The sequence below is a fragment of the Hippocampus comes genome, unplaced genomic scaffold (assembly GCF_001891065.2).
Source record: "Hippocampus comes isolate QL1 unplaced genomic scaffold, H_comes_QL1_v1.1 scaffold41, whole genome shotgun sequence".
Lineage (NCBI taxonomy): Eukaryota > Metazoa > Chordata > Actinopteri > Syngnathiformes > Syngnathidae > Hippocampus > Hippocampus comes.
The window spans coordinates 118,526-190,614 of NW_017805153.1; the positions used below are offsets into that span (position 1 = coordinate 118,526).

Sequence of the window (72,089 nt, forward strand, 5' to 3'; positions counted from 1 at the left end):
GACACCTACTTCACATCAGCAAAGCAACGTGACATTTTACATAGTTTATTTATTTTTAAATTTTAGCAAGACAAGCAATTCAAATGAAAACAAGGTAAAATGCCTCACACTATCTATTGACAGTTTTGAACGTTAGAGTTATGTGAGTAATTGTTCTACCAAGCTGAAATAGACATTATGCAATAACCATGATTGTTGAGATCACAATAAAACATAAAAGCACACAAAATTCTTGTCTCAGCAATTACACAGTAGATATTTAAATTTAAAAAAAGGATCATTTGACAGAGTAGCATACTAAAGGTATAAAGTTTACAGCTTGTAGGGGAATCTTGTTTGTGTTTGATACATTCTGAATTCTCTCCAGATTAAAAGAACCACATCTCAACCAATCACTCAGTGCGAGCCAAACGTGGATGTAATGATATGACAACATAAGTAGATTTCTGTAAATCAGGGCAGTGTAGGGGTATGAAATGCCCATTTTAGGATGGCATATTGGATGGCTGGTTGTCTTATTTTGCATGATGACAACCCTGCTCATTACACATCTTTCCAATCATTTCAGCACCAAACGGCTACTGTGCTGATGCACTCAATTCAGTGCGTTGGTCATGACTCATGAATCAAAGTCATTTTATGCATGGTTATGCTTGCTTCACTCAGACGACTAATGGCCTTATTTTCATTCCGGGCGCAAGTCTAGAGCAAATCACAGTCAAACCGTGCACATGGGTGATGTTTTCTTTCTTTTCCTCGACATTCTTGTGTCCGTGAGTGACAACTCCATCACCCCCCCTGTCCCCGAAATAGTGATGGGGGTGTTATGACAATATTTTTAGGATGATGTTTCATTTAATGCATACATTTCTACCATGATTCAGATGGATTGTACCATGCTGGTGTCATATGTATGAATGAAATAGCATTTTTTTTTGTTGCAATTTAGTTTGCAATTCGCCACATTTGTCTCCTTGTGCATCGATTAAAAATGGCAACGTCGCATTAGATCACCAGCAAATTAGACCACCCTTTAGCCAGTCAAGTCACATTTATTTATATAGCCCAGAGGTGTCCAAACATTTTCGTTTGCGGGCCGCATACAGAAAAATGGAAGGATGAAAGATCCGCTTTTGAATTCTTCAACTTTTTGAAACAAGTCAGTCACGAAATACAAACAAATGTAGATTGTTTGTCTCGTTAATTTCATCAGCTTTCTGTGAAAGGTGTTGAGGCAAATAGCTGAAGATTTTTCCAAGTTTTTGGGGTGGCCAAGAGCCGTCTATCTCACAGAGTAGATCCAGCTTTGCACCAAACAGCAGCCGAAACCCACCTCCACGTTCAGAACCCAAAAAAAGAACAAACTTTAGTAAAGGGACCGTTTTTCAAACAGCTCCCGCTCGTCCATGTGGCTCACTCGCTTTTGCTCGTCCGTGTTGGACTTTTCAAACAAAGACTCTCAAACTATTTCTTCTTCTGTGAACCTCATCCCCGGGAAGGTGCTGGAAACTAGCGTCTATCACGACAACATTCTCTTGTCCTCGTCTGGGGAGCCAGTTCAAAGCGTCGCTCTTGTAGTTACAGATTCAACTTCTACTTGTGGTTATGACATCTGAGAAAAGGGGGTGGGGATTCAAATAAATTGCTCTATGAAGTGAAACCCGATGAAACAAACAGCAGATTCTTACCGGACGGCGCTCACATAATCGTTTCCCCATGAGAGCCTTTGGGAATAAGGTGGCTCCAATCAAGTGGACCCTCCCCTGCCTCCCTGAGGAACCGCACCCACATTATGTGGGATGGGGCCCGGAAAGTCCAATAGTTACTTTCAACAAAGGTTGTACGGCGACTGAGCGGTTAGCACATCCACGAGTTTGTGGGAGTTTGCATGTTCATCCCATGTTTGGGTTGCTTGCTCCCACGTTCCAAAAATATGTTTCTCAGGTTAATTAAACACTCTTAATTTTCCATAGAATATTATTGTGAGTGTGAAGCGTATGTGATTGACTTGCATATACCCTGCCTCTCACCGAAGCCAGCTGGGATAGGCTCCAGTTCACCCGTGATCCTAGTGAGGATAAACAATTTAGAAAATGGCTGTAGGGGTGTTTCCGCCAATTAGCATCACCTACTTCAGCATCAAAACGATCATTTTCCCCTGTGGTATGTGTTCTTCAGATTCACATATTTCTTGCCATTCGGCATCACTCCAAACTCTCAACCAAGGGAAAGTACAGAACAGGTCAGTATCGAGCGAATGTCTCCAAGACTTTTGGTCTCAAGTATAAATCACTCTCAGAGAAAGAAAAACATTGACATCCAAGTTGACACTCCCAGCCTTGTGAAATGAAGCAAAAACATATTTTTGCCCAACAAGGCCAGGATGTCTTTTGAATGACAGATTGGAGCGCTCAACCGGTCTCAAAGCTCCTCTGGTTACACTTTTTGGGGGGACAAAAATGCGGATGCTTTGCCGAAAGGCATGGATTTTGTGAAGAAGACGCCACCGTGCAAGTGTAACCGATGTTTCTCCTTGCTGCCTGCGTGTGTATATGATTGTGTGCCTGCACGGCTCCTGTTGCTATGGTTATGCCTTTCTCTGGCTCAGTCTGCAAGCGGATAAATAATGCACACTAATGCTGGCTTGGTGACAGCACTGCACCAAGCTGTTACTCACATCAGCTTTGGCTGGAAACACAAACACAGACATAAATATGTTTGTGTGCATGCAGCAGCATACGGGCTATGCAGCCTCTCAATCTAGTTACCACAACAACCAGCGCGGAACGCATCATCCTTCAGACTGGTCGCATAAAATATGGAGCAAGCTGCTTTGATGGTCAGGCAGACCTAATGCCCTTATTTTCAAATGTAAAGTTTGACACAACAATATCAGGTGAATCAATTTAGAGGGACTGATTTTTTTTTTTTTGTTTCCTTACTGTGGGCTTCATATCATGGTTCACCCATTCAGTTATGACAGAAAATCATCATTATGACTTCAACAACATAGGGGAATCCTTATCGGTCCGTTTCCTTCGTGTGTGGTTCACATCCACACATTGCCTCCACAAAGTTAATTCATGCAAAGAAGTGCTGGCTGCGTTCATCAACAGGCATTTTTTTCTGGGTTTTTATCAATGTGGAAGCAAAGATGTGTGTGAAGTCTCTGATTTAGATGCCCTCCCCGGTGTTTTGGAAAGATGCCCTTTTGATAAAATGAAAAGGGCAGGTAGATGTGATCTGAATAAAATAGAAAAGCGGGATGACAAAGGGACACAAGGAGGACATAAATTCTACATAAGACTGACTGGATGTAGACAAAGGCTGTATTTATTGTAATTACAGGGTATACACAGCTGAACAATTGTTATTATAAATGTGCTAATTTCACAGTTTGGTTCTCAGATAACCATAAAAGCAAGCAAAAATAAATTTCAACCTGAATCGATATAGTAATATGACAGTATAATGGTGTGTAATATTTTATTGTCAAAAGCCTTTAATAAGGCCACACAATATAATAAAATAATAAGACAATGATGAGTGGAGTTTATGAATTACAGATAGACCGCCATGTTTCTTTCAGGGCTGTTTCCCATACCGATTATTCATAGTCACGGAGCCGGAGAACCGATATTTGGAGCTGATATTCATTTTCGGTCAACGGGAAAATATTGGTCTCAAAATTTTTGAAAATAAAAACTCCCACTCATTTTGCTGAAATTTCTTTAGGCATATTATCTTGGACCAGGAGTGCTTTACCTGTCCATTGCAGTCAACTGGTAGCTGCCGAGGAATGTATGGAAAGAGAAAAAATGTTTTGTGTGTGTGTGTGTGTGTGTGTGTGTGTGTGTGTGTGTGTGTGTGTGTGTGTGTGTGTGTGTGTGTGTGTGCGCGTGCGCTCGTATGTGTTATTGTTATTTTTATTTGTTTTATCTGTCCGGGCCCTATGAGTCTCTAGTCAACATTTTTTTTTTTTCAGGTCAGTAGTTAGCGTTCTGCACTCCCAAACTGGAGCCATGATGGCAGCGTGGGTTTGATCCCTGAGTTGGGTGGACGCCAAAACAGTAAAACACCACCGATTACGCATGTTTGCCGCCAATAGTGGATGAATACGAGCCCACGGCATCCCCCCGATAATCGGTCTGGCTGATAATTGGTCTATCGCGAGAATTAATCCCATCATACTGTGATTGCAATCCTGACCCAGGCTCATGTGGAAGTGAAAATGAGATTCTGTTTCAAATCCTGAACTGCAGTGATGAGAATAGTTTTTCCCAAAATCATCGCAAGACTTCAAGCTTGGAGAGCAATATCAACCAGTTTATCTAAAGACTCTGTGACTAGCTTATCACATTAAACATCCATCTTACTGTTATCCACCAGCGTCTGAAAATAGCCAGAACATCATAACTGCCCTCTCGATGATCTTTCATTGTGGCCGCAGGCTAGTGACTCCCTGAACAAATAGTCTTCTGCCATCATATTTGTGAAGTTAAGAGCGATTTGGCTAGTTTGGCTGTTCTTTCACAAATCACATCAGTTCAAAGGATGGGATTGAGCGAAAATATCCTTTAAAATATCACAAATAAAAACGTCATTTTAGATTTTTACTCAAGATCCGGCACTGTTTTACATTGTCGAGTTTGGTTGGGCGCTGACTCTTCATTATGGACCAGCTGCTGGAAAGACCTGCAGGTGTTACATGCCCCCAGAGTGTGTGCATCGAATCCCCAACAAATCAAATTTGGGTCAGACACATAGCACACGAACACGAATGTTGCCAAAATAAAGAAAAGTACATTTTGTACATACAGTACTAATTTCGGAATATTGTAGCTAAAGGATTGACACAACCGACAAATACCAGGATAGGCAGTTGCATGAGACCATAACACACATTTGCCACATTAAGCCTGGTTTCATTTGGCCACGCCCCAATGTGGCCAAAATATAGAACTGCATGGCTCACAATGCTTTCTGACATGTTTACTGGAAGCTCAAATTTTTTTATGCTGCCGGAGTTTTTAACAGATGTCCTTTTGCCGAATGAGAGGAGACTCCACTCGAGGCCCTTGGACCAAAATTAGAAAGTATGCTGCGTCTGAACCATTGTCTCCCAGGTGAACAGTTTTGCGCTAATGGCCACACACAATGCGGTTCATAATCATCCCGCTTTCAATAAAACATCTTTTTCCAGCATTAGCAGCTGTGCTGTGGCATCTCTTGGGCCTTTCAAAAGAGATGTCTCAGCACCGCAGCGCATCATTTCCAATTTAGACAATGGGAGGGAGCGTGCAACCAAGAAACAGCCTGTAAATTAAAGCTGCACTTGTCCCATCGACATTTTAGTGCTTTTATAACAGCACTTGGTACAGTCATGAAATTCCTATAACTTGAGAGTGGAGCTCACTAAGACCCAAATGATGAGTCTGACTTGTCGGGAACCTACAGAATACCTGTACTGCATATGGTTCATGCAATCTGCACCGATGTTAACATTTATAGCTGGCTGAATCTTTTCTTTCCTGTCTGCAATCCTGCCTTTTAATATCCCTCATTGAAAATCTCCTTCCTCTTCCATCATATGCCAATGGTGGCAAATTTTAATCTTTTGAACTCCTGAGTCTGATACTGCTGACGCTCATAAAACCTCAAAGATCTAATTCATTATGCTGAAATCACGAATGATGGATCTACACATCTTTAACTTGTGATGCGTCTCCTGCAAAAAAAAAAAAAAACCTCCGATCTAGACTTCTGTTTGATATTCTTGAAATAATTTGGTTCTTATGATACAAGTCTCTATGATGCTACTATTTTGGTAGCAGAGCTTTGGAAATCTGCCCCCCTCCTCCCAAGTTAACTCAGTTCAACTTGTTCAATTATGTGTCACTCTTTGTTTTGGACACTCTCTTGTTTCTGTGGTTGTGTCATTCAGGTCTACATCTATGATTCACATTCACTCAATGTGGCCAAGTTGATCATCACCTGCCACCAGGGGGACCCCGGTTTAAGGATCCCCAGCTTGAAGAGGAATTTTCTGTTATGATTGGCTCAACGGCTGAAGAATAGATCACCAGGCTAAGAACCAAGTAGAGAACAGAAATTCAGGTTTCATTCAAAGAGCTGGAACGCATACTAGTCTGATGATGGTGCATTGACTTCTTCAGCACTATTGAGTTGTCAACAAAGATAGCATTTAGCATTAGCTAAAGTAATAACACAACCACTGGTCACCAGATTGACTAGCGATTCAGTGTATTATAAATAGTTCCTTGTGAGAATTTGATGTTCAGCAAAATTTTTGTGTTCTGGTTGGCTACTGCTTTCCCGGAGTTAATAGCCACTCATCATTTTAAGCAGCCACGATTTTTGCTTGTACTCAGTTTATCCCAAGCAAAATGCATTCGTGAATGGGGGGCTTTGGTGCTGCTGAGTGAACCCTTCTCGTGATTTGGTTTCCCCAATGACCCAGTGCTGAAGAAAGGCTCACGTCCAAGAGGCACCGCCCACCACTGCAAGTTATCATTAGCTTCAGCAATGCCATACAAAGCAAAGGTGCCATTATCACAACATCCTTAGCTCCAAAATAAACCAAATAACATTTTTCATTTCATCGAACCTTCATTTGCTCAGGCAAAGGCTACAGAAACACTGGAAGTAATACAATATTTTTCCACTGTTTGTTGCCTGCATGACCTCGATGTAACCTGTTGGCGGTGTGTCTCAAGATACACAGTGTATAAAGTGTCTTGACAGTAATGGTAAAAATTTCGTTCAAATGTGTTTGTTGTTAAATAACTGGATGAGTGAAATCAAATAATGCAAACCCGGTGCATAGAGTTGTGGAGTGAAAGAGACTTTTAAGCTGTACATGTGAACTTGGAGAGCGGTTAAAGTGTTTTAACAAGGACTGCACACCACTCTGATTGGTAATGTTACTTAGGAAAGGTATCATGACAGACACTATTCTCCTTATTATAAACTAGTACACCGTTCCATAGATTATTTGGAACGGTATCTATAAGTATTTTTTAAATTTGTTTGCCATATTCGAGACAAGCTGTAATTTTCCACTGTATGATTTGTCTTTTGGTCCAGTGATTAGCGTGTCAACCTCACAGGTCGTGGATTCAATTCCGGCTCTGGCCTCCCTGTGTGGAGTTTGCATGTTCTCCCTGGGCCTGCGTGGGTTTTCTCCGGGTATTCTGGTTTCCTCCCACATTCCAAAAACAAATTGTCCCTAGGTGTGAGTGTGAGCGCGGATGGTTGTTCGTCTCTGTGTGCCCTGCGATTGGCCGGCAACCGGTTCAGGGTGTCCCCCACCTACTGCCCGAAGTTGGCTGGGATAGGCTCCAGCACCCCCCGCGCCCCTTGTGAGGATGGATGGATATCTATCTATCTATCTATCTATCTATCTATCTATCTATCTATCTATCTATCTATCTATCTATCTATCTAGAAAACAATCTAAGGAAACTTGTCTTTTTTGACATGGGAATGACGTTAGGGCAGCCACTGTTAGAATTGTGAGTAGAAGAAGCGGGTGTGTAGGCAATATTTCCTTGCAACAGCTTGCTGCCGCAGGGAAACAACATTGAGTCTTACGTCTATTCTTTTTCAATTTAAGAGACGTTCAAATACAGTAAACACTGTAAGTATCATACATAGACCTAAACATTTTGACTCGTCAAGCAGCAATCTAGATGGCCTCTGTGACAATTGTGATTGGAAAAAAGTGTGAGTGTACAGGGACCCTCGAGATGCTCAAAGCTTGCTCCCAGTTGTTTAGTTTAACAGACACTTCAATACAATAAATACTGTACGTATCATGCATACAATCTAAGATTTGTGCTACGCTAAACAGAAATGTTGGAGGCATTCTTTGGGGACTGTTATGTTGGAAGAAGTGTGTGTGTGTGTGTGCGTGCGTGCGTGCATGCGTGCGTGCGTGCGTGCGTGCGTGTGTGTGTGTTTGTGCGCTGCATGCACCGACATGAAAAACTTTCTGTTTGTTGCCGCGGAGGAGACTTTGATGTGGGGTTTTGGGGCATTTACAGCCAACCGTAACCTTGAAATCATTCTGAAGTCTAATTAAGAGGAAAAGAAAAACCACAGCAAAACTATTGCAATGAGTTACACACAGAGTCAATGATGGTTAAATAGCACGGGAGGCACATCACAAGTTCGTCCGCTCACCCATGCAGAGACGGTTTGCAAAACCAAACATGTCGCTAACTTAGAAATATTTTCTCCCAAATTTTGCACATTTTATGTTCTGCTCTACTAGTCATTATTTTTATCTTGTTTTGTCTCATTGACTTTTAGCCTTTCTGAGTTTCAATATTTTAAAATCCTGAACTCCAGTGTCACCTCATGGGAGTTTCCACACTGAGAGGTGTGCTTGCAATGCCTGCGGGGATGTCATCCTGCATACTGGGGGGCTTTTCTCTACACAATGTGTGGAGTTTACCTCACAGTCTGCCTGGTTCGCTGTGGTGGCATCCTGTGTGGTCGCGGATTATGGCACTTCTCGGTGTGGATTGGTCACTCAGATTCCTTCATGTGGCTTCTCAGTACCTTGCCATGTCTCGACACCAGTCACTCGAACAGTGTGATGTGTGTCTGTCAACATGTGGGTGGGTTTCCTCATATAGGTGTGTATGTGCTTCCACATGGGATGGGAGGGATGGAGTTCTTTTTCGTGTGTGTGTGTGTGTGTGTGTGTGTGTGGTTCTCTTTCCACCCTCTCTGCATTGATTTTTATTCATCTTTGTATAGCACTTTGTGTTGCATTTTTAACGTATGAAAAGCGCTGCATATATACATTTTGTCAAATAATACATCAATGATCACTCGATTTTAGCTTGCTCGTGGACTCTCCAAGATGTTCAACCCTTGGACCTCAATGCGCGGTAAAGACAGTTGAAACACTGCTTAATATGGCGCTGTGAGAGCAATTTTGATAAAGCTTTCAACGCAACGAGGAGTCAAGAAAAATGAATTCCACCCCAAGTGTCAGCGACAAAACAAGAATAAGGAAATTATTGTGACAAAAAATATACTGTACATGAGTGCAGCACATGCAAACTAAAAGATATGGACTAAACCACAGCGGAAGGAAGGTACAAGACTAAATCCCATAAATGTACAGACTTGTCTACCTACCCAAAGGAAAATCAGGGTAACAAACACACACACACACACACACACACACACACACACACACACACACACACACACACACACACACACAAACAATTTGTACTGTTAATACAGTGAAACCTCAAGTTATAATCTTAATTCGTTCCCTGAGCTTGTTGATTTTGAAATCATCATAAGTAGAGGTAATGGTTCGCATTGAATGGAATGGAAATGCAATTAATCCGTTCCACCCCTATCTTAAGTTATACCGATACTTATATTTTTGTTTTATTTTGTGATTGGATGATCAAGGATGCGGAGGTGGAACTTCTGCCTTAAAGCCACAGAGTGATATCACTAGTTCTCAAATCACTGTAATGCATTATGCATATTCTCAATGATAGGTACACCGTGAGAGGAGAAATACAGCATCTGCTTGTCCATACCAAGACCGTTCAGGTATCAAAAATAGGACATAAATAGAGGTAATTTTCCAGCAAAAATGTGCCTAACTCGAATTTTGCGTAAAAAGGGTCATAACTATTATGAGGTTCCACTGTAGATATGCAACACGTTAGGAGGCTCTCTTCACCAACAAACCAAGCGAGATTGTTGACAGAAGGGAAATGACGTTACCAAATGCCAGAGACACAGAAAACATGGACAGAGAATTGTTTTAAAATATCATTAGTGCAGTATGTGTTGTCTTTAATGAGCAGACCAAGGCAGTTTTTTAATGCATTTTATATATGCATATGTACAAAAGATGGTAAGGAATAATGCTACATTTCAAATGAGAAGTGGAAAGGTCACAGACTGTCTGCACATCATGATTTGGGAATCTTTATTCAGAGAGGTTTTAGTCAGCTTGTTGGGAAGGAATCATTTGCAAGACAAAAAAAAAAAACGCATCCATTGTTCGGAGGAATCAATGTGATACCTATCAAAAAAGATATACTATCTGTAGAATGAGGGAGATTAATTTGACCCCAGATGAATAGAACAAAAAGCGATGCAGCCAAGGAGACAGATTGTGCAGTCTGATAAAGCCTAGCGAACATCGGCTGATGCCTAATCAAGCTCATATCCAGACCAGTGCTTTCTTGCTTTTTACTTATCAAGTTTTCTTCAACGTACCTTTCCCCTGACTGCTTCACATTCATTCGGGAAAGTAGATCTATAGCTGCAAGTCATGGTTTGCTATCTTTTGCCATGTATTGAGGAGCTTCAGTGGACCAAATAGGCCAGTGTGTGTCAGCCCAAGTACACTTTCATTGTGGGGACAAAGACAAAAATTCCCAGGCATCAGCTACCAGTTGCACGTTCCACTTACTGGAATTGTATTTAAAACCCCGGCAGCCGTCTTCTTTCACATTATAATTAAAATCATCACAATCTGGCTAATATTCATTTTTACCCCAACACACACACACACACACACACACACACACACACACACACACACACACACACACACACAGGAGTCACCTTGCATGGCAAACATCAAAGATCTTGCAGCACCATAAACTCTAATCCCAAAAATGGTGCTGCATGGGCTCGCTAAAAAAATACTGTGGATCACACAGCCAAATAACCGGACAGCCTGAACTTGCTGCTGTTAACCCACTTACAGAGCCTCTTTGGGTGTCAGACGACCACATACACAGGACCAAAAGACAAATCATACAGTGGTAAATTACAGTACATCTCTAATATGGCAAACACATTTAAAGTTTTTGGAATGGTGCACTAGTTTAGGAGGACGTCCTCCTGTACGGCTCCGAAACCTTGCCACTGAACAACACTCTTGCAGCCAGGCTTGATGGCTTTGACTCCAGGGCCCTCAGGAGGATTGAAGGTATGTCGTGGACCGAGCACATCACAAATCAGGCTCTAAGAGACAAAACTAAACAGCCACCAGCCTCCCGTCTCGTTGCAATGAGGCGAGTGCAATGGTATGGCCATGTCATCCGCCTGCCCCAGGAACACCCAACCAGCACCATCTTGGCCTTCAACCCCCAGCAAGCTGGCTGAAGACGACCCAGAGGTACCCCCCGCACTCGCTGGCTGGACGTAATAGCCCTGGACCTTGGGGCCTGCAATGAGACACATGGAACAAGGTCAACACCTTGCCCACAACAGACCCAGATGGAGAGACCTGGTTGCTATGGTTGGCTGTGCGTGCCATGAAGTGCAAGAGGACTAAAGAAAAGAAAGAGCACTAGTTTATAATAAGAAGAGTGTCTGTCATGATACCTTTCTTAACTAACATAACCATTCAGAGTGGTGTTCAGTTCTTGTAAAAACACTTTTACCACTGCCCAAGTGCACACCTTAAACATTTCTTTCACTCCACAACTGTAGCAGGAAGCACACGTATATACACACACACACACACACACACACACACACACACACACACACACACACACGCACACACGCACACACACTCACACATTCATGGATGAAACAAATGGTGGAAACCATCTTGGTGGACCAATCTTCTCAACTGGCTCATTTGTTTGCTCTATTCAAGCTTCCGTCATCATTGGAGACTGTTGAGCTGCTATGTGTTCAGACTCCATGATATTCCTATGGACATTGTGTCAGATCGGGGCTCTCAATTTGTCTCTCAGGGTGGAAAAAGTTTTACATGGCCATGGGACCCACAGCCAGCCTCTCTTCAGGATATCACCCGCAATTCAATAGTCAAAGTGAGAGGGTCAACTAAGACCTGGAGACGGCTCTCCGTTGGGCCTGTCTCCATCAACCAGCATCATGGGCCAGTCAGCTTCCATGTCTGCCACAGGTCGTTCTCCATTCATGGCTGTGTACGTTTACCACGCCCCTCTGTTTCCCTCTCAAGAGAGCCAAATGGACATCCCATCCATACAACTCCATCTGAAGTGGGCCCATCATGTCTGGATGGAGACAAGAACAGCATTGTCTCGCACCGTTGAACAGAATCGGCAAATAGCTGATAGCCGACGACGTCCTTCACCCGATTACCGTCCGGGCCATAAAGATTGGTTCTCCACACAGAATCTGCATCTGGCAGGCTGCTCATGTAAGTTAGGACCAAGATTCATCGAGCTGTTCGAGGTGGAGGTGATCGTGAACTGTCAAACTCCGCCTCCCACCTACTCTCAAGGTCCATCCAGTTTTCAAGGTGTTGCCGGTCAAGCCCGTGGAGTCCAGTCCACTGGCGCCGCTGCCTACCTCCTCCTCGTATCGTTGACAGAACCTGACAGGATACAATTTAATCCAAGTTTTAAATTCAGGTCTTTTGATACTATTTAGGCCACCAGAGAAGGTTTGGAAGGCCCCTAGTGCCTGCCACTGATAAACTGGATGGAAAAGGAAAGCAATCATTTACCTCATGATAACACACATTTATTAAGCCATAATCTTTAACTGAATAAAAAATTGTTTTTTTTTTTTTTCCTGGTGGGAAAGTTGACATACTTGTTATTGTCTGGTATAATTTTAATTTCAATTTTTCTCACTTTGGCTGTTACTGTTTAATGTAAAATGGTGCAGTTTTTGTGTAGTACAGCAGAATTCTTGAATGTGTTTGTGGTGCATCATGGTCAAATGTAGAGGGCATTTGGTAAACATTCCAAGATGAGCACCCTGCCAGTTACTGAAGTGTGGAGTAATGTGTGTGTGTGTGTGTGTGTGTGTGTGTGTGTGTGTGTGTGTGTGTGTGTGTGTGTGTGTGTGTGTGTGTGTGTGTGTGTGTGTGTGTGTAATTCAGGCTGCATGAGCCAGGCTTCCACTGTGTCAATCTGTAGCAGGCTGGGCTTGCTAAACCGTCAATCAGTCGCCTGCCATGGCTAAATTCTTTCTCTCACTCACACAACCCTTCAGTGGAAAAAGACAAGGCCACACACTACTTTATTGAAAAGCTGCTGTTGCTTCCTGGCAGCGTCCAAAAACGATTACGAACATCCAGCTGTGACAACAGGTTGTGCACAGTCTCTCTGCTGGGCATCCGCTTTTGGTAGCATACACTTTCAGGTAATGAGCATTAGGGAATACATTTCTCAGTGATGTACAGCAAAACATAAAAGTAAAAATCCTCATGGGATCACTAAAAGACAAACCATACAACAAACACACAGACAAAACATACAACTCAAAATTGTCATTCATTCTATTTGGCAGCGTGTAGGAATATTAATAGTGCAAATATCAATGACATCTGATTCAATGAAAAAAAGTTTTAAGCCAATGCAGTATCAACATAAGCTGCCTCATGAGACAGTTTTGATGAGCTCATGTAATCACTGTGACATGTCTGTTACTCTTCGTCTTGGACATGTTTCCTGTTTTATTGTGCTACAAAAATGCCATATGGCATCGTCAAGTATTGCTATTCCTAAATGTCATGTATCATATTCTTCCCCCGAAAAAGGGGGGTGGGGGGGAACCAAACAAACAAACAAAAAAGACAGTTATTGCGGGAAAGACTGCAGCCTACACATGTACTGTGCTGTGGTGTGCAACTGCTCCAGTAGTGTGGCATAATGTACTAAAACTGGGTTGGATGAGCACCAAAATGTATGTGTGCATGTGATAATATAATAAAATACTAGAAGGAAATATTTTTAAATTCTCTTCACATCATAACTTTGCCTCCTTTACTTGCCTTGTAGAGAAAAAAAAATGTCAATGTCCGAAAGGGGCCGATTGTCACAAAATTTTATTTGCACAGATTGTATATTTGAATATCCTCACCATAGTCTGGGCATATAAGAACAAATCTTGCAATATGTTGGATTATATGAACATAGTGTGGGCGTAATCGTTATTTTGAAATAGTTTAATCAGCTTAAACACATTCAGGGAATCCGGTGCCATTGATTTTTTTTTTTATTTTATTTTTTTTTTTAATTAATGTTCAGAAACACGGCCTAATGCAAAGTATCCACCCATCCGTTATCCGTGCCACTAATTTTCACAACGGTCGCGGGCATGCTGCAGTCTACCCCAGAGGTCAATGAGCAGTACGCGGGCAACACCCTGAACTGGGTGCCAGCTAATCCCAGGGCACACAAAGACAAACAACCATTCATGCTCACAATCACACCAAGGGACAATTTAGAGTGTTCCAATAACTTGCCATGATTTTTTTGTTGGAGGTTTTTTGTTCAGACAAACTTGGCTTGTGAGGCTTTCGTAGTCCACAAGGTCCATGCAAGCCACACAATTTGCGCTTGCATAAAAATTGTGAGAATAGATTCAGAAAAAACATGGGTGCATATCACTAATGAACACTACTGTATTATACCATTAATTATGATGTAGATCTGGCAGGAAGGAATTCTTTAGCATGAAAATGCTTTAAATTCAGAGTGGCTCATATATAATTTGGTTTGCCGTGCAAACTCTAAATTCTCGCCACAGTGACATGCCTCATTAAATGCCATTAAATATGTCTTTATTTTTATGCACATCTGACGAGTTGATGTATGATTGTTATCACCACAGAAATAATCTATAGGTCTGAGAATCATACAACCCCTCAACTCATGGCTGAATTTCAAATTTGCACTTGCCTGCAAGCGTCCAGAGTAGGATTCACACTTCTGTCAATAAATCCATCTGTAAATGAAGCCAATCATAAAATGTCAATGAACACATCATGATGCTGCAGCACTGCTGAGCAGTGCTCATGGATGTTTACCGGCATACGTACCATCAAATGAGGTCAGCTCTTGAACAGATTAAACCCCCGCCATCCTAACACAAAGCGCACACACTGGCGCGCAGCCCCCCAGGTGCCACAGGTGTTGGCAGTTGATGACGCCAAAACGAGTGCTAACTTAACACACAATGCCGGCTTAATATGAAGCGCTCAGCTTGACGGGCACCCTGAGGACACTTCCCTTAGCATCATGACCCCATCAACTGATTTTCTGTTGTTCTTATCCCGATTGTTGGAATTTGTTCGATACACATAGGTCATGCCCCACCACCCCCTGCTCTCTTTCATCCTTGTCTCCGCTGATGATGCTCTAGGCTGTGAATTTTCAATTAAGGCAGTACATGGTACAAGCTGGTCACTTAATCGTTGTTGCTGCATTAAAGGAAGGAACCTTGCAATGTTCTCTTAAGTAACTGTTTGGAACATCATGTGTTTCTGGAATACATGAAGGAATGTGTGTAGGTGGTGTTCTATCGGGTTTTCCTAAAAAGGATTACAAACTTATTTTTGTCCGACTGACAGCGAGGCTGCTGACAACGTGAATTGAGTTTGTAAAAAATGGCACACGGAATCTATTTACGATGACAATGTTTGACAGCACTAAATGGTGTAAGCTTCATCTGCATGGTCACCCGCATAATGATTTGAAATGAGTTTTAAATGGTTTAGTTTGGAGAATAGTCCTTTAGTGAGTCAAGGGTGGATGTTACATTGCATTCATTTTTTTTTTTTTTTTTTACTCCAACTTACAATTGTGATTTGATATTTTATTTCAATGTCCTTTTCAAGTGCATTTTTCAATAATTAATCTTTCAATCATTTTCAACATCCTGAACAGGGTCATGGGGCAGCGGGTGGGGTGAGGCTAGTTGCGTGAACCTATCCCAGCTGACTTCGGGCAAAAGGCGGACGACATGCTGAATGGGTCGCCAGTCAGTTGCGGGGCACATACAGAGATGAAGAACCATTCCCACTCCCATCCACACCGTCACCGAGTGGGAATTGATTCCACACTGCCTGCACACAAGTCGGGTGAGTGTAACACGAACCATCAGTGATGTCCAATTAATCTTTATTTCTATTCTATTCTACTCTAATTAAACTATTATTTATATGCCTTCCTGTGTGGAGTTTGTATGTTCTCTCCGTGCCTGCATGGGTTTTCTCCAGCTACTCCGGTTTCCTCCCACTTTCCAAAAACATGCATGGCAGGTTAATGGAACACTCTAAATTGTACCTCGTTGTGAGTGTGAGTGTGGATGGTTGTTCGTCCCTGTGTTTGGCTGGCAACCGATTCAGGGTGTCCCCTGCCTCCTGTCCGAAGACAGCTGAGATAGGCTCCAGCATACCCCGCGACCCTTGTGAGGATAAAGCGGATAAGAAAATGGATGGATGCATTATGGGACACTAAGGGAAAGGCAAATAAAGCATTAATTAATATGAAAGAATTTATCGACTACAAATTACAGATCATTTCCTACACATCATTTTGTGAAACATGGCACTGTATGTCACTGTTAACTGCAGTTCTTAATCACTCTCTCAAAGTTATCATATAGACGGATAAACGAATAAAACATGGTTGTATAAAAATTCAAGCTTATCGATCTCCACTTAGTAACCCCCCGCACGCTAACGGGGAGGAAAAGTAAGATACTGGTGTACTGATAATGATCATGAAGTAGCTCATGACATAACATATTTCTAACAGGCAATACAACTATTGGCCGTCTCATCGATTAAATGTGGAGTAAAATTTCTTCGCCGGTCTTTGGGTTCATTGATGAAACAAACGGCGGAATTTATCCTCTAAACAATTGAACGCTTTAAAACTTTGCACGGATGACTTTTGATTTGTCCTGGCTCAATTCGCCGCACATTTTCCTCTCCCTGTTTGAGCTCTAACATCAGAGACACAAATTGAAGTCAACCCTTTTCTTTTACAAGGGCAGCACACATCCCACTGCCATCAGACATTTCCACATGCGCTCTGACATACGACGGCAGCCAAAACTCACAAAGTACACAACACACGTACACGGGAAGGATTATTTTTAGCACACACAAGGAGTTTTTCTTTTAACTTGTGAGGCGAAAAAGATCAAGCAGGTTCAATATTCCACTCACACTCTCCCCCTCGTCTGTCCTCAGCTCCTCCACTTCACAATACATTAATGATCACATCGCAGTCATTGTGATTACAAAATCACTTTTTATGAAATTGAGATTATATCCACCCATCCATCCATTTTCTGATCCGCTTATCCTCACAAGGGTCGCGGGGGTTGCTGTAGCCTATCCCAGCTGTCTTCGGACAGTAGGTGGGGGACACCCTGGACTGGTTGCCAGCCAATCGCAGGGCACACAGAGACGAACAACCAACCACGCTCACACTCACACCGAGGGACAATTTAGAGTGTTCAGATTATATTACAAATGTAATTAATCATTCAGTCGTCATCCATGCTGGCAGCTATTCCCAAGTGGTTCAGCTTGTTACCTGCCGCTTCCCAGTTCACTCCTGTTCAACTGGAGAGGTCAAATTTCACTTCAATTTCAATATCATCTTCTTGTATCTTAGCTGTAATTTTGTAAAAGAACAGTAAATATTATACGGACTCGGCAATTCATCAAAGGTCCCACTTTTTTTGCTGTGCCCAACGGGGAGCATCAAAGCCAACTCAGAAAGGTTCCACACCGTCAGTTCCTCACAAGCTCTATTTTCTCCTTCACAGAAGCATGAAGCCTGTTATACATTGTGCATTGCGATATTAACCAAGGCCATCCTGTCAGGGTTAAATAGAATCAGAGGAAGAAAGGTCACTCGACTGAATAGCTACTAATTATGTCAGAGGAGCAACCATTCACGATTTTCCGGCTGTTTTGTATTCGCAAGTTTCTACCTGCGGCTGAGTGCGACATGTGCCAGGATGCCTGGTGCATGCGAGTCAACGCTCTTGATGGCAACATATTGCAGGTCTGGCTTCGCGTCAGCTCAGGGCAAGCAGACGGACACAGAGGTCAGAGCCTCGCAGCTTGCGTCAAGGCTAATTGTCTGAGTCTGTTTGCTTTACAAATGGGAGCATTTGTCTTGATTCTTTTTCCCCCCACTTATATGCAAATGTCATCATGCTTGTGGGTGGGACAAATTGTCACATGACATCTGGCACATGGTTAATATTATCAGTCTCTTTGCTCATCTTGGAATGACAAAGATAAACCAAATTACAGCTGTTTCAAATGCTTGAAATGTCCGTATGTTGGGAGATTTAGAACAGTTAGACCCAAATACTTTTTTCATGTTGACAAGTGGAACCACTGCAATGTTTTAAATGTTTTGGCTGATGGTACATTTATTTTTAATGTGTTTATTTGACAAAGCCTTGCGAAAGCCTGTCGTTTTGATAAATATCACCATGAGGGATTAAAGTTTTGTGTAGGTGTGTGCGTGTAAGAAACGTTTTAGGGAAAAAGGTACAGAGATAAACACAAATCCTGTTTTAATAATTTTCTCTCAACGGATCGCATCATTCCCATATATAACATGCCTTCGTATAACAAAAGGATTGCATCTCCAGCCCCTGCTGCCTACAGTAAGAACATTTGCGAGATATATTCTTATTTGGAAAGGGCATTTCAAGGAAACTTCCTACAGTGAGCATTGCCAAGCTTGTATTATTCATGTGGCCACATAAAAGGTCATAGACAGTCAGGAACAACGGAATGGAGCCAATTTAAAAGCGTGCAGCGAGATTGATGATTTTATACAGGATCCATTCCAAAAAGACTGTTTCAACATTATAAGTCACATGTGTGTCCTGAGACACACACACACACACACACACACACACACACGCACACACACACACACACACACACACACACACACACACACACACATACACACATACACACACTGTTTAGTCTTTAAAATAACATCGAAAGATTCACGTTTGTGGTGAAATGTAATCATTTTAGTAAGCTAGTTTTTATTTCTGTACTTACTCTTTTAATGTCTAAGTTGATTTGTTTGTAAGTGGTGTACTTTTAAATACGTAAAGCCCAGTGTGTTACCTTGTGTATGAAATGTGCTGCAAAATCAAGCTGCCTAATGAAGAAGGGCAGCTCTGTCATTGTCATCACAACGAAGTGCAGCTATTTTAGTGGATTATGATTTCTTGGTACGAATGTTACTGTTGTGTGCAGTGATTTTATCTACCGTGCTTTACACATTTGATTATTAAATGTATCTTGTGTAAAATAAACAATCTTGGCTTAAAATTCGTGGTCAGGGTTTTGAATTATGTATTCGAACAGAGATTCATACATTGAAGCAGGGAGAACTACGCGGAAAGTCCTGGCACCCATTTTTTTCATTTCTGAGTTTTTCCTGACTCTGTCCTCTCTCATGATGTGTGATCTAATATCTGCTGTGGCCTGAGGTGATATCTGCATTGATTCTACAACATAGAGAAAAAGGGTAATTGTTTGCTGTCTGCTTCACTGTCTTTCACCCAACCTGAAGAGGTACTGAGAGCTGCAAAGCCGAAACACTGATGTCAAACGGATGCCGTTCTCAAAAGTAAACAGTTGAGAAGTGACATTCTGCTTTGGGAACACAGCTTTGATGATTTTTTTTTCCCATCTTCAAAGTGTCCCTGTTCTTTTAGGGATCTCTGTTTACTTTACCGAAAACTTACATACCTTAGACCTTGGACGGCTGTGCTTAAAATCTTTGTAAAATATCTCACAGAGAGCAGCCTGGGATCATTCCTTTTTATTCCAACCGATGGGAATCGCAAAAACACTAATGGTAGGGAAATGCATTTGTAGCTTCAGCTGTTTAGTTTTACCTTGGGACACAGGCCAGTTTATTGATGGTTAATATATGTATATATTTTTTTCAAAATACAACAATTTTTTTTTAATTTTGTAATCACACACAGGAAGCATTTCTGACATATTCAGTTTGTTTTAAACATATAAACTTGGTCAGACCTCTGAATTATCTTTTTGACCAACCACAAGTGATGCATGCAACACATGCAAGCTGATGTATGTCGGCTCGTTTTTTAGTTGCATTTTCAGTCGGCAACGGTCCAGTTCAGTGTCTGTGATTGAAACTTTTCCTTGGTATGCTTGAGGGCTGAAGTGATGTAACGTGTTCCGGCTCGTGAGTGTATGACAGCTGTACTAGAACTATCCAGAAAATGGATGGATGGATGGATCTTGTGGTCATTTAATAGTTGAGAGAATTTAGCATTTCTTGATCTTCTCACAGCGTGGTTGGATAGTATTTGGTGGTCACAGAATATTTTATAGTTCTCATTGGTTTAGATTTTCCTTCATCTTCGTTGCCAAGCAACTCGTTTTTTAATTTTTTTACTTCGACTTTCATCCTTGGGGGATTTTTTTTTTTTTTTTTAAATGTGGTACAACCAGGTCCAGCCTCACCCGGAGTCTGCAGTTTAAGTCATCGACCAAAACACTGCAGATGGCATGTAATATCGGAAGAGGACATCCGTTTCAAGCATGAATGGTGTTTTCAGGCACTTCAGAGGTGAGCTAGTGCTTCGTCAAAGTTCTCCCCATCTCCCTCTTACAATTAGTCCAGAATACTGCTGCTTGTTCGCTAACCAGTCACACAACACCCCCGCACTGTGATTTTTTTGGGATTGATTTTGTAATGGTACTCTTAGTTTTTAACATGCCTGAATGGCTTAGCACCCAACTATCTCTCCGACCTGTTGGAGCCCGATGTTCCCTCAAGTTCCCTCGGGTCTTCCAATCAGTTTAGGGGATTGGGATTTCGAGCTGTGGAGCAAGCAGCCTCTGAATGTTAGGTAAGCCCCACTCTCTGCAGATTTTTGTTTCTTTTGAAACAGAGCCTGAGTGACTGCTCATGTTACACCATCTATGATTTAGGTCTTTATGTGTTATTTGTTTGCTTTGGCCATTGAACTTGTGCAACTCTTTGGTTCCACATTTTTAAAAGGTGCAACATAAATAAAGTACTATGGTTGTGTAGTACAGCATACCAAGGAAGGACACATTTCAATCCTCGCTGTTAGGGCAGGGATGACCAAATCAGAGCCTAGACAGCTGACTGCGAGCGGCAGTGCTGCGCTATTGGATCATCAGAAATATGAATCAAAGTACTGTCTGTTGATTAATTAACGAAGAACTGCTGCCCACCCACCCACCGGCACCAACATTAATTTTATGTGTCTCCTTAAGACTAAGGTCTGATGACAGGTCTGTTCAAAAACCACCTAGAAAAATCAGTAACATTTTGAGCCAGTAACATTGCATTGTAAAACAAAGCAAGCAATTTTCAACACTTAACGATTGGTCAATACTTTGTAAAAAATAACAGACCCACTTGCGGACTGCCCAACTATATCTGCGTATGGTAGAAGGGTGCTCAAAAGGTGTTCAATTTGGTTTAGAAATTATAATAACTCCGTTGGTTGGCTCTGGAAACCATGCTTGCCCGAATTAAACTGTAATTCTTGGAGAAAAATGATCCTTTTGTTATGGTTCTGTTTGTGGCCAACAGGTGGCACTGTAGGGCTCCGCCTGCAGCTGCACACCTGTTAGTCATTGTGTCATTAGTTTGTTTGTTTAAAAGGACTCCGGCACGACCATTCGGTGTCGGGTCATTGTTGCTGTTTGTTTGTTGCTGTGCGCACGTGTCATGTTTTGTTTTCTGTCTTAGGTTTTTTGCTACTTTGATTTTGCTGGACTTTATTTGAGAGAGTTTTTGAGTTAGTTTCTCCAGTGTATTCCTGTTGGCATTTTTGTTAAATACATTTTGGTCACTCCACCCTGCTCCTCCCTGCCTCCCTGCTTTTTGGGGTCCTCCTTTGCACTACCATCATGCAAAACATGGCACCTTTAATTGAATACTTTGCTGTCATTCTCATTCCTTTGTTGTCATTGTAACATTCTCTGGCACGATTTCAAAACTCAAATTCTTACCTATTTTATCTTAACTGTATATATGGGGACTATAGGAAGACATTATTGTATTGGCGGTGACCCTGGCCGCTTTTCATCCTCTTATTATCAAGACTTGAAGCTCAAGGTTCTGTAAAAACAGAAAAAAAAGCAAGTAAAATCAAGCAGACTGGGGGGAAAAAGTAATTAAGAAGATTGAGACTTCAGACCCCACTCAATAAATCAGAGGTTCCAAGTAACCTGTCAGTCTCCGGTCTCTCTTTATTGGTCACTGAGGATCAGCTAAGATTGCTCACCAGGGTCTGACTGTGTGGCTGAGTGGGCGCCAATGTGTGCTCCATCAATAACACATGGACAAGGGCCATGGGCAGAAATGAAGATTCATGTCAGGCATGGTACCAAAGACGAATGTGTATGTGTACGTGTGGTTAAACAGTAAAGTGTAAGTACCAGGGAATGCGTGACCTGGTGGTTATAAATATAATGGACCACAACTAGACTGTGCGTGCTGGCCCGCAGAGTATATTTAATTGAAGCGAATTATAAATACAATGAACAAACGCCCCAAAAAAACTAAAAACTAAAAATTCAGTAAAATACTGTACATAGTACCTTGACTGATAAGTTCAATTCATTTTGTGACCATGCTTGTAACTCAGTTTGATTGTAGATAAAGTAAATTTTATTTTATCGGTTTCTGGGAAGAAAAATAGCAATACAGTGTCAAAAAGTAAAATAAAGCATAATAAAAGAAATGTAAGTAAATACATTGTTTTTTTTGTAAAGTTATAAGGATTGCATTAATTACCCTAGGATTTGTGTGTTTGGTATGTGCAGGAGCTGGAGTCAAGATGGTTGGTTATACAGGTAGTTCAGTGCCTGTTCGTATTTTGTACTTGTGTATTTGACGAATTGTCTCAATAAATAAACAGCTGAAAGTTGCGGACTGCGATCCTACTTGCCAAGATGTACAGGCATTACAATACATTACTGTCATTTACGGACTACCTTTTACACACATAAGCTTCATGCCACCAATGCATTTAGGGCCACTTGTATTCAGCCTTTTTTTCCACCCTTTCGCCCTCGGGTGTGCACGTTCACAGGGAATGAAGGGGTAATCCCAATTTTTAAAGGTCGTGGTCTCACCTCAGGAACCAGCGATTACTCTGAGATGTAGGCCATGAGCTAGCAAAGTGCGGTATAATGTGAGACAAAGCCCTCTCGCATGATGTTACAAGTATGATGAAGATTAAAAAATAAAATAAAATCATATTCCTGATTATCTCTGATTTTGTGTCAGAGGCCAGAGCGTGATGAATATGTGGGGAAAAACACGTGCTTTGTAAAATACTTCTTGCCATTGGGGGGAACCCAGTTTTATACAAAACAAGACATCAGTTAGGACAAGCTTGTTTTTATTCAAGGCCGTTTTCTTCTTCCTTGCTCCGACTCCTTTGATGACAGACAAATATTTTTGCAAGGTAAGAGAAATCCCACAAAAATTACTTAACACACGAAATCCCACTCTGCTAAATTACTGTGCGGATAATACTTTCAACAAATAGAATTTGGGGGAACCATATAATAGATAATTATAAAGAAAAGGGGCAATTTTGGGTGAGGTGAGAAACATCTTTCTGTTTAAATACTCCATGTTACAACGTGGACACCTGCGGCCTATATACTGTATGTACACATGTGATTCTTTTTTAAATTTAGTGGCATGGCGGGCGACTGTCAGGTTCTTAGCGCAAGGTACAAGAGAACACCAAGCATACACAAATGAAATATCAAAAGTCCAATTATGCGAAACCAAAGATCAAGATTGATAAAAAGGAATAATGAAAATTCAAAGTTCTATGACAAAATGAGAACGACTATGAATAATATCAAGAGGTCTAGAATACAACACTTGAAGCACAACAGCGAGCAAGGTCAATAATCCGACAAAGATTTGGGAACTTGGCAGTCCTTACACACTTGGCAAAGCTTGATGGGGAAATGCTGAACAGGTGCATGTGCTGGAGGGAAACGCTCTTCACTCCAGCTGGAGCTGAAACACAATCGAAACAGACAGAAAATGGGAGCGACTGGTTACATTTGCCTCACAGTACAGAGGTCCAGGGTTCGAGCACGGGCACCGGCCTTACAGTGTGGATGTTTGGATGATCTCCTTGTGCATGTGTGGTTTTTTGCTTGGGAATGCGGTTTCCTCCCACATTCCAAAAACATGCATGGCAGGTTAATGAGTCACTCTAAATTGTCCCTAGATGTGTAGTTTGAGTGTGAGCGCGGATAGTTGTTCGTTGTTGTGCCCTGCGATTGGCTGGCAACCAGTTCAGGGTGTCCCCTGCCTACTACCGAAGACAGCTGGGATAGGTTCCAACACACCCCGCGACCCTTGTGAGGATAAGTCAGGGGTGGACAATTCCAGTCCTGGAGAGCCATTATCCTGCATGTTTTCCATCTCTCCCTGTTGCAACACACCTGATTGAAATGAACATGTTCAATATCAGGCTTCCACAGAGCTTGCTGATGATCTGATCATTTGAATTGTGTGTGTTGCAACAGGGAGAGATGGAAACCATGCAGGATAGCGGCCCTCCAGGACTCAAATAATTGCTCACCCCTGGGATAGGCGGATCAAAAAATGGATGGGGAAAAAAATAAATAAATCTATCTATCGATTGATAGATAGATAGGTGTGTGTGTGTGTGTGTGTGTGTGTGTGTGTGTGTGTGTGTGTGTGTGTGTGTGCGTGCATGCGCGCGTGCGCGCACGCGGTATGTAGATTTGAATTAACTGACTTTGGTAATGAGAAAAAAATCAAATACACCATACTGTGACAGATATCTGTTTAGTACCTGTTTTGGCAATGCTACTCAATGTTAGAATGACATTTTAGTTGCATGTGTCATTTGGCACTGCTGCAAAACCACTCTCACTTTCAGACAGGAAGGTTTTGATGCCAAGGATTTATCCTGCAATAGTCAAATACTGTGTTGCTGTATTTGCTTCCTTGGGCCTGAACAACACTTGGACTGTAGTTCCTGGGCACCAACACACATCCAACGTTTTCTTTCTTTTTTTTTTTTCTTAAACACACAGTTCTATTTTAGCCAGCAGTTGGCCTCGTTGGAATACAACAACCTGACCCTCAAATTTTACATGTCCCATTTTCTGGAAGGATATCATTGGACATATGAGGCCAAAAACGTCAATGCTTGAATAGACCAGAGTGTGATACTTGTTGATGGTGACACTTTATAAGTGATGAACCCGGAGTGTTTCAGGTCTTGAATTAGCAGACACACTCGCCCTGGTGACCCAGCCCAGAATGAACAGTCCTCGGCTTGTGCCCAATTGGCATATTGCTCCATGCCCCCCCCCCCATTCCCTACAGATCAACAGCCACAGCAAGGCCATTTCTGTGGCCTCCAGGAGCCACATCCACCTCCTGGGCTGCAATCCTTTGATTGCAGACATATGTGTCGCAAATATTGACAAGTGCAAATATTGAACATTAAACAAAAATAATTTAAAAAAAAACATTACACATACTGCTGGATGGGACTTGGCCATTTGCTGGGGGTGCTTTGCTTTATTCAGCATAGGGTGTCTTTACAGAGGACTCAACCCATCTTCAACTTCATTTATAAAGCAAAAAAAAAAACAACTGCAGCTGAAACAAATTGCTGTTGACTCACGATAAAGAATTAGAAATAATAATAACAATAATCATAAAAATCATGTTGGCCACCTGCTCTAATCTTGCGATCACAGAGTGCTTGGCATCACTCACATTGGTTGCTCATTTGACGGTTGAATGTCAGCAAACAAGTGCCGTTTTCTCACAGCCGTCTGGTTCAAACACCTCTTTTCCTCAGTGGGGTTGCCATTCACAGTCACTCACACCTAAGCACAAAGTCTTCAGTCAATCTAATTTGGAATGAGGGAGAAGACTGAAGAACCAGAAGAAAATCCATGCAAGTACTTTGAAGACATCCAAACTCCACACAGGAAGGCCGGAGCTTTGATTCTTTGCAAGTGTGCTGGGGCCCGTCTTGCCTGTGATTGGGTGCCATGATAACATGAATCCATAATCTTGGTCTGAGTCAAGTTTTTGTATGCAGTCTATGTGTATTCATTTGCATAGAAACCTTTATGATTATGGTTTTCTGTTAAATCTTGTTGAAATTTGTTATTTACAGAACATTTTGTAAATGATTACGTCTGGTTTGGGTCACAGATGCCAGATGTAGTCGTTGTTGCAGTTTTTGTTTGGCTTGGAAAGATGACAGACTGACTATAACGACAGATGGCCCGACCGCTGGCGAATGACGGATCGGCAAAATTTACTGACAAACCCACTCTGATCATTAAAGAGAAACATACAATGAATTCTACCTACATCCAAGTTCAAGTTGTCAGCTGACGAGCTGAGGAAAATCAAATCACAGATCACCACATGAAATCGGCAAATTGCAGGTTTCATTACATTCCAATGACTACAGATTTCAAAACAGTGGAGCCTATTAAAAGAAGAGCAAAGACAATGATCAAGCTTGACATAAAATAGAAAGCAAGAAATTGATGGGAATTTTGTTGTGGAGGAGAACATCAAGCAGTGAATGCCATCATTCTATGAAATATTATACCCTGTAGCATCGGCGCCTAAAGAAAACATCACTGTTCATGGGTGTCAAGTTGAGATGGACGATGAGACACTTGCTGTGTGCCTCAGCGAGAGCGAGCAAATGAAAGAGTGTGTGTGTGTGTGTGTGTGTGTGTGTGTGTGTGTGTGTGTGTGTGTGTGTGTGTGTGTGTGTGTGGAAAAGGGAGAATGAAATGCTGTTTGATACATCAGAGGCACAAAAGCAAAAGCTCAGTGTGAAATCATTGCAAGCTGCCCACTGAGCAACCCCGTGCACAGGCACGTAAGCAGGCACAGGCATACACAGAAGAATCAAAAGCATCACAATAATCCTCTGCAATAACAATTATGCTGAAGTTTTACAAGGAGGGGAAATAGAGATTTTTTTTACGTTTATGTAAATCAATCAATCAATCTGTTTGGAGTGAAATCAATTGTTGCTGTCAATTATTGTTAATTATTACAAGAGTAAAATAATGTCATACAACTGTCACATTGTCGCTGACATGCCTGGAATATGTGACAATGAAACCATTGCCATTCTGCAAAAATGGTACGTGTGGTTGAGGACCCTTATGTCACAAGTTTTGGGAGACACTTTTAGATCAACTCATCACATGTTGACTATACCTTTTCCTCATGAATCTGAACAAAAAAAAAAATCATCCCTCTATTTTCTGTCCTCATTCCTCGTATTACACTTATTGCCATTAATAACACTCGGGCAGGAGTGCAGAACAGCTCAATGACAGACTAAAGCTTGGGGAAGGTCCTTTCCATCTCCAGCATGGCTAAACCCGCACAAGGCAGTGTCCATCAAGGAATGGTTGCATGAATTTGATTTGAATGAATTGAAGCGTCCTGACCAAAACCCTATCAAACATATTTGGTACGAGATTATAAAACATGTCACTTATTCAGCATCAGTGACCTCTTACCTCACCAATACTACTCAACTAAATGATAATCAAGGCTCAAAAAATGGTTTATTCTTTGAGGAGCGATTTTGCTTATCAAATACTTAAATGAGGAGTATATTACTACTCTATTGCACTATGGGTGGGTGGGTGCATGTGTGTGACTGACAGCCAAATGAGAAGCAAAAAAAAATCAGCAGTGAGCGACGCAACACCAGACGTTTACATCTCTTTGAAATCCACGCTGTACATTACGAAACAAGTTTACCCACTAACTTAATCATACAAACCGAAACAGAGGCGAGCTGAGGAAAACTGAGTACTGATATGGGCAACGTGAGCTCAGTGGTAGAGTGGTCATCTCCCAACCCAGAGTTTGTGTGTCCAATCCCGGCCATTGCGACCTTGTCGAAGTATCCTTGAGCAAGATACTGAACCCCCAGTTGCTCCCGATGCTGCGTCATCAGGAGGTAGATGAGGAAACTGTGTGAAGCGCTTTGAGTACCAAAGGTAAAAAAGCACTCTACAAGTGACAGCCCATTTACCATTTACCATCTACTTTTGTCGACACACGCATTTGATACCTTATTCCTACCACGTTTCTCCACTCTGGGCAAATACCCTTCATCGCCGATGTTGTATTCATCCCAGGTGACATCAATCACCCACCGTGATGCAGCGTAGAATTGTGTTACTTCTCCGCTGTCCCTCCCCACTTGTTATGTTGTTGAGAGGGCATCTGTGTCATTTCATTTAGTGTTTCAGTCGATGACCCGCAGACTCCTAGTGTACCTCTCCCTCTGAAGCTTGTCATTTTTTGCCCCATAGTGTCTGCCACTTGTGCTCACAGACATACTCCCACAAGGAGCTCACATTTTGAGGGAAGAATTTTGTTTCTGTACATTACACTTACCGTATTTTTCGGATTATACATCGCTCCGGATTATAAATCGCACCAGTCAAAAAATGAATAATTAAGAAGGAAAAAACATAGAAGTCACACTGGAGTTTAAGTCGCATTTTTGGGGGAAATTTATTTGATAAATCCAATACCAAAAACATACATGTCATCTTGAAAGGCAATTTAAAATAAAAATAAAACTAGAGAACAACAGGCTGAATAAGTGTACGATATGCTAACATTACATGACGCTTAAACAACGAACTGTGAATGTGCCTGGTATGTTCACGAAACATATTAAGAGTTATTTAGACAACTATAGCACAAAGAACATGCTAACAAATTCACCAAACCATCAGCGTCGCTCCAAATCACGAAATCCAATAAAATCTTCATGCTCTGTGTCACTTTTAAAAAAACTCCGCCAACTCCGGAGGTAGAAGATGCAGCGCTTCCTCTTCTACGTTGCTTACGTCAGAGTCATCGTCATCGTCAGTTGTTTTTCTCAGTTACCGCCAACGTGGAAAGTATCAACACAGGCCGAGAGCACCCTCTTGCGGTTTAATGTGAAAATAACGTGATGTGTACAATGTATTAGCCATTTAACACATAAATCGCTCCAGAGTATAAATCACACCCCCGACCAAACTATGAAAAAAACTGTGACTTATACTCCGGAAAATATGGTAATTCTATGACAGGGATTTGCCACTTGTGCAAGTGTTGACAGACAACAGACAACCATGCACTCAAAAGCTATTTTCCAATGATGGGCGCTTTCGTCGGTCCATCATTCGTCATTCGCCAGTGGCTGGTCCACCAGTCTGTTTTCATCAGTCCATCATTATTTCAGGCCACCGCTAATTTAGGACAGTCAGTAAAAAAACTGTTGACAAGTTTAACAGCACACAAATGTATTCATTTACAAACATTGTGGAACACTTTACACAGAAACAAATAATTCTTATACTATTACTGCTCCCTTTCATGTTTCTACTCCCCAAACTGTCCCCTGTAGCTGGAGTAGTCCAAAGGAGAAATATTCCCCATGAGAACAATAGCTTGTGGAAGTTGGCGGCGGCGCGAGTCATGGCGGTAACTCTTCGGCCTCATCCTCTCCACGGCAGCAGAGCTTGGTGGAGTGTTATACTTGATGAACAAGTCCAGTTTCGCATCCTTGAGATCTTTGGTGAAAAGGGCAAAGGAAAGGGCTTCCCGCTGGGGCTTACAGTCCAGGATGCTTGCCCCCAGCATGGTAAAGGCGGAGAACTTGCGACAGACAACCTTTCATTTTGAAAGCCGGCAGGCTACTAATATGATGCAGCGAGGTCAGGCAAAAATGTTTCTTTGAGGAAGGGGGTAATGCGCCAACCTAACAAACATTATTTGCTGAATTGTCGTCTTTGCTTTTTGGGAGAGTGAAGGGTCAGATGAGGGCAGAAAATCATTTCAATCTGCGCTGATTCCGTCAGTGTTTCAAAGTTTCCATCATTTATTTATCAGTCTGGCAGAGAAACAAGATTCCGTCAGTGGCAGACCTCTGTCTGGACTGACTGAGTTCCCACCACTGCTTTTTTTCCCCCAAAACAGAGTTGCAGCAGTACGCTTTTGATTCTTCTGTTTCAACTATACAATGAGAGCAGCATTCTTCCACAAATTTGACTGGAAACAATGGGTAAAACAAACTAAAATGTTCAACTGCGGGTAGGCTCCAATTAATGCATTGGATTGTTCACCCACTAATAGGGAACGTGAGCGGGGATTAGACCGTCGTGAGACAGGTTAGTTTTACCCTACTGATAATGTGTTGTCGCAAGAGTGGATTATGAGTCTTTAACCAAGTTAGACCTAAAAACAATTGCAGAGTATAAGAAAGCATGACAAAAAATCTTCTTTGTTCTATGTGATTTCCTGATTGTTTAAAGTGAAGAGGTCAAAGTGGTAATGTCTTGGATCTCTGCTCGGAGACACCAGTCAAAATCTGTCACCCAATTAACCTCGTTCAGTTCCGCCATGGGGCAGCCAAGAGCTTCAACCACAAAGGGATCAATGCAACACTCGTCGGTCCCCCGAGTCTACAAGAGCCATAATCTTTAATCTATAATCAACAAATGACACCTTTCCCAATAATTCCAGTCTATGGATGTTAAAAACATGGTTTGGAACTTGACAAGGAGGTGAACCACTCGTGTTGGTCTCATGGTTTTCATTGGTACCCGAGTTCAGTCCATTCTTGCCTGAGTCCCGATGAGCCAACTGAGTGGATTTACGGAGTGCGCGTGAAGTTCTCGTTGGACACAAGATGACCCCGAAGACTGCAGTAGTAGCAAGCACCGCAGTAGTAGATACCCTCTGCCTAGCTGCATGTGTTTGTCATACGGTTTAATGCAGGGATGTCCAAGCTCGGCCCCAGGGACCGCTGTCCTGCCTGTTTTCCAGCTCTCACAGGAGCAACACACCTGAATCAAATATCAGGATCGTTTTAATGCTGCTTCAAAGCTGGCTGATGAGTTGATCATCTGAATCAGATATGTTGCATCCGAGAGAGATGGAAAACAGGCTGGACATACCTGGTTGAATGGGTTCCACAGCTGGTCAATGGTCGAAATAGGGGGTCTCACCCGCCACGCAGGGCTGTTCCCAACCTTTGATTGTCGAAGGCCCAGGGGTGTCCAAACTCGGCCCTCGAGGGCCGCTGTCCTGCCTGTTTTCCAGCTCTCCAAGGAGCAACACACCTGATTCACATCATCAGGATTGTTCTAATGCTGCTTCAGAGCTGGCTGATGGGCTGATCATTTGAATCAGATGTGTTACAGCCGGGAGAGCTGGAAAACAGGCAGGACGGTGGCCCTCCAGGCCCGGAGCTGGACATGCCTGGTTCTTAGCGAATGGGCAGTGCAATGAGTTCTCCAAATTAGAGAGTCATCACACACTGCCGGCTCATCTTTCATGGTGGAATTCAGACCGCGGTGGAAGATACTACGTTGGGCTTGGTCATCAAAACCGTTCTCAGCGGACAAAATGTGGAAAGTGATGGAATAATCAGCAACGATTTGCCAACACTGAGTACAGTCTTAGAGCCAACCTCCCGCCTCCCTTCACTGAACCGGGTGGTGGAACACCCAGCGTAGCTCTGCGATGAACTCAGGGAAGGAGGACTGGAGCTTGGGCCATGTGTTGCTCACATCCATTGCCCAAGATGGAGCTTGACTAGACAAACGATACATGATAAATGCAACCCTGGTGCTGTCTTGGGCATAGGTAAAGGTTGCTGGTCGAAAATTAACATGTATTGGTGAATGAATTGCCCACAAAGTCCGGGGTCACTTCCACAGCGGGATGGCTGGGGAAATTTTGGTTCCTGGCAAATGGTTGGGGTAGCTGGCAACCCCGTGCCAGCAGTTCGAGAATCCAAGGGGAGTCCCTTGAGTGCTCAACACCCCTGGCCTAATTTTTCAAACCGCTGACCACGTCTAGGGTCTTCGTTAGCCCTGTTCCCTGCTGACCCACCAGTTGTCACTAGCTGGCCAAAGCAGTCCTAAATTTGTCCAAGTGTGCGGGATCCATGATGGTCGGATTATAATGTTTGGTTCAGAACTGAACCGAATAATGGTGTTGGAGCCCAGAAATGCAGGCTCAGACAAAAATGCGATGACAAAAATATTTATTTACAGACAAGCACACCAAAGAAGTACAAAGGCAAATTGCTGGTCACAAGCAGCCAGGAAAAATGCACAAACAAAAAGAGCTTGCAAAAGGCAAGGTAAAAAGAAATACAGTACCGAGAATACACAAACAAAACGTCAAAAGTCCAATAACGCGAAACCAATAATCAAGAGCAATGATAAAATAACAAAAATACTCACAAGAAAGGAAGTATGAAAAACGAGAGTAACTACGAATAATATTGAGAGGTCTAGAATATATAATGTGAAGCACAATATTAAGCAAGGTTAATTTTACGTCCTTAAATACAAGGGTAATGATAATCTGAAACAGGTGTGCCACTTGGAGGGAGCACCCTTCACTGCAGCTGGGGCTGAAAACAAAAACAAACAGACAGAAAGGACAGAACAAAGAACAAAAATGCGGTCCACGTTTTCTCACTTCCCACACATATTGTTACAAAATGTTGGACATAAAAACAATCAAAGATCTGGTCATGGGCTGAAAAGCAATTCAATGCATCTTTTACAAAAAAGGATGAGATAATCTCTTTTTAGGTGGCGGATAGTTGGGAGGATAAATAAAGTTCCAGGGGGTCTCGAAGACAAGGGTTGGGAACCATTGTTCTCAGCTATACTGTACTTGGGGTCAGCCTAAACGAAGCAGTACTGCTCCTGGGTGCTGGCACACTGGAGCCATCTGAGAGTGATTAAGAAACATGTTAAAGAAAAGGCAAGATGTCTTTCAGGGCATTGAATCAATCGAAACTGGAATGTTCGAGAGTAGACGGTTCACTGCTCATACATTAGTCCATATAACAATGTTTGTGTGGTTTGGTGTGGGAAAACGCAACTATTGATGCTCCAACTTGGTGGCACGTCCCACCACTATGACTACACAGTAATTTCTTTGGGATGTTAAAAGGCCATCATTAACATGTGTGACAGGTTGAGACCAACTGTGTCCTCCTTGCCTAGGGGGTGCTGGAGAGGGTGGCCTTTGGGGACCTGGGGAGATTGTGGATGGGAGAGGAAGCCCTGTGGCTTTCCCTTTTGCTCCAAAGTTTGACTTGGAGTGTTTGGTGATCAGACCTGCTAGCTACTGGTGAGGTATTGATTTTGGTTTTATGAGTGTTGCTTGCTGTTTGCAACCACTACATTTTAATAATAATCTGCATACCCCTTTTATTGTGTGAACCAGAAAGCCAACCCTGGTAGAAGTGTGGAGTTTTATGTACATATACTGCCAACCTAATATTGTGTGTGTTTAAGCTTTTAAGCTGTGGTTGCTGCCCTGAAGTGCACTGTGTAATTTGTTAGTAGTAGTAGTGATTTTAGGTATGGGGAACATGCCATTTGAATTTTATACATGGTTGATACATTCAAGTCCATCTGGCTCATTCAAACTTTTAGTTTTTCTCTAGCTTCCAGTTACCCTATCAGTCTCTTCAGTGTTCAGTACTAATTGGTAAGCTTGTTTTTTTTTTTTTTTAAACGGTATTGAAAATTTGTTTGATAATGTGTATTGTCAGATGTTTTAATGTATATTATTGATGTATTTGTTGAATTTTCCTGTTTGTTACTCATGTTATGATACCTGTCCACAGAGAGGTTCCAAGATATGGTGCATTATTTATCACAGTTTTTCCCATGTAAACTTGGGCCAAAAAAAGATTCATTGCATTTATTCGGGCCATGTGCAGTAGTGTGAGGGTTATAGGTGTACAGGCTTTGGCCTAAGTCAGATTAGTTGCATCTTTGATCTCTGGTTTGTTTTATTTGAATTCACTATACTCTAGCTATCGTTTCATTATTATTATTATTTTTTCACTATTAGTTCGTGTGCTGTGGACTTGCAGTGGATGTGTGCCCCCTACTAGCCTTGAGCCTCCTGACTAGGCCCGGTCACCAGTAGTCCATCCCGCTACTAGCCATTGCCTGTTGTCTTTCACTGCAGCCTATCAAACTTTATCTCATAAGTCCTCTACACCAGACTCCTCCTGTGGTAGCTTTCACTATTGCATTGAATTAATAAAGTTGTTTTGCTGATTTGTACGTCAGCCCTATTGTCCTGGTCATTTTGGACAAATTGCATGGGGAGATTGCCCTTTCCTAGACAAAAGTAATTTGCTTCGGTTTTCCTCATCCTTTCAATTGAGCGTGGCATTGTCTTCTGGAACATGGTATCCTCCACTTAGGTCACCCGTGTATTGCAAAGAGGTGTCTGTCGATCAACAAGTCGGGTGAAACCTCATGAATATCCCATGGTCGTGGACCTGTGCAGTAAATGGGTACTTGTTTTTGTTGATTGTTGGAAGCTAAAACCTTAAGTCTCTTATGAATGGATGAAAGAACATCATTGTATGTGGGCGATAGATGGTTTTGTAAGCCACCTCCTCCATTTAGAGATGGTCTTTCCATGTTCACAAAGATGACTTCTCTCACTCCTCCTTCAAACCATCTGTTTTTTTTTTGAAAATATGTATTTTTTTGTCCGCAAAACAGTGCTCCTTGCTTCTCTTTGAGGGGTAAGACAACTGAGTCTTGACCTGAACAGTTAGCCTGTCTGTGTTGTGCCATGTGCCTGCTCAGTGATCGGGTTCCCCAATATGTGTCTGTGTATTCCTCACTGCACTACTTGACGGCATACACCAGATTGCTTTTCAGAGTATTGATGGGTGTTCGATCCAGGGGCGTGCAGAGGTTGGGGCCAACCTTGTTTGACCTACATGTATTAGATGCACATTGATCGGCGGATCAATAATAGATGGTTGCTCATGTTGAACGGGAATCCTTCAAGAAAGGTCCATCCACCGAGGACCATTGTTTCATATATGGCTGCGCTGATTTTCTTCCCAACCACTTCACACTTGGGTGCGAACTGCTCCAGTGAGAGTTGGATATTCCGGCTTGAAGAAGCCAACAGCACCACATCATCTGCAAAAAGCAGAGATGCAATACTGAGGTCACCAAACCAGACCCCTCAACGCCTCGGCTGCACCTAGAAATTCTGTCCTTAAAGGGTATGAACCGAATCGGTAACAAAGTGCAGCCTTCGCAGAGTCCAACCCTCAGTGAAAACGATTCAGACTCACTGTCGGCAATGCAAGCCAAACTCTGACATCGGTGGTATAGGGACCAAAACAGCCGATATCGGGGGTTTGGTACCCCATACCCCTGAAGTACCCTCCACAAAACTCCCCAAGGGACATGGTCGAATGCCTTCTCCAAGTCCAAAAAGCACATGTAGACTAGTTGGGCAAGCTCCCGTGTACCATCGAGGCCACCTCTAAGGGTGTAGAGCAGAGGTGTCAAACATACGGCCCGCGGGCCGGATCCGGCCCGCAAAGGAGTTTAATCCGGCCCGCGAGATGATTATGTAAAGCAGGGGTGTCAAACATACGGCCCGCGGGCCGGAACCGGCCCGCAAGGAGGTTCAATCAGGCCTGCAGGATAATTTAAAAGTGAAAAAAATGCATTAAAGACACAGAATTAATATTTTTAATAAGGTGGAATTCATTGAGTATCCGCAAGGGGACACTGTTTTGATCAGAGAAGAAAACAGCAGCCTCAGTCCGTCACTGAGACAGACCCATCACAGCAGACGCTATCAATAGCACTCTCACATTTACACATTTAATAGCACTCGCCTTAGTTTGTAAGATGTAGGCAGGGATTACATTTAGATTTTATATGCACGTGTAAATGGTTTAAAACTTCCTTTCTTCATAAATCTCGTTTAATCTTAAAGTGCATTACTATATTTTTCAATACCAATTACTTGTTAAAGTTTGTACAATCAGTGGGATCAGTTGCAATGCATGTATGTGAATGATAAAAGTAAATTGCACATTTGTTGAAGGAAATGTAAGGTGCTTCATGAAATGTTTTGTAAAAGATATGTTCATTAAATTTCAACATTTTCCTAATGTTCTTGTGCTTCTTTATACCAAAACAAAAGAAAGACATATTGTTTTGGTTATTTATACCAAAGTATGGTATCATTTTAATGGTCCGGCCCACTTGACATCTACCGAGGCCGTATGTGGCCCACCATGTGAAATGAGTTTGACACCCCTGGTGTAGAGCTTGTCTACTGTTCCACGGCCGGGATGAAAATCACACTACTCCTCCTGAATCTGAAACTACTCTTCCCGACGGATCTTCCTCTCCAGCACCCCTGAATAGACCTTACCTGTGAGGCTGAGGAGTGTGATCCCTCTGTCGTCAGAACACACCCGACAATCACCCCGGTCTGCCAATCCAGAGCCACTCTCCTCGATGACCACATGATGTTGCAGAGGCGTGTCAAACAGGACAGCCCCACAACGTCCAGAGCCTTGATGAACAGATCTCATTCACCCCCGGGGCTTTGCCACCGAGGAGCTTTTTAACCCTTTCATGCGCCAATAATGATAACATGTAACCTGATAACTTGATCGGCTGTCCACTGTCGTAACCACTGTCCTTGAAAGGGTTAACCACGTCGGTGACTTCAACCTCAGAGATAGGAGAGCACACCTCAGAGTCCTCAGACACTGCATCTGACACTGACACTGGCCCAAAGAAGCTAGTGGCAGTTCTGGGTGTTGTCGATGTCAGACTTCCGTTTTGCATGGTACATTTTTAACTTTCATATGTCACTATATGGCAGCCTGGTAGTCCAGTGGTGAGTGCGTCGGCCTCACAGTGCAGAGGTGCACGGTTCGATTCCAGCTGCGGCCTTGCTGTGTGGAGTTTATATGTTCTCACCGGGCCTGTGTGGGTTCTTTCCAGGTACTGCGGTTTCCTCCCACATTGCAGGTTAATGGAACACTTTACAGGTGCGAGTGTGAGTGCGAATGGTTGTTCATCTAGGTGTGCCCTACGATTGGCTGGCAACCAGTTCAGGGTGTCCCCCGCCGACTGCCCAAAGACACCTGGGATAGGGTCCAGCACCCCCCGCGACCCTTGTGAGGATAAGTGGATCAGAAAATGGGTGGATAGCTAGAGGGATGTAGCTTTTCTGACAAACGGTGTTTACTCAAACAGGTTTCCTGATCCCACAAGGCATTGTTGTCACAATTTTTACCCAGTGTACTACGTTTTTCTTGAGAGCTTTATTTTTGAGAAACTCAAGACAATACAATAATTCAGCAGTTACTTAAGCATGCTACTGTTTTTTAGAAACCTGAATAAGAGAACATTCTGTTGGTTTTTTTTCACATTTAAATGACCTTTAAAAAACTGAATGCCACCAGTATTCAGGCTTTAAAAGGATTATTGACTGAATGTAAACATAGTCACTGAGCGCACTCTAGGGATAGGTTACAGATTTAAAAAATACTACAAAATGTCTGACTCACTTTATAGTGCATTGCATAGTGGATAAGAAGTGACTGCAAACACAACCCTGGTTTGACTTAAATTCACTTCCAGGCATAATATTGTGTTGATATCCTCCGCCTACTGATTTTTTTATATCATTGCACATGCCTGCCAATGACGTGCTTAAGTTGTATGTTTGCTGAAAAATGGTTTATGTCTGACTTTAGCTCTGACTCCCATGCTCATCGGCCCTCCCCAGCAAAAAAAAGAAAAAAAATGTGCAATTAAGTCATGAAGGAGGAACAGTTCAATTGGCAGTTTACCGCCTCAATTACCAACATAATCCATGTGACACAGTGTTAATAAGATAAACAAGTAAAGGGTACTTGGGCTAAGTGCTGACAACAAGGCACTCTTGGTGATAACTAAACACCACTGCACATTTTGGGAGATGGGGAAACAGTTGGCACAAAGTACTGAGGTCGTCTGCCAATGTGGCCTGCATGCAGCCAGCATGGAATTTGAATGCGGAGCAAATGTAATAAATGCAAGTAAAGGTGGAGCTACAAGTTTGTTTTCGTGCTTTTATGGGCTTTCTGTAAATTGAAGAGTCTTCCTCTGTCTCATCAGACCCGCCTCCTCCACCTCCACTTGTATTTTGACAGCTTGTTTGTGACCATTATATCCCCATGCTTATTCCGCTTGGTTCCTGTGCCGGTTGTCATTTCACTGGCTGGTAGTTGGTCTTTCACTGCTTTAGCTCTTTTCCACCTATTAAGGTCCTCAAAGCACTTCACACTGACTTCCCATTCACCTACTGATGACGGAGCATCAAGAGTAACTTCGAGTTCAGTGTCTCACTTGATAACACTTAGCATGGTCACAAGGTCCAAGTATTGAACCGACATCCTTTGGGTTAGGGGACGACCACCCTAAACCTGAGCCATGACACGATTTCTTTTGAATTTCCCTTCTCATGTTAACTGTGGGGTGGCCCGGTTGTCTGGTGGTTAGCGCGTCGACCTCACAGTGCAGAGGTTCAATTCCAGCTCCAGTCTCCCTGTGTGGGGTTTGCATGTACTCCTCGGGCCTGCGTGGGTTTTCTCCCGGTACTCCGGTTTCCTCCCACATTCCAAAAACATGCATGGCAGGCTGACTGAACACTTTAAATTGTCCCTAGGTGTGGGTGTGAGCGCGGATGGTTGTTTGTCTCTGTGTGCCCTGCGATTGGCTGGCAACCGGTTCAGGGTGCCCTCCGCCTACTGGCCGAAGACAGCTGGGATAGGCCCCAGCACCCCCTTGTGAGGATAAGCGGATCGGAAAATGGATGGACGGATGTTAACTGTGACAGGATAAACCAGAAATAAACGGGACATGTAATCATCTCCAAGTACATATAAGACTGGGCATATTCCTACTGTGGTGTCACATTAAGAATCAAAGCATCATGGTAAATAACAACATCATGCCGCCAAGCCATCATAATACAGATTCTCTGCTAGATGTTGATTTTGACACAGAATTGAGTTGGTGGACTAAAGCTTGGAGCTTTTCAATACACAGACACATGCACACACAAGCACGCACACAGAGCATTTTCCTTGGAGTGACCAGGTCAGCTCTAAAAGCAGACTTCATCAACAGTGCCTGTACTGTTGGGCAAATGGTGAGGGAGTCACCGCCTCAAAGATTCAGTTCACTTACTGTATTCTTGGAAACACTGTTGATATATGGTCCATTTTGCTTTCAGTTTAGCCTTCCTGTTGCACTTTCATGTGCAGCCTTGAATGCATGGCAACAGTGAAAATGTGAGGCCATGCACATCGCACATGTGCCACGATGAAGCTACAAGCTACAAAAGGGAGTAATGAGCAGAAAAAATAAAAATAAAAAAAGGAGCCTTCCATCTGTATCTTTGGGTGTTCTCCATCAATACAGCCCACCTCTGCATTTCTTTTGCAGCACACATTTAACATGACTGTAATCGTAATTAAAAAGTCCAAATATAATTCTTGAGCTGTATGATGGCCTCTATATTGAGAGACAACAAAAAAAAAGCCAATGTCAAGCATACCTTGGGAATCTTTATTTTCTTGGCCACGATGCCAAGCTTTTAGGCTTATTACTGTCGACAAAATGGGGATAAACGCGGTCTGTAATTACTTGTGCTCCCCAATGGGTAATGGCAACATTCTCAGGGAGCTTAGAAGCTACTTCGCGTATAATTGACTGCTGGGCTACATCACATGCTGCTCTGAGCTTTCTCAGTTTTTTTCTGCACCATTTCTTTTGAGGAGATTATTATTTTGTATAAAATTTGTTACCTGCAACATGAGGAGGTGTTACATATTACCTTTATAGACACATCAAACCTTGAAAGTGAATTTTTTGCCACAATGACACACGATGTAGATGTGTGCGCACTTGTATGATTCCATGTAGACTGTTGAATAAAATAATTGTAAATCGCTGTTTTTGTAGATTGACTTGCCCTCATTAGGGTTGAGGCAAATTTGCGCAAATCCCAGCTGTATTTAGGTGAGAGGTGAGGTAAACCATGGGCCAGTCAATCATAGCGTACAGAAACAACCGTTCATACTCGCAGTCACTACTTTAGACAATGTTGAATTTTCAATTAACCGAACAAGCATACTTTTGGGATGTGAGAGCAAACTAAGGTACTCAGAGGAAAAACACACACACACACACACACACACACACACACACACACACACACACACACACACACACAAACACACACACACACACACACACACACACAACCACACTGGGCACATAATGACAGCCAAGGCACATGTGAACTAAACGCCTGCTTAGGGCCAAGTGTAACACTTGTATTGGTTGTAGTGAGAAGTGAGACAGCTGTGGTGGGGAGCCAAGCGGGACCCCAACAAAATCCTACTCAGAGCCCCATAAATGCTTTGGCCAGAACATCATTTTATCAGTTTATTTTCCCTCATGCTAAGTCGTTTTATACTATTTGCAGCATTTTGGCCGTAACTATTTTGGGGCGGATAGTATTGGTGCTTATCGTTGTTGTTTGTGCTTATGAATGAGTGGTCCATTTACAACAACTGGGTTATAGCATTCTCCTTTATGTTAACACTTTCCACCCTTTATTCTTTTTTGCATTGAGCTTAACCATTTGCTCTAGTTTTAGCCATGATATGTTTTTTGTTTTTTTTCTGGAGGCGGGGGGGGGGGGGGGGGGGGTTGTTTGTTTCGAATGCTACACCTGTGAGGAGCTTTCTCCCAACATGATGGAGTCCACTCAGTGAATAATTAATTTTGGAGGTCATACAGAGACAGTGCGAGAGCCGGCGATTAACTAAGAGGGAGAACTAAATGGGTCAGATTTGAAACATTAGTTCTATATTTGTGTCACTCGCCAGCTGTTGCAAAACTGCACTTGTTTGTTTGTATTCAAACCTTGCTTCCAATGGTAGTCCAAATAGTCCAATCAATTTTCAGGGGGCAAGGGGCTTAAGGCAATATGGCTCACCCCAAAGTTTACTTCATTCCTTGACCTGATAACTCAAAACACTCAAATATCGAATCGTCTTTCCTCATTGAGATGAATGGAAAAATAAATGGATATGAATCCATTCCAAACAACATTTGCAACGTGTTTAATATGGAAGACATAGCCCTCTATGAAATTCAAATTTACCGGTATTAAAACATACAGTCATGACATAATTAAATACAGTTAAAAAGATTTGAAACAGTTTTTCATCATACTTTCTACTTCACCTCTGCTGCTCATTCTGTGGGCGCACCATGAGCACCTGGGGGAAGCATAACAAATAAATATTATTATTGCAGCAGTAATAATTGTCATTCTTTAAAGAGGATAGAGAATGTATGCTGGGGAGAATAGTTATATGGTCTCTCTGCAAGTGTTGCAGCACCGATTGTGTTCAGATATCCATTGATTAAAGGGTAACAACTCATCAATGCTAATTGTTACCATTCCGGTAGTGGAGGCTGTGTGGTTACTTTCAATACATTATTTGTAACGCTCTCTGTTTTATGTTTAGTTTGACAGTAAACTTCATCTGCATGCAATGCAAATGAATGCAAACACTTTGTTTTTCTTCTTTCTTCTTTCTACCCACAATTTTACTGCTGTAGACTGTAAATGTCCCCAGTGTGGGACAAATAAAGGATATTTTATCTTATCTTATCTGAAAGTGGAAAAGACAGTCTCTTTTTAAAATGATACTTACTACAGTAATCAGTGTATCATATATCTGTCGAAAAAAATGCTTATGTGTGAGTTGAGTCATCCAGCATTGTATAGTGTTCGTTTCTCAAGTCTACGCTTGCAATTCAATGTAAAAAAAAAATCAGCAAATGGACGGTTCATACCTTGAGAAACTCGTAAATTCAAGCATCACTGTATTGTGTTGAGATTTTGTCTTTCCCATGAGACTGGTAAAGGTAACGCTGCTGTCTGTACCTGGTAACTTGCCTTTTTGAAAACTTCCAAACAGGGTCTTTTACTGGACGCAGGTGGTGTAGGAGATCAGACTTTTGGTGAAGCTTGGCGCTTTTTTTTTTTTTAACCAAGCCTCACTGTGGCTTTCGGATTGTGTTGTTTCAAATGTTTGTTCAATAATGTCGTTCTACTGTGTGAAACTGATTTGTCATAGGTGTGGCACCATCTGGAACGTTATCGAGATTTTCTAAAATAGAAACACACGTAGTTTTTTTTTTTTTTTTGCGTCATTCTTTCCCGCATTCTTACTGGCTGTTTTGAAGATGTACTTTTCACATAACATGGACCAGCGCAATATACCATCATAGACAGGCTTGTATCAGCACAGTAATTGAAGTACGCTATTATCCAAAACAGTTGAAGGTCATCTGTGCATCAACTAAGTTTTTTAAATTTGTGAGTTTAAATTTTATCATTTGTTCATTTTTTTAAATGTATTTTTGTGCATGCAAATACTTTTTGTTTTTCTACTTTCTTCCTTTCAAATTTTACTGCTGTGAATTTCTCCATTGTGAGACAAATAAAGGTTTTCTTATCTTATTAAATTGATGCCAAATACTGTGAGTAGCAATATATTGTTACCACTATATCCATAAAACCATCCCGAGCAGCAGATCTTCCTTCTGAACTTTCACACCATTTTCTATGTCCTCTCCATCAAAGTCTTTCTATGTTTAATGACAAAAAAAAAAAAAAGCTTCCACTGTGACGATACGACAGTTAATGGTTCCCAAAGTGGCAAGCACACTTTAAATCGATTGGTGATCTCATAATGGGTTCAGGCACAAACTTTTCTCCAGAAGAAATGACGTCCATATGCCTAGATCTGAAAGGCTCCAGATCTCTTGGCTATGTGCATACCATATCGGGAGCAAAGCAGGTGAGACAAACCTTTAAAAGCCTTCACGTCTCCTCATGAGCTGCAGTTCCCTCTGTGAAATGAGAACGCATATCATGCTTAGTAGTGTGTGCAGAGGTGTTTGAGTGGGAACTCACAATGCAGAACATTCAGTTCAGTCTGCTGTTACCAACAAGGAAAGGCAGCAATAATGGAAAGGCCCTGCACTTTGAGCTTGTCATTGATCCAGCGGTCCACTGTCTGAAACATTAAAAAGGCTATTCCCCGCTCCTTTTTATTCATGTAGCATTTAATCTAGATCCACAATAAATCCTACCTATTTCTGATTAATTTACATGGACAGACGTGGATAAAAGTGCCATTTGAAAATGAATGAAACATATAGGTCTTTCAAAAGGGACAGCTGGGAAGGTTTTGAAACTTTATTTGAAAATTTATTTTTGTGGTTTTTGCATAATGGGAATGGGAATCTGGTTCTCATTGTCTTTCTAAAAGGTTACAATTTACTAATGTGACCTTCAGGTTTGGACTTTTTTTTTTTTTTATCCCTTGTATGGCATATCCTTTCGTGGGAAGCTGGTATCTGTCAGCCCTAATGGCCAGACAGGATAGTTTAGACCTTTTCACTGGAATCTTTTGTTGTGGAAGTGCTCTATAAACAAAGTGGAGTTGAGATGGTGCCCATTTAGACACCATAATTGCAGAAACTGCACAGAGCCGCTGTCTGAGGTTTTACCAGCATTTAGTCAGCTTTAAACATACTTCCCCATTCTGTCTCAGATGAAGCAAATCGAGCCAAATTCAGGCTAAAATGATTTGATTCAATTCACATTTCTGTTACAAATGTTGAGAATAATGCCAAAATACACAGCAATGCATCTGGTTTGCCCAATGCTTTTGTGATGTCTTTATCAAATAAACATTCTGTGTTACAACGAGGCATGTCAGAATATTGCAACTTGGATCTGGTTTGCCAGATTTCACCCCTCTAGCCAAATCATCAGACGCTTTCTTTTATTTTTTTGATGCATGTTTTTTTTTAACTTGTCAATGCTGAAATGTCTCAATTGTGTCAATGTTAGTGCACCTAACATCAGCAGGCGGCACATGAACCTAAATTCAACCCGTGCCATGACAATACCTGAACCATTCTGGTCCTTCGACTTCTGTTTTGCATTTCCAAACAAATGAGGGGAATAGAAGGCTAGTGGTTCGATGAATGACTAAGTGCACCTTGAGAAACTGGGGCACTGCTTTCTGTGTGAGTGCATATGTTGTTTCAAAAGGTTTGCATGACTCAACTTTATGCTGCCAACCACGATTCTAAGAGATGGGCCAGACAGTACATCGCAAAACAGCCTCCATATGCTCGGTGAAATCCATGAAAAACAACCTTGACAGCCACAGTAACAAACTGTCAGCATGCAGCGTCGACTTATTTTATAACTTCCACTCATTTATTTGATCATCCTGACAAAAGCAGCACATGGCGGCTGCATTATGGATTAGGTGACACCGGTAAACTGTTGACGTTCACTTCCGAGAGCGTGTTATTTTTTTGTTGTACGTTTGAGTTGGCACTTTGAGGCTGTTTGTAACTATAAAGAAGAAATTCCATTGCTGTTACGAGCTTGAAAGACTTACTGAGATGCTTCAGTGCACTTATGGGTTGGATTCAGGTTCTACAAGGTTGCTGCTGCAGTCATCAGCCCATTTCACATCCCTGTATCAAAACATCAAGGCTCTGCGGGGTGCTGACGGCGCTCAAAGCTTTTAGCTGACTCATTGTTTCACAGCCAGGCCCACTTTGCCAACCCTGTCCCATTTGTTAGCACTTGGACAGGTTGGAGCTCATGTTTTAACAGCAGAGACATCGGCCATGAAGTAAGCAAGCCCAGACATTTCAATTTGTGCTCTTTTTTTTTTTTTTTCCAGTCGAGCATCTCTTCCATCTGTTGTTTTTGGCTCAGTCTAATACACTTAATGAACTGACATAAGCAATTAACAAACCCATCTGTACATGTTTCTGATGGTGGCCTTTTGTAAGTGTAAAATAAATGATTAGCTTTTAGGGATTTTTTTTCCCGCTAAATGAATATATTTATTTTAAATAGTAATCAACAGAAGATGGCCAAAATTGCAGTGGCCAAATGGCCTGAAGTTTGACGACACATCTTGCTAGCCATGACAAGTTTTTGGATTTTTGACACTGAACTTCATCAAACTTTCATCAGACATAAAAGTTTGATGGCGTTTAGTGTCAAAGGCAAATTCATATCTGTTTTCAATTACATCAAATGTGAAATGGTGAAGATAGCTAAACTTACTGAAGCCGCCTAATCGGCTGGCTGATTTAAACGTATGACATACGCACTTTTGAAATCAGGATGATTTTTTTTTTTTCTCACACAAAACATTACAACATGGGACAAACATTATTATTATTATTATTATAATTATTATAATTATTATTATTATTAATAATAATAATAATAATAATAATAATAAAACTCTACATTCAAACATTTCCCTACAAAAAAATCGTCTGATTTTGCAAAGTTCTTGTAAAGTTAAACAAATACTAAAGGACAAGGTTTTGTGAAACAGTCAAATGTTCTGCCTGTTATTCATATTTTTATTGTTCTCAGGCTGAGCTATCAAGGACAATATTTTATCCATCCTGTACATAATTATGATTAATCAACTGATGAAATGTCAATTTAATTCTGCTACATATCCAATTAGGCATCTGCCTCAAAAATACCAATTGGGCCCTTCTGAAAACGACTGATATGCGAAAGTCGGCTTTAGGAGTTAAATAGAAGATTGATGCCTAGCTGCAGTACCCTTTGTCTTTTTTCAGCAGCTAATAATCTTTCTTCATCAACAAACTGGTAAGAGAACACTGAACTTCATCATATGAGCATTATATATCGAAATAACTTATTGCCAAGAATTTGTCCCTCAGCCATGCATTGGGGTTAAAATATTTACAGCCCCGACAGTACCTCTCATAGTTGTCTGCACTTCCTATCATATGATTTCTGTGCGGTCGCCAGTGTGTGATCAATGAGCAGTTGTCATTTCAATTACAGTAGTCAGCTCTCAGCTTGACAGGACTCACGTTCTGCCTTTTGATGAGTGACACCAAACGATGAAAAGATTGAAGTCAACAGCACTCACGACATATCATTCCAGCCGTCTTCCCACCAAGGTTTAGAATTATGAATCCTCATTTGTTTTGTGTGACAATTTCAGGCTGCATTAGTGGGAAAGCTGTGTCAACACACTTTCCATAAAGATTGTGACATCATAGTAGCAACCCTTGTACAACAGACACTTAAACAAAGGAACCTCAAATGAGTACATCTGACATTTTGTATTCTATTTTCATGCACGTGCCTGTTTATTACTCGAGGAAGACAAGCTTTTATTTTTGAGAACCATGAAACAGAAGAAAAATTAAACCAAGCAAGTAGGACTTGACATCAAATTCATCCTTTAGCGTTGGACATTTATCTCCTCAGACAGCTGCCATAAGTCACCATGAAGTGTTTTCATATGCTGTATAATTGCTTATTTGCCCTCCGAGGATGAGGATGATGAGAATTCAGGGAAAAGGAGAATGCATCTTATTTTTTCAAATAAAAATAAAAGTAATGAAAAATGGATATGTCAGCAACATCATTGATCTTTGTGTGGGGGTTGTTTTTTCATTGTTTTTTTCTTTTTTTTCCCCAAGTGCAAAAAAATATATATCCGGACATTGCACACTCAAACACGAACAAATAACACCAGAAAATGCATTTTAAAGAAAATCTATAGATGAGTTTCAAATGTTTGTAAACGTTGCCTCCAAGATGCTCGTGCATCTTAATGACGTCACTGTTGTTTGCAAAGACGGGCATTCTTAATTGCCTCCTCAGTCCAATTCTCACGTCGTCGTCAAGCTTGTAACCATAACGTTCATAGTTTTTTTCTGAAAGCGGTGTTTGCCAGCAGGAATTCCATAAAAGACTAGATCTCTGTGTGTGCTCTTTCCATTCTGAGAACCCACAGCACGAGACGATTACGACTCACAAGCATGTGTTTTCTGCCTCCAAGATGCGCGCAGCCAGACTTAATGTATGCATACGTCACATGAAACTGATCTATTGAGCAGTTTCGTTACAGGCTGTAGATAAAATCAATTCTAGGCTATATTTGCGCTTCATGGTTACCATGACACGATTTCGATACGCATGATAGCAGCATAAAGAGAAAGGAATGCGTGATATACTCACATGGGAATAGGCCCATTATGTGTATGTACTGTACATGAGGAAGTAAGGGGAATGGGAAGAGCTGCTGTCCACAATGTTGTCTGTCTGATCACTGATGTTATTGCAAGCAAGAAACATCACAGGTACCAGGATGTTTAAAATATGCAAGCAGTATTTACTGTATACTTTACATATCTGAGAAAAAGATTACAACAGTACCCATTTTTAATTACAAAACCTTTTACAGGAATTAACATTCATCAAAATTGCCTTCTAAGAGAGGTGAAGAGGCTTGTGTTGGTGGCGCAGAACGCTGCTCTCACTTGACTCGTAGCCTTTGCTGCTGGAGGCGCTGACGGTGTCGCTGAGGTTTTTAAAATGGAGAAAAACATTGTGATGGGTAGCGCTATGACGTTCATTTTACCTTCTTATGAGTTGAAATAGGTTTAAGTTTTCTTTTTTATGAGACAATGGTCTGTTTTTAGTGAAGAAAAAAACAGTTTCAGCTGTCTCTTCAGCCTTCGCCTGAGCTGTCAGTGTAATGGCTTCCTTGTGATGTGTCTCAAAAACAGCTGACCGGGTCGGGAAGCCTTCAAAATTAGGCTACTTGTTATATGCTGCGAACCAACTTCCTGTTGATGGTGCCATGTCCAACAAGTGGGCTTACACTCTCCCCCACCGCGGAGACGCATTGCTTCAGTGGTGGCAAGGGGTCGGAGTGCAGGGACACAGGTATAACCGATATCATGTTACATTAATTGAACACATTTGCAGACGTCCAAAATGCATGTAAACATTAATACATGGCATCTATAGAAGTAGCCACTCATAAAACCAAAAAACTGATACTCACTGGGTGGCGAGGTGAGTCAGTGGTTAGCACGTCAGGCTCACAGTGCAGAGGTGCAGGGTTCCATTCTGTGGCCTTCCTGCGTCAAGTTTGCATGTTCTCCGTGTGCCTGCGTGGGTTTTCTCCAGACACTCCGGTTTCCTCCCACATCCCAAAAACATGCATGGCAGGTTCATGCAACACTCTAAATTGTCCCGAGGTGTGATTGCGACCGCGGATGGTTGTTGTCTCTGTGCGCCCTGCAATTGGCTGGCAACCAATTCAGGGTGTACCCAGCCGTAACTCAAAACACAGCAATCAGTGGTGTTATCTTTTGATTCCTGCAAGTAGCGATGATGTTCACACCATCAGTACAATCATAACTTTAAAACCCCATTATTCTTTAGTGGTCAATTGTTAATGGGTCACTGTGTTATGTTACATTGTTTTACATTTGTTGTCATGTTAAATAAACATTGCTATGAAAACTTTTCATAATTTATTTTATTCATTCATTAATTTTCCGAACCGCTTTATCCTCCCTAGGGTCGCGGGGGGTGCTGGAGCCTATTCCAGCTTTCTTCGGGCAGTCGGCGGAGGACACCCTGAACCGGTTGCCAGCCAATCGTAGGGCACACAGAAACGAACAACCATTCGCGCTCACACTCACACCGAGGGACAATTTGGAGTGTTCCATTAACCTGCCATGCATGTTTTTGGAATGTGGGAGGAAATCAGAGGACCCGGAGAAAACCCACGTAAGCACTGGGGAGAACATGCAAACTCCATACAGGAAGGCCGGAGATGGAATTGTGAAGTCGACGTGCTAACCACTCGACTACCGGGCCGCAATAATTTCTTTTGTTTTATTAATTTATTTCCTGTGTTAATAAAATGTTGAAGCAGTTTCTAGTGGTTACCTTCGTTTGGAGTACAGGCACGTGAAAACTGCCAATTTAAAATCAATGTAAAGTTGTGATGATGATCACATTTTTGGGGGATTCTCTTTTTCTATCAATGCCATTGGTGCATTGCAGAAAAAAAAAAAAACAAGCTTTGAATGAGAATAGATAGATAGATAATCTTAAAGGGTGTGATATTTGCTCCAAAACATCTGCTAAATGTGTCAAATGTATGTAGTTTTCATATCATGTATGCCATAGGAGCCACATGCCATCATGAATGTAAACAACTAACCACATTTCCTTTTTGACAAATCAAGCTAAAAGCTTAAAAACACAATTTCATTTTTCTCATACTTGTATTACAATAAATTAACACAATTCTTCACAAAAGTCCGTCAGAATAGGCTCATAAATAATAGGACCAGATTTGCAATTAATGTCGACATGGTGTTACTGTAAGGTCTCAGGTGTTTTCCATTGTCTAATTTTTTTTTTTAATTGCCTTCTATTCTCGCTTGGTTACTGTTTTATTTATTGATTAATCCTGTTTTATGAATTAATGTTTTGCCTCTCATCTCTCAAGCCTTCATTAATTTTACAACTAAAAGCCTGACCGAGCCTTTTGCTTGTAAAACATGATAGCACGGTATTGACGAAAAACTGATGACGTGACAGCTTCGAGAAAACATTTTTAAATTGTTTTACTTTTGTTTTAAAGGTAAAAATTGTTCCCAGGTCGAGCATCCACATTGACCAGCTGGCTTGGGCTGTTGCTCAAAATGCCAACTCTTCCTCCTGTTTCATAAGAACACTTCCAATAATAGCTGTCTTTCACACGGATGTGCTAACTGTCAGCAACCTACGAAGAACATCTTGGGCAGTGGTTCTTAACCTTCTTAACGGTACTAAACCCAACCAGGTCATATGCATATTTATTGAACCCTTCATGAGTGAAACATAAACATTCAAGAAGTGTTCCTTCAGTTTTGCTGGTGCGAGACTAGAGTTGCTCAACTTGTCATGACAAATGATGCAGATGCATGTGAATCCATGTTGTACATATTCATCCGACCACTTTATTTTTTCCTCAACATAGTTAGCAGGTATTAAAACATGATAAATATCACACAACGTACTATCACGACAGTTATACATACCTTGACTACTGAGCGAACTAAATTTCCCGCAGCGCTGATTGGACAAGCAATGTAATGTGATCATCTGCAGCTAGCGATGGCCAAGCGGGTGTGTCATAACTAATTGACATGTTGAGTCAGGTGTGTCTTAACCTCCACGGCAGAGGCTCCGTCGAACCCCCGAGACTGATTCACTGAACCCCTGGGGTTCGATCGAACCCAAGTTAAGAACCACTGAGCTCGGGGTTCCTTCGGACCATGTCATCAGACTCTTTGTGGGGGAGAGAAGGAAAAAAAAACAAGTGGATGCAGTCTAGAGTAAGTTTCTTCACAGTTTAAAGTAATTTCATTGCTGCAATATCATATTGTGGACGCTGGTCAACTAAAAACAACAATTTACCTTGTTTGTCTTTCAGGAGCAATATTTGAAAAATCTACAGCGCATGTTGCAGAGGCATCCTGATGGGAGAGAGGTCGCATATGCTTCAGAAAAGGTCCAGCAAACCCCCACCTCACATAATTTTAAAAATATCAATTTTTTAAAAAGTTTTAGTGTTGGTTGCCATGGTAAAAACATTTTTGTGATAGAATTATGTGACTTCTCAGTTATCGTGTCTAACTATGAAGCCCGCTACTACACAGTTAATTATACTTGATCCAATCGAAACCTGAAGTGAGATTTTCACAACCTTGACTCCCCCCTGCCTGGAGATGATGTGTTTCCAACGAAATTTCAGATCCAAAATGAACCTGATGATAACCAGAGAAATGAACCTGACAATTCGCTCATCCTCCTTCATTCAGGTCACAGGAGTACTGGAGGCTATCCCAGCAGTCTTCGGGCGGTCGGCGCCCTACCCAATGTCATTTTTGTACCAATGTGCTTTCCGCAGATGGCATGAAGTATTTTCCAAAGCAAGTATTTCTTTGCCGACGTTGCCACCGCAGTCGGACACGATCGTTTACATCTATGCATCTTTTTAGTTATCTATTTTAGTTTAGTCTAGTTGCTGCTCAGCATTTGTGTAGTTTGTATTTTGCTTGTGTGCACATGAGGGTTCTTTCACATGTTATTGGGTCAAGCGAAATGCAGATAGAATTGTCTCTTGAACCTGCAGCATGAATATGGAGTTGCATGTTTATCAGTGTGGTTTAAATGAACAAGCTACCAAGTCCACAACACCATTGTTTTCGAGCCCAGATGTTGGAGACTAAAGTCATGACTCAAGTGGGTGAGCGAGAAAGGGAGCCTAACTGGAGGGTGTTGTTATCTATTCCCCAAAAAAGCCTCCGTTTAACATCTGCTGTTGACTACAACAAAACTGCAACAGTGGCTAAAAGTTGCTCAGTGGGATTAGTAGGGGGAGGCAACATCATTATTCAAACTAAGCCAGAGGGTAGCATGCTCATAAACTTTGCTCAAATGCAGTAGCTTCGTAGTTCAGAAATGGCTCAAACTGTCAAATGTCTAGTCAATTTAGACAAACTGTAGTTGTTTGTTAATTAGCTGTATAAGGAAAAGTCATTGTCTTTGAATTTTCTATTTGTTAATTTTGCATTCGCATCTCAAATATGTACTGTATTTATTTTTGTCCAGCATAGGTCACACGTACAACAAAAACAATAACTGGGATATGTGAATCAATTAATGAATGAGTCAATCTGGTGTTAGATTAGACTCCTGGATATTAATTGTTCAACTTTCTGACTGTGGTCATATTCCCTGCAGGTTCTGTGTGGCAGCTACGGGTTGTTTGTCTACATTTGTTGACTAAGCTTTTCCCAACCAAATTGTCTTCACTTATAACTGTCACATAGGTTTTTCTCACTTCTACTGGCATCCCAAAGTTAATTTAAAATACTGACCACTGGCTTTTGAACCCCATTGTTGAGGAAGTTGGGAGTTTTATTTCTACTAATTTCTCCACCATCACACTTGAATAATGTAGCCCCTTTCAATTGTAGTTTATTTTCTTTTTTACTTAAATCTTGATGCAGTTATTTGGTGTCCTGTGTATTAGCCTAAATCTTCTGGGGAAGATTTTCTGCTCTGGCATGACTGTAGCCCATTGTATATACAGTTTTGCAATGGGCGCTAAGACAAGCTCATTACCTGTGACCTTACAAATGTTCGTCTGGATCAATAGGCAAAAAATATCCAACAGAGTTACTCAGAAACCTTGTACAGACTGGTCGCTGACATAACAGCAAAAACAAACTGACTAAATAATTTCCCTTTCTTTGGGTGTTGCATGTCCTGGTATTTTTCTCCATTGAGTAGATCCAATAATACTGTTCAGATTCATATCAGATGCTGTTAGTGTGCTCATTGGGTGCCACTTTTGCCAGCACACCCCGTCGACAGCGAGGGGAGATAACTGCATGTATAAAAGATCAAACGATTCCCAGTGAACTGCGGTGAGACTGGGCCAGCTGTTGCTGCCCCCAGCTCGCTTTGGTCTCTGCATAATCATACTCGTGGTATGGCACTGGCAGGTGCTGAGGCTGCACTTCCTGTGTGGTTCTTTCAGAATATTTCCCTTCTTACTTCCTCCCTTTCTAAACTCATCTTCACCCTGGACCCTGAGGTGAAGCGGTTATTAGCTGGGTTGTGAAAAGAGTTGACAGACGCAGGCGAGACTTTTTTGGAGCGGTGAAAATGAATACGTGACACCTGAAAAAGTGACGAGACAACTGGAGGTGTGCAATTTCAGGTGACTTATAGAACATATTATCTTTGATTGATCCCTCAGAATCAGTCCATGGACTGGTGCCATTTGATACCGGGCCCGACAAATAGATTGAAAAAAGCGGAGCAAATACGTACCCTGTATGTTGGCACCCCGCCTTCCACCACCCAGCAAATTCGATTACAATCCGGAATATACATCAGCAACTCTGTCTACCCCACCCCCGATGAATGGTTGCTGCTCTGCAAAAATGATGGACTACCATCGACTGGCCTCGGGGCAGAAAAAAGGTTGGGGACCAATGCTGTATTTAACTGACGACTGTTACGATGTTTTTTTTTTTGTTTGTTTGTTTTTGTTTTTTTTTTTTGGAATGTACAGGTGTCAAATTAGATGTGAAGTATTAGCAGTCTCACCACAGTAGGACAGATAAACTTACTCTGTGTGTGTGTGTGTGTGTGTGTGTGTGTGTGTGTGTGTGTGTATTCCTCATCACTGGCCAGTTTAAATCACTGGAGGAATAGAGCACATCCAGATATGCATAACATTATGCAGCAAGTTTGTTACATGTGGGAGTGCAGTGGCACATAAAACATGTACTGTACACCTCAGCAGGAAGGTTTAGGTTGTGAAGCAGGTTTAAAACTCGGTTCAGGCCTGTGTTTGCAGTTTTCACTTCATCCCTCAGGTTGTCTGACTTTCTCTGACACTCTAAAAGCATGCACTTTATGTTAGGTTCATTGATCACTCTAAGGGCTTTATATTCATAGACAGTGCAGCTGCCCTCAAGCAGAAAATCTGGAACGGGTTTAAATTTTGATGGTGACCTGAAGAACTGTTGATGTCCATTAAAACTGTTTGCCAACATGTGGATTGTAACCTTTTGTAACGTTTAATGAAACCCTGATGAAAAAAAACAACATTCACCACGTTTGCCAACATGCATGCCTTCGCCCCTCAGTGAGATACCATCCTTATAAACGCATACATTTGCATGACAAGCAAATCAGTTTTGCACAAGCAAATCAGTTTTGCTTCCGCGATGTCAAGGACTATCAGTGTGCCTTTCACGCATGGCCATTAAGGGTAATGAGAGGTGCTGCTTCAATTTGCAGCAAATGAAGTCAGCTGCGTTCACACCCACAATGGCTCAAAAACCTGTTTTCTAAATGCTCCACGTTGTACCCACTTGGAGGGTCAGCAAAAATACCAAAACTCTTACCCAGCCTCTGATTTAGAGAGAGCCTCATACCAAATTGCACTCGCCATGAAAATAAAACTCAAAATGTCTGTATGCAAGTGTGAATAGTTTTCTGACCGTGGAAAGAACACATGGCATTGAGTATGGATGAAAGGATGGCGATCAGGGCTCACCAATGTGGTGCCCGTGGGCCAGGTAACCCCCAAGGATCACATGAGTAGCTTGCGGCAGTATTTCAAAAATAGCTCATCAATGGAAGTGTAATCTAATATAGTGTCATTGTACATGTACAAGCACAGAGCAACCACATTCACTGAACAGTTAGGCGTCCGAGAAAGATTAACAACAATGACCGACAGAGGGAGAAAGAAGAGAGAAGCCTATTGCCTCGCCAAGGCAGCAGCCTGTTTTCTTGGATGAAAATCAAAAATAAGAATCAGTGATTTCAGTGGTGTGCGTGGTCGACACCTGCACTCGACGTCCTAAGGGCGTTAGAAGAAATAATACGTGCATGGCAACGCATCGAAGCACATGTAATGGGAATTTGCCATGTACAGCGCTAAATGAAAATAACTGTTCGACTATTGAATGCTGACCAGTTATTTTGCGGATAAGCAAAGTTGCCCTAGTCTGTACTCTGTGTAGCTGCTCAAAATGCTGATTGCGTTGGCCTTCACCACCTCCCAACAAGATAAAATGAGAGCGCAAGACGTGGAGAGGGAGAAGGCTCCCTTGACACATCTGTGAATGGTGTCCCTCCATCTTTTTTTTCTTTTCTTTTTCTTTCTTAAATAAATCTCATCATTTTTTATAAATACTTTCGTTGTCTTGGTTTCCCTGGACAAGACACACATACCTGATTGGACCCCCCCCAAAAAATTAAGCTCGAGAAGAATGGCAGCCGCGCGGCAAAGACGTACGCAATGAAAGTTGGAAAGAAATTATTTGTACTTCATTGAAGTTGTATCTGTAGGTCTGTGTTTCTGATAGTGTTGGTGCCTGCAGAGAAGGCCTTGAAGGCTCTGACGGAACGCCACTGAGCACAAGTGATGGACATTTTCAATTCTTCAAATTGTTGTAGACCTGATCGTTTGAAAATGTGAACACTGGGAGAGATTTATAGAAATAAAGTGTTACATATTGATATGTAGTCATTTTTGTGAGAAATTGTTGTGCCATCTCCAATGTCTTCGCATATTTGGATATTATTAATTACAATAACACATTACAGCATGGTTTAAGGCAATTTCAGCAAATGTGTTATTTCAGAGGTGTGTACCAAACTGGTAGCCCTTTGCACTAATAATTAGAGGTGTCAAATTATCGCGTTGATTGCGAATAATTAATTACAGTCATATTTAGCACTTTGTTTTTTAATCGCGCTAATCTAAATTTTGATCTCTAACTTTGTTTCTGTAGGTGGGTTGCCTTTTTAAAATATCCCTTTTCATGTGTTGACTTCCTGTGTTCGAGTAGTTGAGGGTGGAGAAACAACTGTCAGTCACAGCCTGAAGCTGACATTGATTGGCTGTCATTATGTTTGGGCTTGTTTTGCAAAAGCTGATTGGCTCCCATTGGAGTTGGGCAGGCTAGTTAAGCAGCGGTGAGGAGAGGGGAGGTGAAAATGGAGGAGCATGTGAGAATTCTCGGCACAAGGAACAGAAATTTTATTTTTCAAAAACGCCCTGACAGCACTATTGATAAAAGTAGAGTGTTGTGCCAAATTTGTAACGAGTTTGCTGACCACCGAAGCTGCTCAAGTTTAGCCTCCCACATTAATGTAAAACACCCAGTCGTGAGTGCATCCACAGCTAGCGTTAGCACCTAAAGCAAAGTTCTTCGCCAAACGAAACTCGAGGAGAACATCCCGCGTACGAGGCATGAAGTCATCATAGTTGCTGTCTCCACAGTAGCCTACCAGAAGTGGTTGACATTTATTTCAGCACTTTATTTTCTCATGATAAACAGTGTTATTTCTGAAGTGCTAACTTACAGCACTGTGATTTAAGGGTTGTTCAGGAATCTATTCCTCACTGTCATTTTTTTAGCCCCCGCGTTGTTGGTTCTGTTTAAACACTTGAAGCAAAGAATGTAGAATGCTGTTGAAGGTATTTCCTGCTTACTGTGATTAACAATCACCTTTAGTGCCCCTTGACCTCCACCTCGGGAGAGTCCCTGAAGGCCGTCAAGATCCCCCGGGGAGGAACTCTTATCTCAAGATTTACGCACAGTGGAGGTTGGTGACCCCTGATGTAGAGTACTGGAAAATATGTAGAATATAATCTTTAGTCTCCCTTCTACAGTCATGGAACATTTCATATTTGATCCTGTATAACTGTTTTGAATGTGTTTTTGTACCTCTAATTAGTGGCAACTGTTTCTTTAATTAGAATACACTCAGTGACTCCAGTCCAACTTCTCATGAGTGAAAGGTGGAGGTGCGAAGCTACATATTTTTACAAGAGGAAAGGAACCCCTCCATCCCTACATGAGACCTCCCTGTTGGGCCATATGGTGTTTCCTTCTTCTTTTTTTTTTCCTTTGACCACCCTCTGTGTATGTCCATAGTATATATTGTAATTAGATCATTCGCATGGAGGCAGGTTTAAAAGTCCCGTTCTGAGATCGCTCCCCTCTTGGCCAGACCTTCAAGATGCTGTATTGTCTCCATATTGAATTGCCTGACGTCTTGGTAAAGATAATAAACTTTGCAAATTACTCAACCCAGTTAAATGCTGAACTGCAGCAAGTGTAAGGCCACATATTTGTCAAGGCACAGAGTATTTTTAATATTAATTTACGCTTTCAATACAAGGTGTCTGGCTTCCAAAAGGTCACGTGCTTGTTTATCTTCACTTTGTAGAATAACAATAATCTGCTGGAACCGTGACATATAAATTACATTCTACTGAATGCCTTATCTTTTAACATATCTTGTTGGTGAGGTGCTAAAGCATACATCCATTTTGTAGATGACAAGTCACACACAAAGTCATATTAGAGTTGTTTGCATTAAATCAGATCATGCTCAATTTATGTAACCCCTAAAAATGTGAGTGCTTTGAAAATAATCAAATACATTTATAAATAAATACAGCAGCCATTCTGGAATAATATGCACGAAGCGCCAACAGCATGAGGCACACTTACACAATATGAGAGCTCTACCAACGTGCCTTTTGAATGATAATACCGTAATTTCCGGACTATTAACCGCTACTTTTGTCACACACTTTGACCCCTGCGGCTAATTTAATGATGCAGCCTGTTTAAAGATTTTTCCAACGGCCGCCAGGGAGCGCTCGAGCATGTTGTACATTCCCGAAACACATGGAAAACAAATAATCTCCCCTGCTTCACGGCGGTTCACACCACCCATCATGCGACACCGTTCAAACTCTTAAGCGACAATTTTTACTCTTAATATCAGCCGGGTTGCAAGGCCGATTGCAAATACATCAGATCTGAACAGAAAAAAGCACAGCTCAGTGTTCATCTCACGAGATTTCCCACGAGATTATCCAATGTTCTTTTTAAAGTGACAGCGCTCCATTTATGAAACGAGGCGGCATTCACTACAACAGTCATAGTCATGGTGTTGTTCACCTGGTTCCATATGCCAAAAGAAACATTGTCTTGAAAGTTACTTGACAAAAAAGCGTGGATGGTAGAAAGCCTAATGAAGGAATGGTTGACAGAGTGTTATGGCAGGGAACGGTGTCGTTTTTTTTTTTTTTTTTTAACCAGCCATGTGAGTGCTGTTTTACTGCCATTGTGCTGCCACGTTACGGGCAAAGAAAAGTTAAGCTATGTTATTAAACATTGAAAACTCTGTGTCCCGCCTTTTTTTTTTTTTTGCAAATATCTCATGTTACAATATGGGCACCTGCGGTTTATAGACCGGTGCGGCTTGCGTGTGTACAAAATGTTTTTTCCTTTAAAAATGTGGTGGGTGCGGCTTATCATCAGGTGCACTATCAGCCATCTCATTACCTCTGCGTCCCACATCCTATAACCCTTTCCCACTGCCATAAAACCACTGGTAAACACGCATTTTTGGGCAGTGGGAAAGGCTCACTGGCCAGTGTCGATCCGTGTCCACCAGCACGCCATGGGAGGCCGGTTGTGATCCCCTCCGCTCCGTATCTCCTGCAGTTTGAAAGCCTGACACAGTAGCTGCCCGGTAACTACGTGATGACATAGGGCGGTACGTGATGCGTCATAACATCGCGTGCCATCGGCCTCGTATATAGCACGCCCCCTGCAATTTCGGCCAAAAATTCACGTCGTCTTCGTTGTCTCAGTAGTAGCAAAGAGTTGATCCTCTGCTGCTTTTCGACCATTTTGAGGACGGTAAAAAGCTTGATAAAAGAAAAAACACTTGCTTCCATGTTGCTTTGTTTACCACCAAGAAATCTACGCAGTCACAGCGAGCTGACGTAACCAGATGCAAAGTGGTGATGGGGGGGCGCAGAATCGCCTTCTGTTGATCAATCGGAAAGGGACAATATGCCAATTGGTTGCATGTTGCCAAGGATCACTACTATCCACCAGTTTCAGTGGGAAAAGGGTATTGGACGCATAATTTTCCCGCGGGACGCACAGTTCTAAATAATGTGCGTTTTTGGGACGCAAGGAAATTTCTCAGTCAAAACAACAACAAAAAAAAAAAAACGACGGTGTATCTTTTTTTCTAGTAACGAACGCAGTTTGACCATTGCCGCCATTGTTGTTTTGATCTTGCGTTAAGTAATCTCGTGTGACGAGATTTCCGTTCTCGCGAGACGAGATTGGATTGGCGAGATCGGACTTCACCTCGCGGGAAGCAGACGATTGCCAAGTTGTGTAACGTTAAAAAAAGTGTTGCGAACAAGTGTTGCGAAAGTTTATTGCGGAGATATCACAGAGGAAGCTGCTAAAGTTGGATAGTTTTTTGCGATAATCAGTTGACTTTGAGAAAGCCTTGCATCATTGGAAGCAGAGTAAAGAGAGGAGAATTTATGAACTCAAAGACTGAACCATGGGATGAAATAAGAACCTATTTCTCAGCAAATCTTGTATGCCTGAATTATTTAAATTTTTGCAGCATTTGTTAATAAGGAATAAACCTATTATCAATGCATATTGTTGTTGTCTGTGTTATTATCATATGCAATTGAATAAGTAGACCATTTCAGAATTCGAAATTTGGCACTCGCTAAATGCATAATAGGACTCATACTTTTCTGATCAGCGAGTCCCTGGGACTCGCAGGGCTCAAACTGTAAAATTATCACTGCACTATATAGTCCGGAAATGATGGTATTTTGTTTTAATGGACAGTGTAAGAGAAAGTTTTGAACGTTTGTCAAAAATCGTTTTTTTTATTGTGTCAAACATATTTTTTTCCTAATGGTTGAACATTGCCGATCTTGTTACAAGCTCCTTTGGTGGCTAGCCCCTTTCACACTTCCTCTTTGCAAAACTGGCATAAGTGAGGAATAACAATAGACCCGGCATTTATTTACCTTGACCTTTGAGGACTAATCACCACATCACAGCTGATCTGTTTTTGTGCATTTAGAGAAGTAGATGCATGGTGATGCTAAAGACAATGTCCGGGACAATGAAAGGGGAATGTTATATTTCACGTTGTGGTCATGCCTTCCTGCTATCCGTTGATGTAGGACATTGTCTACGTTTACATGCAGTCAGTTTTCGGGTTATGGTCAAAATTGGAAACATTTGGGATAACGTGTTTACATGCTTGAGTGGAGAAAGTTACTTCCTCATTTGAATAACCCGATTTAAATAGCAACGCACAGATGTTGTCTGGCAAATAGACATCATTTGGTACTTTCTGCCGTCAATAAAACACATTATATGTATTTCACTCACCACAGGAATTAAGCCGCTGGCCGGTGTCGTCCTCACTCGATAGGTTCTTGCATTGGTCAAATGGGGCAGTGTCCCATAAAGCTGCTATGTACCTTGCAAATTGTATGTGCACAACAAAAGAAACACTAATGAATGCAAAATTCTAATTGTGTCAACCCTGGAACTGTAGCAGGTATTACCTGTGGATATCTCGGTTATATAATCCTGGATTTTTTTTTTTTTTCCAGGTGCCTCAGACTATTGTGGTGGATTGTACAGTGGCCTGAATATTATCATCCACCACACATTTAATGCACCGTTATGTGAAAGCAAAGTACCCTTTGCCAAATGCAAAAGGATTACAATGATCATCCTGCGCGCATCTACACAGCTTTAGGAGCAAAGCCTGCGGCTGTGCTGTTTTGGGGGTTTTTTTTCTATTTTTTTTTTTTTTAATAAAGAATTAGCGAGGTGGGAGGGGAAGCTCCTCAATGAAAGGATTTGTTTCAGACAGGATTTGGTCTGCCTTCTTTACACAGCTGACCTTGTTTTTGTCTGGTTCTTCACTGCCTTCCCTCATGGTGTGCATTGACTGTTCTTTCATTGCTTGTAGGGCACAGATGTCAAGAAAATAGGGGTTATAAGGTTGTTGAGAAAGACGGCTTTGCTCCTACTACAACCAACCAAAACCGGCGCCAAAATAAATGATAATACATCTCGACTAAATGGTGCAGTGCTATGGTACATTAGCACGGTAATATAAATTTTCAAATTATGATAAATTTAGATTTGAACAAACCTTTCCACTCCGATTTTCTTTGCCACAATCTCACTATTTCCAGGGACCTTCAGCTTAATTATTTCAATCAACATCCCTGCAGGCTAATTTTCCATCAACACTTTCAGTACTGACATCGTCCATCAAAAATCATTTCCAAATATCACACAGCGTCAGCCATGGCAACACGGTGATTACAAGCCGCCTAATGAGAAAATAAATGTTGGCCTGTGCTGAGGTGAGAAATCAAGGCAGGAGCGGACGGCAGGGCAGACTGGACAGCGCTTCTCTGAGCTGGAGTTTACAAGGGAGCGTGTCTGATTTGATGACAGTCTGAATTAAACATATTTGCATCCTCGCCATTGACCTAACAGCAGTATTTTTCCTTTTTTGTGTTCTCAATGCATTTTCCCAAGTGATCAGATGATATGAATGACACTTCAGTAATTCGAGGCATTGAAACAATTTCCCAGATGCCTATTGCAGGGGTATGCCTCTGCCAGTAGATATGTTCTCAAATGGCTCCACTTAAAGCTAAATTTCATTTCATTGAATTTTACTGACAGCAATTTATGGTACTGTTACTCTTACCGTGATCAAATAGATATGTGGTATTCTTTATACATCTGGTTTACTCAGCAACTTGTAGGATCTATTCACATGCCAGACAAATAATTGGCACTCTCACTGTCTACACTTGTTGATGAGAATATTGGAAGAATAATGTCTTCCGGAAGGTTCCACTGTTAAAAAAAAAAAAAAAAAAAAAAAAGTCAATGAAAACATCCTCCATTATCTTCTCATCAGCCAACCGTCTGTGTCAACCTCATCCTGTGTTATTTGTTAATTCAAGTTTCAATAAACAAAAAAAAAAAAACTCCTCTTGTATACTTTTCAGTTCTATTATGTATGTATGTATGATGGAAACCAATTTTATGCTGCACTGCACTGAAACTGTTTTTGAAACATTGGCCAGGTTGAAAAAAGAGAGAGAGAGAGAGAGAGAGAGAGAGAGAGAGAGAGAGAGAGACTCAAAAGCCTCAGTGGTCAGCTAAGTGTTCACCCACGTTTCCTCACTAAGCACCAATAGGTTGCTCCTCATCAAATATATTTCTCCCTGCAATCCTGTCTTTTTATAGCACAAACATATTTATCAGCTACTGCATTACCTTCTCTGGCTTGGCCCAGTGTGTGAAAAAAAAAATGTAAGGGCTGCCTTATTACCCTCTGTGAATATCCAAGGGCTGTGTGGCGGCTGGGAGATTGTCTGATTATGTTTGTATGCATATACATACAGTGTGTGTGTGTGTGTGTGTGTGTGTGTGTGTGTGTGTGTGTGTGTGTGTGTGGGCGCGTGTGTGTGTGTGTGTGTGCGCGCGTGTGTGTGTGCTCGCTTTGCTGAAGGTAATTCCGATCGAGAGTTGGCTAACTCTCATCAAGCAATTTCATGGGGTTATAAAATCCATAACACAAAAATAGGCAAAGCTGTCCACCGGCGTCTATCTGTATGCAAATGTGGCAGTTGTTGTGATTGTGTTCGTGTCATCACCAAAAATGGGATGCTTTACTCTGAGGCCACACAATAAAGCAAAGAGATCAATAAAAGCCAAGATGCAGAAAGGGAAAAAGTATGCGAGGCCGTGCCGCCATGGTAAGGAAATAAAATGTGAAAACAAGTGAGTCATTCAAGAAGGGTCACAATATTTAGATATTTAGATTTGTCAAACTTGAAATGAATATAACATTCAGCAACATAGGAAGACATGATGTTGATTGACACGTTTGGACTGTACCAATGGATTTCACACGTTTTGCTGCCTCCACTCACACCTTTGCGTCATATGAGTCATTGGAGAAGCTTCGATGCCTGCCAGTCAGAAGCTGTCGAAATGGAACTGTGGGGATTGAGGTCCTAACATTGGCGGTGCAATGGGGAGGTTTTTCCCAAGGGAGGATGTCGTCCTCCTCCATTCGCCTCGATGCATACGGTCACTTGTCAAAAAAAAAAGCTACCTGATAAAAAAACGTTATGAGTATCTTCTTATCTCGCACTGGCTCCGATTCGACCACAACAAATACTGCCGAGGACATTAATCCCTGCTTTTTGCTCCCACATACCAGCCTGTCTCATGAGTTTCGATAATCAAAAAAATGACAGCAGTCCTCGCACTCTATCTTTCTCCCATTCATATATTTCTCAGTGGCCATGTTTGTGATAACGGAGAATCAGCAAAATATGTTGGAGCTTTTGGTGCAGTGTGAGAAAGTGTTTGGAGGTTGTTTGTTGAGCTGTCCACAGGTCACAGCGTGTACTTGAAGCCAGGGGCTGCTCTTATCACTTCATTTTATCTCTTACTCACAGTAGCTCTACGGTTGCTGCGGTGACACGTTTAACGCCAACTCGGATCCATCTTAAAATCTATTCTCCATTAATTGTATCCTGTGCGCTCACTGGGGGATCAACGTTGAGCTCATTGCTGGCTTTCTTTAGACCAGCAACGCTGTCCACTATTTACCACTGCACTTCCAACGTTGATGACCTCGGTTGAGCTCGGCCTATTGATAGTATTCCCTCCCTGAGATGACCGAGATAGGTGAGCCGAAAATTAAAACCCTCTGCTGATTCATACCTTTTATTTATTTCATGGGTATTTACATTTACAATCCAAAACCAGCAGGGATGGCTGTCATGTGTGCATATAAGCTGATGTCCAGTATACACAGATGTTCTCTATTCAAGGACTACTGCATATCAAGGAGAAAGTAAAGAATCTATTGATTTTTGACTTAATTGACATAGCTGAGGCTAGAGAAGAACCCAAATAACAGTGTTTGCACCTTTTTTTGTCAGTATTCCCCATGTGAAAATCCAAACTCTCTGCTTTGGGGCTTTTGATGCAAAAAGCAAGATGCTCCGAAATGTGTTTTCTCCACAAACAGCCTCCAAACAAAATCGCAAAACTGCATTTATTGTTTCCCTCAGTGTCAGCAGATGCGTTCACTGCACAGCTGCTTGTTGTCGCTATTGTTTGCTGCTTTATCTTTTCTCTGTCTGTTGCGCTACTTAGCATCTCTGTTGCTCTTTCGTCAGGTCTGTCTGTATTTTTCATGTTTATCACTAACTGCTGCCAACAAATAAGACAGCGTTTGTTTGGGAAAACAACTCCTTGGTTTAACCTTCTCACATACCGGTGCCTTAAAAAAAAGAGAACAAAAATAAATTAGGTAAATCATACAAAACCTTGACAGAAATACAACCATTATTCTTGGGTAATGCTTACTTGATGAGGTCTTTTTTTGTTTTGTTTGTTCTATTCGACAGCAATAGCATTATTACCTCAAAAAGGCCCATCTAAAAAGCATTCAATTTTCTCAAAAGCCGATAATCGGATGTGCCTTATATAGAGAAATCAATATTCTGATGAAGCCGCTTTGGGACCCAGTTGGAGGTTGCTCAACAGCAACAGCAACAGCAACAGCTGCAGCAGTTGTGAAAGCTCTATATAAATAACGCTGTATTGTATTCCCTTTCACGTAGCTCCATCTAGCGGATGCATAAAGCTACCGCAGCCACGATTATAGCTTCTATTCTAAGCGCCTTTGATATAAAAACAGATTGAAAATAGGCCATTTATTGATGGTGCGCCTTATACTCCGAAGAACCTTATCGTGCCAAAAATAGAGTAATTCTCGCAGTTTTGAGGGCGTTCCATGTTTCTGTGTCTAGACAGGAAACTAAATACTTGTCTTTTGCTTTGCCACTTTTAAGGCAGCCATGATGATAACACAAGGATTCTCATTGGGCCCTGCGGGTTCCAGGCAGAGAGGCAATGTGTCGGTGTTAATTGAAGGACTACGCTGCGATATGTGTGAGCAAAATTGAGCAAGGTTGGCAAACCAAGTCGAAGCAGCTAATGAATCAAGACAATGAGCTAGGGATTTAATTACGGCCGTAAGAAGGGGATCGTTAGAGTGGTTCATCTGAGGGATATGAACCCAGGTCTCGCTTAGGTCACGTGATAAGGACTTTGATCATAAAGGTCTAAGTAACGCCATCAATTATGCTTGAAAGCATCTTTGAGACTGTGAGGCTTGAGACTCAGTGTGGGTTACAGACTGTCAAGAATATTCGCTCTTTAGTAAGATACGTCTCTTGTTAGATTGATTAGCAAGGAGAAAGGGTTCTTTTGGCTTGCCCCCTCTGTCAAGATTGCCTCCTTGCAAGATTTGATGGAATTCAACAGAAATGTAATTTCACTCCGCCAAAAGGCTGGGCATGGTTTGCTCAGATGAGCTGGTTAACTATTTAACTCACCCAGATCGCATTTAACATGTGTGTTATGTACTTTTTTTCTGTGTTTGAACAGGGTCAAGATAGGTGGTTTTCATTGTTTCGGTGACTCCATTTATGGAAATGGCCATGCGTTGCTAGGTTAGAGTAGCAAAGCAACAACATTGCAGTCTACGTTGCAGTCAATAGCAGTGAATGTCCTTGATTGATTATACTTACCACTGATCATGCACGTTTGATAAAGTACGCACAGAGTTGAAAAACTGAGAAGAGAATGAGAATCTCTTTCAAATGAGAAGCAAGTGTCTTGTGTTGCAATTAGAAGGCATTGATATTTTCAAATAACCAAGTTCTATTTTGTTTTGATCACCTGGGGAAAAATGCACACCGTGTACAATTAATTGCACAATCTTCTCTCCATCTTGTCAAAACTACAGAGTCCATTTCTTCTTACCATGCCCGAAGGTGCTGATGGGACTGTGGGCCCAATATGCATAACATTAGATCACACTTGGCTCTAAAGCAAAGGAAGTAAAAATCATGCGATGGATTTTCTAAAATCTTGAAACAGGTTTTTACCATGAGGGACCACATCATCATACAAGGAATAAGGAGTACATCTGAATTTGACTCTTCGAGTCAAGTCAAATCAACTTTATTGTCAAGTGTATGTACGTATATATAAAAAGCATTTAACAGAGCTGACATTTCTGTGCTGGGACAGAACCATAAGTATGGTACAAACTCCTCCCTGACGGGGTGAAGAGGCTTCGTGATTGGTTGGTGGGTTCACCTGCATACCTGGTGGCTTCGCGTTGTAGATCTCCCGGAGAGACCAGTGATCTTTTGCGCTGCTCTCGCGGTGCGCTGCAGAGTCCTCCAGCATGCCGTGGTACAGACATCATACCACGCTGTTATATCACTGGTCAGGGTGCTCTCCATGATGCCTTTGTAGAAAATATGCATGATGGGGGCCGGCGGAGGCACCGCCGCAGCGGTTGTGGAATAAGGGCACCGCACGACGACATCCTCAACACCGTATTTCGGCTATTTTATTCTCGGCCGTCGAGTAAGTGGTCACCTAAGTGCTGTGCATGAGACGGATGAAAGGCCATCATCCCGACGAAGAAGACAATGGAAACGCTCAACCGGCTGGGGCTTGTGCTCCTCCAATTGAGGAGCATTGACGGTGAATTTGCCTTTGGAGAAACAAATCCTGCAAATATACAGTACACTCATAGAGTATATGGTAATCATCACTAGCTGGGATGTAATAACCTCTGCAACAAGCTTCAAAGCTGATGTCCCCGATTAAAAAAAAAAATCAAATGCAAATATTTTGTAGCTTATTTATCTTTCATAATATAGATTGCATAGTCTATTTTTAGAGCTCTTTTTGACGACACGATTTCATATTTTCCATATTTCTTGTTTGTTGTTTTTATTCTGCATTAATAATGCATGACAATGATCTCTTGCCTGTTCTTATTTGCCAATTTAGTTTTATCATACATTTTTGTACTTTATTTCAGCGTATTTAGTTCTCAGTCTTATAAACGTTTATATACATTTTTTTTTCTTGTTACATGCACTCTCTATCCCCTTCGTTTATTTCAACCTTTATTCATTGTGGTGAAATGGACAATGTTTACCATACAACAAGATTACGGAACAGTGAAATGCATTGTACGCAATATTAGTGTGCCCAGCTTTGTGGATGGTGGCTTTGGGCGGCCGCTAATGGACTTCCGACACTCATTGACTCGTAGAGGCGGCAAAATAATAAATGATAATAATAATGATACAATTTATTTGAAAGCACTTTTCATAATACAGAAAGACACTTTACAACTAGAAATGAGCAACCCGGGATAAAAACATACACTTTAAAGCAAAATATACAGGTTTTAAAACAAACACATTTTGAAAAATAAAAATAAAGCAAACATGGCTAAAAGCCGTGAAAAGATTATAAAAGCATTGTGGAACAGGTGCATTTTTTAGAAATTACTTGAAGGATTGGAGGTTAGTACAGTTGCGGATGTGTTGAGAATGAAACGAGCTTTCTATTCAGAATGAATGAGAGCTGGCGGCGAGCTTTGTCGTGATTGAATTGTAACCAAGCGTGTGTATTTCTGGCCGCATGGGGGATTGCAGGATTACTCTATGCAATTTGCATACGGATGCATGTATTTATTTATTTTTCCAAACGGACATTCATGCTTGGTAGTAGTGCAATTTTGACAGACAGACTATTTGAATATTATCTAATACTTAGCATGACACTCCCCATTTCACCGTGTCATTGGTGAGGTGGCGAATGGGGAGCGTGCAGCCTGATCAAGCTGCGATTTCCAACTCTAACCGGTACAGATCGCAGCGGTTGGGTTGAAAATCAGCACCTCTAAATCTGAGACTATGCTCCTCAGTCTGAAAACGGTGGAGTGCTGTCCTCAGCTTGGGAATGAGATCCTGCTATAAGTGGAGCAGTTCAAGTATCTTTGGGTCTTGTTGACGAGTGAGCGGAGGATGGAGTGGGAGATCGACAACTGGATCAGTGCAGCATCTGCATTGATGCAGATTCTGTATTGGTCCCTCATGGTGAAGAAGGAGCAAAGCCAATAGGTGAAGCTCTCGTTTTACTGGGCAATCAATGTTTCTACCCTCACCTATGGTGACGAACTATGGGTCACAACTGAAAGAATAAGATTTGGGATACAAGCAGATGAAGTAATTTTACTCCGCAGGGTTTCCATAGAGGGCGACCTCACAGTGCAGAGGTACCGGGTTCAATTCCAGCTCCGGCCTCCCTGTGTGGAGTTTGCATATTTTCTCCGTGCCTGCGTGGGTTTTCTCTGGGTACTCTGGTTTCCTTCCACATTCCAAAATCATGCATGGCAGGTTAATGGAACACTCCAAATTGTCCCGAGGTGTGAGTGTGAGCGTGGATGGTTGTCTACGTGTGCTGTGCGATTGGCGGGCAACCAGTTCAGGGTGTCCCCCGCCAACTGCCCGAAGACTGCTGGGATAGGCTCCAGCACCCCCTGAAACCCTTGTGAGGATAAGCGGATCGGAAAATGGATTGATGGACGGGTTTCCATGCTCTCCCTTAGAGATATGGTGAGAAGCCCAGTCATCTGGGAGTGGCTCAGATTCGAGCCGCTACTCTTCTACATTGAGAGAAGCCAGATGAGGTGGCTCGGACATCTTGTTAGGATGCCATTCCACAGAAGGAGCTCGACGAAGTGGCTCGAGCAGTGGTTCTTAACCTGGGTTCGATCGAACCCCAGGGGTTCGGTGAATCGGTCTCAGGGGTTCGACGGAGCTTCTGCCGTGGAGGTTAAGACACACACGACTCAAGATGTTATGACCCGCACGCTTCGCCATCACTGGCTGCAGATGATCACATTACATTGCTTGTCCATTCAGTGCTGCAGGAAATTTAGTTCGCTCAGTAGTCGACGTGTGACTGTTGGGATAGTACGTCGTGTCATTTTTTTTTTTTTTTTTTTTTTGGAATGTTTTAATACATGCTATGTCGAGCAAAAAACAAAAAAACAAAGTGGTCGGACAAATATGCACTACATAGATTCACATGCATCACGGCACGTGATGGGACTCAGCATCCTATCTGCATGATTTGTCATGCCAAGTTGAGCAACGTAGTCTCGCACCGGCAAAACTGAAGGAACACTTCTTGAATTAGTATTTTTCAGTATTGAACGGTTCGATGAATGTGCATATTAACTGGTTGGGTTCGGTACCTCGAATAAGGTTAAGAACGACTGGGCTAGAGAGAAGGAAATCTGGGCTTTCCCGCTTAAACCTCTGCCCCCGCGACCACGACCTCAGATAAGCAGAAGAGAATGAATGTTGAAAACAGGCATGACAGTATGTAGATGTCATTTTCAAAATATGGAAATGAGCTTGGGGATATGTGCCATCTGTCTCGTGTATGTTTTTGGACTGCAGCATTTAGCCACAGTCGACCTAGTCCATTTGCCTTTTTCCACAAAGAGGCAAGTGATAAGTGTGACTCAAAGCTGGACTGCACATTTTCAGCACTGCATGTTTCACTGCAATGTTCAGTAAAACCAATATACTGACAAAAAAGTGGCTTAGGGTAATCGTGGGAAAATAACATTTCTATAGAGACTGTAATGTGACTTTGGAGTGGCCCTGCTTGACAATAAGCTGCAGAGAAATGTTTGAGTTGGTGCATATTTCACTTGCCTTCATGCTCACCTGCTCATTCTGCCACATACAAGGGTATGTGATGTCGAAGTAAAGGACTTGCTTGCCACAACCCTCAAAAAAATCATCATGAGCCTGGTAAAAAGATCAAGTAGTCAGCTGTAATGCATGCACCACAAGACAGCATTTGTTGGCTCCACTTGTATTGCATGGACAAGGAATGAAGGTTTGTGTAACTGCACCCATGATGGGGCAGGGCCTGAGTTGGGACTCAATTTCAGACCTGGAGTTTCAGGGCTCTGACCGACCCATTTCAGTTCGTGTTTTCATGAGGATGTACAATTTTACCATTTTTAGTGTATCAATATAAAATACCGTACATTTCGATCCCTCTGACAATATTCACCCACCCATCACTACATTTTCTGATCTGCTTATCCTCACAAGGGTGCCGGGGCATGCTGAAGCCTATCCCAGCTGTCTTCGGGCAGTAGGCGGGGTACACCTTGAACTGGATGCCAGCCAATCACAGGGCACACATAGACAAACAACCGTCCGTGCTCCCACTCACAGCAAGGGACAATTTTGAGTGTTCCATATATGTGGGACAAATAAAGGTTATCTTATCTTTTATATAAATAAAGTCAAGATTTCACAATAAAATAGTGACCAATATGAAATTGTGATACACCACCCAGGCCTAATTTTAGTATTCGTGTTTGTCTTTCAATAAGTATCATGTAAAAACAACAACAAATCTCAAAAAAAAAAAAAAATTAAAACAAACATTTGCATAACAAGCCTCAAAAAGCAGGTACAGATACTATATAACAGTCTGCAGACTATAAATAACACTGCTTCTAAAGTTAGATCCATCACATCTCTGTTGTCTTAGATACAGCTGATGGTCTCACTTTCTTTCCCTTGTTTGCCAATTTGCCAACTTCTCAAGTGGATTTGTAGCTTGAATTCTCATTGAGAAACACTCCACATAAGCCTCTTGCGCGCATGCTTTTTTCTGTGAAAGTCACAGTCGAAATGGATGGATAGATAGATTGGTAGATCAAATCCCGACCCACAGTAAAAGAACTGTTCAACCTTCTTTCTTTTGTATGGCCATTCAATCATACCAAAAAAAAAAAAAATTAAATCATCCCTAAAAGATCATTTGTTAACTTGAATATTTATAATATAATTTTAATTTTAATTACTTTAGCAAAATGTTGTTCCAGTTACTTAGCATTAAAAAAATCATTAGTTCTGATTTCATTTTTGTTGATAATTTTTTTTCAATTTTAGCTATGAGTATTTCATTACTAAATATTAGCGGTGTGCAGCTTTCCAATGAAAGACCATTCGATACATATCTCGATTCATGGGGTGTGATATGATTCAAGGGACTGTGTGCCTTTCGCGTGCTGCATTTAAATTGAATGAGCAGAGCAGCTTCAGTTGGCGGGGAATCAAGTCATCTGTGTTCATGCTCACTATAGCGCAAGATGCCCGTTTTCCACTGCGTCAAGCCCGGGTGTATCTGTGAAAATATCAAAACCCAGTCTATCCTGTCTCCACACAGATTTAAATTGGAGAGAAAAAAAGCCACACATTATTGAAAGTTGCCCAACTAGGCTAAATACACCGCACACTTTTATTCCTAAAGCAAACAACATTTTGGTTTACTGCCCAAAAAAAGCAAGATTCGCAAGATGTCATTTTAGTCCTTGAAAAAGGCACATCATTTTCAGGTGACATTTTGTTTTGGCTAAAATCTGAGATTTATGCGTGCTTTTGATTGCAGAATGTTGATGCAGGTCTTTGCGAATGTTCACATTTCTTATCCAGGACACAGAGGGTTTGGCAAGTTTCACTGAGCTTGAAATCCATGAACAGCTTTCTATCACTCTTCCACCCTCTATAAAGCACTCACTGTTCAGCACAGTGCTGAAAGCCCACTAACTTGCCATTTTTTCAACTCCTTTCTTCAACGAACAGACCCAATTGGTTCATGAAGCATTTTGAGTTGAAACTTCATTTTTCAATTTCTAGTAATTGGCGTTTTGCCTCTGGGTGACTGGGTTTACAAGTTCCTTCAGCATTTGGCAACCTTTTTTAAATGATCAATTTTATTCACCTATAGCTCTTGTCGTAAGTGTAAGTAAGCTCTGTCTGGCGCTGGGGTCGCCACAGTTTCACCCATTTTAAACAACAAAGCGTGTGAGGGAAAAGTGGTGAGGATTGCACGACTGTCCGTGTTTTATGTTATGTGTTGTTTATTATTTTAATTGATGTTAACTATTTTTTTAAGTGCTTTGTTACAGCTGCAGCTGTTGTGAAAGCGCTCTATAAATCAGATGTATTGTATTGTATCTGGTGAAGTGAAAATGGAGTGAATACTCATTGTTCATGCATTTCATATTTTGCAGGAACAAAGCTTCCTTTTTTTGGAATGAGCAACACTGACTATCGGTGCTCTTTATGCTGCAACAGATAGCTAGCAACGAGCTTCAGCTGGCTTGCTAGTGTGGCTAAATAGGTCACGGTTTCGCTCATAAGTCAGTAATCAGCGCCTCCATGGCAGTAGTATCATTCTCACGAAAGGATTACGAGGAGTAATTAACAGAGGAAAAGATGGAGAAGCCATGCAAATTGCTAAGCTAGCCTATTGTTATTTTGAAAGACCGGAATTAAGTGCTTGGGTGATTGAGCACAATTTTCACAGAAGTCTTGCTGGAACCATTTTAAAGCAGAGGTTATCAATATTTGAACAGCAAAATAGTGGTAATATAATAAGTGTATGAAGAGAAAATATATATTTTTTTCCAAGATGGCGCCTGAGTAGGCAGCCGTCGGCCAGTGCTCTTCAAGAGCCTTGGTTTTTTTTTTGTTGTTTTTGTCTTTTGTTTTGTCACATGGTGTTTGTTGTTTCGTCGTGTGGAGCTGATGTGGACTGTACACTTCGGGTGCATTTCTTTTTAATGTCACTTCAAAGTAAGTGAAAAAAAGGTGAGTAGTCATAATGTATTGGACAACTTTTTGTAGAATTCAGTGCAACCTCAAGCTATGAACAACCCTTGTGTCATGATTCGGTTTGGGACCAACAGGTGGCACTGTAGGGCTCTCCCTGCAGCTGCACACCTGTTGGTCATTAGGTAATTAGTGGTTTTAAAAGGACTCCCAGCCCGAGCAATCATTGTCGGGTCATTGTTGCTTTGTGCTACTGTCATGTTTGTTTGTTGCCGTTTCTCTGCTGCTGTCAGGTTTGTTTTGGTCATGGTTCTGTTTTAGCTTCAGTTATGATT

General features: G+C 41.8%; 1 long non-coding RNA gene across 1 annotated transcript; it reads left to right on the forward strand.

Annotated features, from left to right (window-relative positions):
* The first annotated feature begins 14,237 nt into the window (after nucleotides 1–14,237).
* Nucleotides 14,238–42,411, forward strand: LOC109514943 (uncharacterized). Its single transcript, XR_002168082.1, has 3 exons — nucleotides 14,238–14,258; nucleotides 24,238–24,327; nucleotides 42,401–42,411. It is a non-coding gene; the product is annotated as an uncharacterized LOC109514943 (long non-coding RNA).
* Nucleotides 42,412–72,089: the final 29,678 nt, after the last annotated feature.